This window comes from Heterodontus francisci, unplaced genomic scaffold (assembly GCF_036365525.1).
Source record: "Heterodontus francisci isolate sHetFra1 unplaced genomic scaffold, sHetFra1.hap1 HAP1_SCAFFOLD_51_2, whole genome shotgun sequence".
Lineage (NCBI taxonomy): Eukaryota > Metazoa > Chordata > Chondrichthyes > Heterodontiformes > Heterodontidae > Heterodontus > Heterodontus francisci.
Genome location: NW_027141369.1, coordinates 7,651,605 through 7,723,693, shown reverse-complemented (window position 1 = coordinate 7,723,693; position 72,089 = coordinate 7,651,605).

The window sequence follows — 72,089 nt, the reverse complement described above, 5'->3', positions numbered from 1 at the left end:
TAAAAAGTGAGATTGGATGGACAGAAGCAGTCTGAAAAGATGGCTCAAACAAAAGGTGAAAACCCTGAAATGTTAACTCTGTTTCTCTCTCCACAGATGCTTTCAGAGGTGCTGAGTATTTCCAGCACTTTCTGTTCTTATTTCAGCTTTGTAGGATATTGTTTTGATCTGAAAAATGCATGATTGGCTATGGGTGCCAGTGAAATTCCACAGGAGCGAATAAAAACCATGCCAACTGTGGCTCGTTGGTCTAGGGGGATGATTCTCGCTTTGGGCATATAAGTGATTAATATGTGAGAGGTCCTGGGTTCAAATCCCAGACGAGCCCATTTTCTGTTGCCATTTTTTGTTTAAGGTCATCGATTGCTTTCAGCCTTCCAGAAAGCTGAATCGATTTCCAAACTGAGCCTGCTTGAGGACCGGGGAACTGGATTCAAAGAGCTTGTCGACAAAATTGAAATGAACAAAACATACAGATTGTCAAGTAGGAATATAAGGTTGCAACAGTAACCAAAGGCCTGCTCGGGTCAGCAAATGAAACCCGACCCAAGCCTGACAGCACCATATCCGACCTGGTCCGAGTCCTTTCATTTTTTCCCGTGCCCGAACTGACCACCAGAATGTTCAGTTAAACTTGCTTACGTTTTTCACTTTTTAAGCTTGTGCAGGTAAGGCAACAAAAACTGTAACTGGACTTGAAAGTTTGTTTCAATGTACATTAAGATTAGAGCTACGTACCGGAGGTGATGAGCTGAAGATTGTTACCAGAGAAGTTAGTGATTGTTCGGTCACTGGTTAAAGAGAAACTCATGGAGTTGTGCCCAGACAGGTTGTCCCACACTGTATTGATTAAAATATTGCCCGAAGGCGAGAAAATATCATTATACATTCCCTGGACTCCTGCTTTACAGGTTGAAATACTTTCTGCAAGTTTATCCAGAGAGCAGCTGAGATGCAGAGACCAGGAAGGTCTTGAGTGATTAATTATTATAAAATATACATTCTTATATTAAAGAGATTGTGCTCTACCTTCGATGGAATCGCTCACTGCAGACTAGTGCGGAGTGTTTCCCGCCTTGACGTCCTGGCTGTCACTGGATCTTGAGTCCAGGCCTCTGGATTACTGTTCCAGTAATCTTTGAAATTTCTCCCTTGATCTAATATTTTAATCTGGTAAGTCAGATTTTACAAAAAAAAATTAAATGATTTCAGACTGCTTCATGTTCAGCAGTGCCAAATGAATAAAGAAATTCAAATATATTCAAAATTATATATCAACTATTAGATACTAATGCCCAGCTTTGAATGCAAAAAATGCCTCTAATTGTGTTCTTATCTGGAATGGAATTCTTCAGTGTTTCTGTTTAGCTTGGATTGACTCATCGATTTTCTTGTTTTTCACTTTGTCGATGCCTTTGAATAATTGTGGATTCTTCTTCAGGGTGTCTTCTTTCACCAGGTAGTTCTGACCTCTGATGATGTTGATCGTAATCAGCTTCAACTTGCTGATAGTTTTGGAAGTGAGCAGATTTCCTTTGCTTGAGTTTACAACATGGAACTTAGTCTGACGTGTGGACCCATGGGAGGATTTGAAAGCTGCCCTTGCATTGGAGCATACAGTTGCATCCATCCAAACAGAGGTACAGTAGAAGTGACATATTCAGTTCAGTCTGTCGATCATGGGACTTTTAATCTCAGGGTTGTGAGTTTGAGCGCCATTTAGTTTTTCCCTTTTTTAGGCTTCATTAACAGAGAGTACAAGGAGTGTTTCAAATGAAATTCAACAACAGTATGAGAAATGCTCTCTTTCATTCGGGACTCTTAACTCTCTGCAGCATCTCGCTGTGAAAGATTGAACTTTATCTCATTTCTTTTTCAGCTGGGAGTCAGTGCGGCTCAGTGGAACTTCTGGCTGTCTCCCACCTCACAATCCATCAGTGCTGAGAAAGCAATGGGGAATATTACTCATGGCTGAGTAAGCAGAGGGCACCGATTTAAGGTGAATGGGAAAAGAACCAAAGGCAACATGAGGAAAAACCTTTTTTATGCAGAAAATGGTTAAGATCTGATATGTACTGCCTGAGAGTGTAACGGAGGAAGATTCAACCATAGCTTTCAAAAGGATATATGATAATTATCTGAAGGGAAAAAAAATCAGGTTTTCATGGAATACATGAGGATGTGGCATGAGCTGAGTTGCTTGTGCAGAGAGGCAGCACAAGCACGATGAGCTGAATCCCTCCTTTTGTGCTGTAAATATTCTGTGATCTATGATTCTATACAAAGTGAAACCAACACTCACACATGAGATACTGACAGGTACAGTGTAAACCCCACACTAACAAACCAGCAAATGCCAGGGACAGAGTAAAACGAACAGTCCTAGACAAGAAACTGACAGATACTGTGTGAAACCCAAAAATCACTTATCAGGATTTGACAGTTAATGTGTAAAAACGTCTATTCAATATCCATCCTGCAAGGTACAAAGAAAATTAGGTACAAACCCAGGCTCATACTTCGAAGACTGAGAGATAAAGAGCAAAACACAGACTCACCTACAAGAGGCTGACAAGTACAGAGAATAAAACAGAGGGGGTGCAGATTAAAAACACATGCATGTAACGGATACTGATAGGGATAGAATCAAACCCTTTCTCACACATGACATGAAAATTAGTGGTGTCGTAAATAGTGAGGAGGAAAGCCTTAGATTACAGGCCAACATAGATCGTCCAAGGCAGAGAATATGAGAGCAGGGAGGTTATGATGGAGCTGTATAAAATGCTAGTTAGGCCACAGCTGGAGTACTGTGTACTGTTCTGGGCACCACACTATAGGAAGGATGTGATTGCACTGGAGAGGGTGCAGAAGAGAGTCACCAGGATGTTGCCTGGGCTGGAGCATTTCAGCTATGAAGAGAGACTGAAAAAAGGCTAGCGTTGTTTTCCTTGGAGCAGAGAAGGCTGAGGGGAGATAAGATTGAGGTTTACAAAATTATGAGGGGCATTGATGGGTTAGATAGGAAGAAACATTTTACCTTAGCGGAGGGGTCAATAACCAGGTGGCATAGATTTAAGGTAAGGGGCAGGAGGTTTAGATGGGATTTGAGGAAAAATGTTTACCCAGAGGGTGGTTGGAATCTGGAACGCCCTCCCTGAAGTGGTGGTAGAGGCCGGAACCCTCACAACATTTAAGAAGTATTTACATGAGCACTTGAAATGCTATAGCATACAAGGCTACGGGCCAAATACTGGAAAATGGGATTCGAATAGTTAGGTGCTTGATGGCCAGCACAGACACAATGGGCTGAAGGGCCTGTTTCTGTGCTGTCTCACTCTATGACTCTATATCAGAAACCGATAGATCTGGACAAAAGCTGATGTTCACATAAAAGTTGTTGAAATATATTTGGTGAAACTCACATTTATTTTTTTATTTCCAAAATATACTTTATTCATAAAAATCTGTAAAAATTACATTCCCAAACAGTTTAAAACAGCATCAAGTCAAAAAATACAAACAGTGCAAAGGTGATCAGCTACCTTCTGTACAATCATGAGTTGCCTCACAACCCTTCCATTTCATTGTCATGCCATATACATTTTTACATTTAGATTAGATTAGATGAGAAATGCAGCACTGAAACACAGCACACAAAATTTCTCCGATACAGTTCGAGGGATTTCCCATGGATCCAGCCCCTCAGTTCAGTTTGGTGGGGGGACCTTACACTGTGGTCTTTACCCATTGAGCCTTTGCTGCGGCTGCCCCAAGCTTTAGTGCGTCCCTCAGCACGTAGTCCTGGACCTTGGAATGTGTCAGTCTGCAACATTCGGTGGTGGACAACTCTTTTCGCTGGAAGACCAGCAAGTTTCGGGCAGATCAAAGGGCGTCTTTCACCGAATTGATAGTCCTCCAGCAGCAGTTGATGTTTGTCTCGGTGTGCGTCCCTGGGAATAGCCCGTAGAGCACAGACTCCTGTGTTGCAGAGCTGCTTGGGATGAACAAAAACCACTGCATCTCTTTCCACAAAGTTAACTCACATAGCAATAGCAGAAACAGTCACAAACCAAATACTGAAACATACAGAGTAAAAACCCACATTCTCACACCAGAAATTCACGGCTACAAAGTGAAGCTGACTCTCTCCTCCCAGGCACTGACAGGTACAAAAGAAAACACGCACTAACATACCAGGAAATGAAATGTAGGAAATAAAACCTGATTATCATGTCAGAGATTGGCATTAATGACAGTTGTGGTACCCAGAATGCTCTGCTTTCCAGAATTTGCCTTGTCTCTGATAAGGAGCAGGCGCGGTAGTGGCTGAGCTCCATCTGCAGCTGCAGCGGAATATTCACAAAGTGCAGGGAGACCGCGCCCGTAGCGGGTGCACACAGCTGGAGCAGGGCGTCAAGGCCACAATAGGATGGAACAATCCCGTTTGTGTCCCTGTGGCTGGCGGTGAAGCTTTTCCCTGTGAGGCTTCCCGAAACTGCCCGCCAGCAAGGTCAAATTGTCTGAGAGCGTCTGTAAATGGATAGGAATTGGGGATTGGGCAGGGAGCGTCTCTAAATGAATAAGATTTGGGGACTGGGCAAGGAGCGTCTGTAAATGGATAAGAATTGGGGATTTAGCAGGGAGCGTTTTTTCATCCGTTCGTGGGATGTGGGCGTCGCTGGCTCGTTCTCAGCTGCAGTAATGTGTCCAGTTCTGGGCACCAGGTTTCAGAAAGGACATCAAAGCTTTTGAGACAGTTCGGAGGAGGTTTACGAGAATGATACCAGAGATGAGGGGTTTCAGTTCTCTGGACAGGGTGGTGAAGCTGGGATTGTTGGCCAAAAATGTCAAGGGGAGGTGAGGAGAGATCTTTTTACACAGTAACTGATTCGGATTTGGAATGAATTGTCTGACAGGGTCCTGGAAACAGATTCAATTATAATTTTCATAAAGGAATTGGACAAATATTTCAAAGTGAATTTCTCCAGGACTATGGGGAAATAGGCAGGGGGTTGGTCTAATTGCATCATTTTTTTCACAGATTCAGCACAGGCACAAAAGACCGGTTGGCCTCCTTCTGTGCTGTATGATTCTATGAAATAGTGACAGTCAGGGCTAGTCTGTATAAGAAGGAGAAATGGAGACAGGTCAGGGAGAGCACATAACCAAAACTGGGAGATACTACATTGGACAGGGAGGGTCGGAGGGGGAGAGAGCACGTACATCCAGTCAGAATCAGCACCTTCAGGGGAAGAGAGAGAGAGGAACCAGTGAGTGTAGAACTGAACCCAGCCAGAGTCAACCTGCTGAAACACCAGTGAGTTCACACTGGGGAGAGATCACTCACCTGCTCCGTGTGTGGGAAGGGGTTCACTCAGTCATCCAACCTCACTGAACATCAACTTGTTCACACTGATCAGAGACCTTTTCAATGTCCTGACTGTGAGAAGAGCTTTAAAAGCAATAATGATCTGCTGAAACACCAACACACTCACTCTGGGGAGAGGCCGTTCCCCTGCCATGTGTGTGGGAAGGGATTCAATCAGTCATTCAATCTGCTGCAACATCAGCAAGTTCACATGTAACTGCAGGGGTTGGATTCTGCTGTTGTTGCTGCTATTCATCACTTTCAGAGACAAGGTTGGGTCTTATTTTATAACCACTGTAGTCCAGAGCAAAAGCGTCTTCTTAATGTGGAGATAAACGGGAGAAGAAAACGGGAAGTGGCGGCGAGGATGGGGGAGGTGCTGCACCATCATTTTAATGGTGCACCCTCCCTCCTCCGGGTCCTTGCTGCACGCCCGCCAGGCCTGGCGGCTCTGATTGGGGTCCTGAGAGCCCCTGAGACTCAGTGCGGCTGAGGCTGCGCTCACCCCCGCTCAGCTCTGTTGTGATATTTAAAATACGAAAGGCCTGTTGGACTGAGAGCTGATCTGGAATTTAGAAAGCAGCATTACTGGAGACTCATTGCTGCTCAGCACAATCTCACCCCCCGCTCCTTGGAATTGTTGATTCTACACCTTTGCGTTCAGTTCTGCAATTAACTAGAGGGGGAGATGTGATGGCAGAAAAACAGAGCAAATTAAAAAAGACAGCAATTGTTGACAACGCGATCGGTAGGTGGCGCTGTTTTGGCACATGCGCAGATACAGCATGTGCCACGAAAACGTCACAGCCTGCGACTGCAGCAGCTGCCAGGACTAAATATGGCGCTGCTCAAAAAATCACAGAGATGAAACCTCACAAACACGTGGCAGAATACAATGGCCGGAGTGAGAGAGTGCAGCGGGCCGGCGAGAGCAGCGCGGGGGCCGGGGAGATCAGCGCGGGGGCCGGGGAGAGCAGCGCGGGGGCCGGGGAGATCAGCGCGGGGGCCGGGGAGATCAGCGCGGGGGCCGGGGAGAGCAGCGCGGGGGCCGGGGAGATCAGCGCGGGGGCCGGGGAGAGCAGCGCGGGGGCCGGGGAGATCAGCGCGATGGCCGGGGAGAGCAGCGCGGGGGCCGGGGAGATCAGCGCGGGGGCCGGGGAGATCAGCGCGGGGGCCGGGGAGAGCCGCGCGGGGGCCGGGGAGATCAGCGCGGGGGCCGGGGGGAGCAGCGCGGGGGCCGGGGAGATCAGCGCGGTGGCCGGGGAGATCAGCGCGTGGGCCGGGGAGATCAGCGCGGGGGCCGGGGACAGCAGCGCGGGGGCCGGGGAGATCAGCGCGGGGGCCGGGGAGAGCAGCTGTAACGGTGCTGGGGAGGGTGGGGGGGAGAAAGAGGGAGAGGTAAGGAAGGGGGAGAAAGAGGGAGAGGAGGGGGGTAGAGAAAGAGGGAGGGGAGGGGGGAGAGAAAGTGGGAGGGGAGGGGGGAGAAAGAGGGAGAGGTAAGGAAGGGGGAAGGGGAGAAAGAGGGAGAGGGAGGGGTTAGGAAGGGGGAGGGGGAGAGCTGGGGGGAGGGAGGAAGGGGAGAGAGTGGGGAGGGGGAGAGCTGGGGGGAGAGGGAAGAAGGGGAGAGAGTGGGGGGGAGCAGCGGAACGGAAGGGGAGTGCCTTTTTCTGTGCATGCGCCATAAGCACAACAGCACAAGACTTACTGGCCATTCCCTGGACCCGGTGACACCAAGGTCTTCGCACCCTCGCTCCCCGCGGCTCTCTACGGCCTCTAGCATCCGGCCCTCTCCATTCAGCCGTTCCCTCCAGCTGCGGATGCCCAATCCAGTTGCTTTCTCCCCTACCCAGTTGCTTTCTCTACTTCTCCTCAGTACTTCAGGCATTGCAACTGTTTGGACCCTGCATTTTGCATGCTCCCTCTCCCCACCCCTCCCCGCACTCCCCACCCCTCCCCCTCTTCACCCACCCTCCCTCTACCCCACCCCCCACCCCCACCATAGTTGAATATCTGAAGTGCAGTTGCAAAGTCGGGGAATTAATATGCAAAACAAAACCTCAACAATTCTGGGTTTAATTATTGAAAAGTTTTATTAAGTTTATTAAGTATCCAAGGAACTGCTGTGCATGGATGCATGAGTGTTGTGTCCAGCATTCCCGTTAGACAGACAGGCCGAGTCTCTGACAGTAATCCCATATTTCCGACCATCTACTTACCCTAGGTGCAATTTACAATGGCCTATTTACCTATCAACCTGCAAGTCTTTGGCTGTGGGAGGAAACCAGAGCACCCGGCGAAAACCCACAGGGAGAACTTGCAAACTCCACACAGGCAGTACCCAGAATCGAACCCGGGTTCCTGGAGCTGTGGTGCTAACCACTGCGCCATTGTGCCCACACATGGTAACACAATATCATTGCAATAAGGGAAACTTGGCTTCAAGAGGGCACGAATGGCAGCTCCACATCTCTGGATATAGAGTTTTCTTGCGGCATAGGGATAAAAAAAGGTGGGAGTGTAGCATTATTAGTTAAGGAAGGCATACAGATTTGAGGAGGGATTATATGCTAAATGAATCATCAAATGAGGCCATATGGGTGGAGCTCAGAAATAAAAAAGGGGCAGCCACACTAGTAGGAGTGTACTGTAGACCCCCAAATAGTGAGAGAGAGATAGAAGAACAAATATGTTGGCAAATTTCTGAGTGCAAAACTATAGGGAAATAATAGTTGGGGATTTCAACTATCCCAATATCAACTGGGATACAAACAGTGTGAAGGGCACAGAGGGCACAACATTCTTGAAATGCATTCAAGAGAACTTTACTAGCCAGCACGTCACAGGCCCAATGAGAGGGGGCACAATTCTGGAGCGAGTCTTCAGTAATGAAGCTGGGCAATTGGCAGTGGGTGACCATTTTGGAGATAGCTTTTTTTAATGCATTCATGGGATTTTGGGCGTCGCTGGCCAGGTCAGCATTTATTACCCATCCCTAATTGCCCTTGGGAAGGTGGTGGTGAGCTGCCTTCTTGAACCGCTGCAGTCCATTTGGGGTAGGTGCACCCACAGTGCTATTCAGAATGGAGTTCAAGGATTTTGACCCAGTGACAGTGAAGGATCAGCGATATAGTTCCAAGTCAGGATGGTGTGTGTCCTGGTGGGGAACTTGCAGGTGGTGGTGTTCCCATGCATTTTCTGACGTTGTACTTCTAGTTGGTAGAGGTCACAGGTGCTGTTCATGGAGCCTTGGTGCATTGCTGCAGTGCATCTTGTAGATGGTAGAGGGAGTGAATGTTTGCAGATGGGGTGCCAATCAAGTGGGCTGCTTTGTCCTGGATGGTGTTGAGCTTCTTGAGTGCTGTTGGAGCTGCACCTATCCAGGCAAGTGGAGACTATTCCAACACTCTCCTGACTTGTGCCTTGTAGATGGTGGACAGGTTTTGGGGAGTCAGGAGGTGAGTTACTCGCCTCAGGATTCCTAGCCTCTGACCTGCTCATGTAGCCACGGTATTTATAAGGCTACTCCAGTTCAGCTTCTGGTCAATGGTGCCCCTAGGATGTTGATAGTGGGGGATTCAGCAATGGTAATGCCATTGAATGTCTAGGGGAGTTAGTTCGATTCTCTCTTGTTGGTGATGGTCATTGCCTGGCACTTGTGCAGCCCGAATGTTACTTGCCACTTATCAGCCCAAGCCTGGATATTGTCCATGTCTTGCTGTATTTCTACACGAACTGCTTCAGTATCTGAGGAGTCATGAATGGTGCTGAACATTGTGCAATCATCAGCGAACATCCCCACTTCTGACCTTATGATTGAAGGAAGGTCATTGATGAAGCAGCTGAAGATGGTTGGGCCGAGGACATTACCCTGAGGAGCGCCTGAAGTGATGTCCTGGAGCTCAGATGATTGACCTCCAACAACCACAACCATCTTCCTTTGCGCTAGGTATGACTCCAGCCAGTGGAGGGTTTTCCCATTGACCTCAGTTTTGCTCGGGCTCCTTGATGCCATACTCGGTCAAATACTGCCTTGATGTCAAAGGCAATCACTCACACCTCACCTCTTTTGTCCATGTTTGAACCAAGGCTGTCATGAGGCCAGGAGCTGAGTGGCCCTGGCAGAACCCAAACTGAGTGTCACTGAGGCAGGTTATTGCCAAGCAAATGCCGCTTGATGGCACCTTCCATCATTTTGCTGATGATTGAGAGTTGACTGATGGGGCCTAAAGTGATGGAAGGTGTCATCAACATTGCCATCAAGCAGCACTAGCAGATATGTCCTTTAGGACTCGGCCAATAGAGATGCTCCCGAGCCACTCTTGGTGACGGACATTGAAATCCCGCTCCCAGGGTACATTCTGTCCTCTTGCCACCCTCAGTGCTTCCTCCAAATGCTGTTCAACATGGAGGAGTACTGACTCATCAGCTGAGGGAGGACAGTAGGTGGTAATCAGCAGGAGGTTTCCTTGTCCATTGTTTGATCTGATGCCATGAGACCTCATGGGGTCCAGAGTCGATGTTGAGGACTTCCAGGGCAATTCCCTCTCTACTGTACCGACACCTCTGGTGAGTCTGTCCTGCCCGTGGAACAGGACATACCCAGGGATGGTGATGGCAGTGTCTGCGACATTGCCTGTAAAGTATGATTTTGTGAGTATGACTATGTCAGGCTGTTGCTCTCCCAACTTAACACAAGCCACCAGATGTTACTAATGAGGACTTTGCAGGGTCGACAGCGCTGGGTTTGCCATTGTCATTTCTGGTGCCTCGGTCGACGCCGGGTGGTCTGTTTGCTTTCATTCATTTTTATTGACTTCGTAGTGTTTAGTTTCAACTGAGTGGCTCGCTCGGCCATTTCAGAGGGCATGTAAGAGTCAACCACATTGCTGTGGGTCTGCAGTCGCATGCAGGCCAGACAAGAACAGCAGATTTCCTTCCCTAAAGGGCATTAGTGAACCAGATGGGTTTTTACAACCATCAACAATGGTTTCATGGCCATCATTAGACTTGCTTTTTAATTGCAGATTTATTATTTGGATTTAAATTTCAATGGTGGGATTTGAACACACGTCCCCTGAGCAATACCCTAGGTGTCTGGGTTACTAATCCACTGACAAGTCCACTGACAAGACCACGACGCCACCACCACCCCTCGAGACCATACTGCAATTAGTTTTGGCATAATCATGTAAAAGGACAAAGATACAACAGAAGTAAAAATTCTAAATTGGGGGAAGGCAAATTTTACAAAACTGAGAGGTGACTTGGTGGATGTGGACTGGATACAACTACTTGAAGGAAACCCCAAAGATGTTCAATCAGTACATTAAGAGCAAGAGGATAACTAATGAAAGGGTACGGCCTATCAGAGATGTACAAGGGAACGTATGAGTGGATGTAGAAGATGTGTGTGGGGTTCTTAATGAGTTTTTGTCTCTGCCTTCACAAAGGAGAGGGCTGATGCAGACAAAGAAGACGAGTGTGAAATATTAGATACGATAAGCATAATGAGAGTGGAAGTACTAGAGAGTCTGACATCCTTGAAAATGAATAAATCACCAGGGCCAGATGGTTTGCATCTGAGGTTGTTAAAGGAAGCCAGGGAGGAAATAGTGGATGCGCTGAGGATCATCTTCAAATCCTCACTGGATATGGGGGAGGTGCCAGAGGATTGGAGGTCTGCGAACGTTGTACTATTATTTATAAAGGATGTGAGGGATTGGCCAAATAATTGTAGGCCGGTCTGTCTGACCTCGGTGGTGGGTAAATTATTAGAATCAATTCTGAGGGACAAGATAAACTGCCACTTAGAAAGGCACAGATTAATCAGGGATAGTCAGCATGGATATGTTAAGGGAAGGTCATGTCTCGCTAACTTGATTGAGTTTTTTGAGGAAGTAACAAGGAACATTGATGAGGATAGTGTGGTGGATGTGGTTTACATGGATTTTAGTAAGGACCCACATGGCAGACTGGTCAGTAAAATGAAAGCCCATGGAATACAGAGGAATGTGGCAGGTTGGATCCAAAATTGACTCAGTGACAGGAAACAAAGGATAGTTATCGACGGATGTTTTTGTGAATGGAAAGCAGTTTTCAGTGGCATTCCACAGGGCTCAGTGTTGGGTCCCTTGATGTTTGTGGTATATATTAATGATTTGGAATTAAATTTGGGAGGGATGATTGGGCAATTTGCTGATGACACAAAAATTGGCCGTGTAATTGGTAGTGAGGAGGATAGCTGTGGACTTAAGAATGACATGAATGGATTGGTTGAGTGGGCGGAAAAGTGGCAAATGGAATTCAATCTGGAGAAGTGTGAGGGAATGCATTTGGGGAGGCAAACAAAGCAAGGGAATATACAATAAACGGGAAGATATTGAGAGGGGTAGAAGAAGTGAGAGACTTTGGAGTGCATGTCCACAGGTCCCTGAAAGTGGCAGGACAGGTAGATAGAGTGGTGAAGAAGGCATAGAGAATGCTTTCCTTTATTGGCCAAGGTATAGAATAGAAAAGCAGGGATGTAGCGCTAGAACTGTATAAAACGGCGGTTAGGCCACAGCTGGAGTGTTGCATACAGTTCTGGTCATCACATTACAGAAAGGACATAATTGCTGTGGAGAGAGTACAGAGGAGATTTACAAGAACGTTGCCAGGGCTTGAAGGTTGCAGCTATGAGCAAATATTGGAGCGGCTCGTGTTGTTTTCCTTAGAACAGAGGAGTCTGAGGGGTGACTTGAATGAGGTGTACAAAATTATGAGGCGCCTAGACAGAGTGGACAGTAAGGACCTGTTTCCCCTGGTTGGGAGGTCAGTTAGCAGGGGGCACAGATTTAAGGTGATTGGGAGACGGATTAGAGGGGACATGAGGGGAAACGTTTTTACCCAGAGGGTGGTGGGTGTCTGGAATTCGCTGCCAGGAATGGTGGTGGAGGCAGAAACCCTCAACTCATTTAAAAATACCTGGACATGCACCTGAAGCGCTGTAACCTGCAAGTCTACGGATCAGGTGCTGGAAGGTGGGAATAGATTGGGTGGCAAGTTCTTTCGGCCAGAGCAAACGCGATGGGCTGAATGGGTTCCTTCTGTGCCCTAATTTTTCTATGATTCTATTGAAATTGCCAGCACTGACACAGATCATTTCATCAGGACATTGATATTGGACTGACTATGAGGAGAAGCTAGTTAAACACATAATGGTGAAAGGAATGGAAGATGACGCTGGTTGTTCGAGATGAAGAGGGATAGACAGAGGTGTGGGTACAATAGACTTCAGACAGTAATCAGCCCTTTCAGATACTGTGGGTGGCTCTGAAAAGAGCCTTTGAGTATTTGAAAAAATCCTGGCAGATTGAACTTGGCTTTTGTGCCCGGAGCGCTGGTTTTCTTGGGCAGCAACACGGCCTGGATATTCGGCAGCACCCAACCCTGAGCGATGGTCACCCCTCCCAGCAGCTTGTTGAGCTCCTCGTCATTGAGGACGGCCAGCTGTAGGTGTCTGGGGAGGATGCGGGTCTTCTTGTTGTCCCGGGCCGCGTTACTGGCCAGCTCGAGGATTTCAGCGGTCAGATACTCGAGCACAGCAGCCAGATAGATCGGAGCCCCGGCACCCACACGCTCAGCATAGTTTCGCTTTGTCAGGAGCCTGTGAACACGGCCCACCGGGAACTGCAGTCCAGCCCGGGAGGAGCGAAACTTGGCCTTGGACCGAGCTTTCCCGCTGGTCTTTCCTCTTCCAAACATTTCCACAATCTCACAAATACTTTCACAATGAATGGATAATTTCGTCAGAATTAAACATACACATGGGGTAGTGAGGATGGTCGAGCAGTCTGAGACGGTTCATTCAGATCACAATTCTCTCTGCAGGGGTGGGTTCAAATTCCCCTTCTGATAAGTTGTGTTTTGACATGACTAGAGGTATTTGGGAGTAGCGATGAAGAACAAACAGAGATCACGAAAGAATATTGACAAGCAAAATCAAAACAAATCCCAAGATGTTTCATCAATACATTGCAGTCAGAGGCAACTGAGGAAAGAGTAGGGCCCATCAAAGACCTAAAAATGTAACCTATGTGTCTTCATATGCACAAATTTTAAAAAATGAAGCCCGATATGTATATCCCTCAATTCATTTCTCCCCAGACACTTGTTCATTTGTTCCACCTCCACTTAAGTGCATCAATGCTATTCACCCCAACCTCTCCCTGTGATAGCAAATTCCAGATTCTATCCATTCACTGCATAAATACATTTTTCATGAATTCCTCATTGGTTTTATGAATGTTGATTTTATATTTTTGGCTCTTATTTCAGAATCCACCACGAGTGGAAACATGTCTCTGTGTATTCTATAAAAGCCCTTCACTATTTCCTCACTTTTTTCATTTGTTCCTGGGACATAGGCATCGCTGGCTATGCCAGCATTTATTGCCCATTACAAATTGCCCTTGACAAAGTGGTGGTGAGCTGCCTTCTTGAGCCGCTGCAGTCCTTGAGATGCAGGAATACCAACAGTGCTGTTTGGAACGGAGTTCAAGGATTTCTACCCAACGACAATGAAGGAATGGCGAAACAGTTCCAAGTCAGGATGGTGTGTGGCTTGGAGAGGGACTTGCAGGTGGTTGTGCTCCCTTGCATCTGCTGCCCTTGTCCTTCTCGGTAGTAGAGGTTCAGAGTTTGGAAGGTACTGTTGAAAGAGCCTTACTGTGTTGCTGCAGTGCATCATGTAGATTGTACACACTGCTGTCACTGTGCATTCGTGGTGAACGGAGTGAATGTTGAAGCTGATGGATGGGGGCAATCAAGCAGGCTACTTGAGTGTTGTTGGAGCTGCACTCATCCAAGCAAGTGGAGAGTATTCCATCAAACTCCTCACTGGTGCCTCGTAAATGGTGGAAAGATGTAAAGATGTGGGGAGACAGGAGGTAAGTTGCTCACTGCAGAATCCCTAGCCTCTGACCTGCTTTTGTAGCACATGCATTTATGTGGCTGGTCCAGTTCAGTTTATGGTCAATGGTAACTCCCCCAATGTTGATGGTGGGGGTATCAGTGATGGTAATGCCATTGCACATCAAGGGGAAATGATTAGATTCTCTCTTGTTTGAGATGGTCATTGCCTGGCATTTATGTGACGCAAATGTTATTAACCACTTATCAGCCCAAGGCTGGATGTTGTCCAAGTCTTGCTACATCTGGACACGGGCTGCTTCAGTATCTGAGGAGTCACGAATGGTGCTGAACATTGTGCAAACATCAGTGAACATCCCCACTTTCGGCCTTGTGATCCCACTTCTGATAAGTTGTCTTTTGACTTAACTAGAGGCATTTGGGAGCAGCGACGAAGAGCAAAGAGAGAGCATGAAAGAATATTGACAAGCAAAACCAAAATGGATCCAAAGATGTTTCATCAATACAATGGAGTAAGAGGCAACTGAGGAAAGAGTAGGGCCCATCAGGGTGGAAGATGTGGGTATGTTTGTTAATGAATACTTTACTGTCTTCACAAATGAGGGGGTGATGCATATATTGTAATTAAGGAGAAGGAGTGTGAAGTATTGGACATGATAAACTGAGGGAGAGAAGAAGTATAAATGGGATTAGCATCCTTGAAAGTGGATAAATCATCAGAGCCGGATGAAATGTACCCCAGACTGTTAAAAGAAGCCAGGAAGGAAATAGTGGAAGGTCTGACCATCAGTTTCCAATCCCTCACTGGATACGGGTGTGATGCCAGAGGATTGGAGGTCTCGTCACACTGCAATAAAAGCAAAATTCGGCAGATGCTGCAAATCTGAAATAAAAACTAGTTGCATTTGAAATACACAGCAGATCCGGCAGCAACTGTGGAGAGAGAAGCAAAGTTAACGTTTCTGGTCTGATGAAAGGTCACTGACCTGAAATGTTAACTTTGTTTCTCTCTCCACAGATGCTGCCAGACCTGCTGTGTATGTCCAGCACTTTTTGTTTTTATTGCGAACATTGCACCATTCTTGAAAAAGGAAGCGAGTGATCGACCAACTAATTAAAGGCCAGTCAGCCTAACCGCAATATTGGGCGAGGTATAGAGTATAAGGGTGACCTGGTATCCATGTCAAGAAGTCACTGGCAGCAAACATGCAGGTGCAGCAAGCAATTAGGAAGGCTAATAGTATGTTAGCCTTTATCACAAGAGGATTTGAGTACAGGAGTAGTGAATTATTGCTTCAATTGCATAGAACCTTGGTTAGACCGCACTTGGAGTACTTGTGTGCAGTTTTGGTCTCCTTACCTTAGGAAGGATATTATTGCCATGGAGGGAGTTCAACGAAGGTTCATCAGACTTGTTCCTGGGATGGTGGGACTGTTCAATAAAGAGAGATTGGGAAGCTGGGACTGTATTCTCTAGAGTTTCAAAGAATGAGAGGTGATCTCATTGAAACCTACAAAATACTTAAAGGACAGTCAGGGTAGATGCAGCTAAGATGTTCCCCCTGGTTGGGGAGTCGAAAACCAGGGGCTCAATTTCAAAATACGGGGGAAGCTCCTTAGGACTGAGATGAGGAGAAATTTCTTTACTCGGAGGGTTGTGAATCTTTGAAATTCTGTACCCCAGAGGGCTGAGGAAGCTCAGTCGTTGAGTATGTTTAAAGCAGAGATTGACAGATTTCTAAATACAAATGACGAAAGGGAATATGAGGAAAGTGTGGGGAAAAGGGCATTGAAGTGGATGATCAGCCATGATCATATTGAATGGTGGGGCAGGCTCAATGGGCTGAATAGCCAACTCCTGCTCCTATGTTCCGATGTTCCTAACCCTACATGATCGGCGAGGCACAGCCTCAGGCCGGCTTGGTGGGTGGTGCAAACAGATATCACTGCTTCTGATCTTCACCAGAACAGAGAGTGAGATGTAACATTGATCATCAAACAGACTGTGAGAGAATACAACAGAATAAAAGACATGGAGAGACGCTGTGGAATAACAAATAGATTTGATTGGAACGTTGACTTTGATTGGAATGGATAAAACACCAGAAACAGCAGATTAAATATGGGATTTTCATCATTATATTGATCTGGGACAGAAAAGAGAAATTGATGGGAAGAAGGGAAGAAGGAAGAAAAGAAAGGATGGAACTGTTCAGTTTTTTTCGGTTTTTTCACTTGCCCATCAAAGCTGGATAAAAAAAAAAGTTGCATATAACAGAGAATTTCACCGAAAAGGGAGATTAAATGCTGCCGAAACCTTGGATCGAAGGATGCCCCAACAGATCACCTATTTAACTGTGTCCTCACTGGGGGATTTCAATCAGTGAGTAATATTATTCTCTACCTTTTTTTGTTAAATGAACCCAGAAAGGTCACTTGGAATTAATATCTGTGTTCCGACTCCTGAATAATAAAATTGTGAGTTTCTCGATATTTTCTGGACACATTTCCTGCTGAAAGGACGAAGAACTCTTTTCTAATTTACACAATACTAGATACACACTCATCAAGCCTCCGAAGCTCGCATCCTTGGTGCTGCTCTCTCCTCCCAAACCTCATCTCATGTGACTGTTACATCATCAGTCTGATTGTGGGAGGGGTTAATCCCACTGTCTAGAGCATTAACCCTTTCCATCCTTATACTTGACTGTCTGTCCAAAAAAATGGGTGGAGGGAACTTGATTTATCGAAACACCAACAGCTGCCAGTTGAAAATCAACTCAACCCATCAGAGAGAGAGAGAGACTGTCAGAGAACTTCCTGCATCCAGTCCTGACCCTGTTACACTCAGCTGATGCTCACCCAGACCCCACTCTCATCAACACTGAACATTGTTACCGAGCCACTTCAAATACTGTTTATAAAAGGCAGGAAAGGTCAAAGTTCACACAGCTGTATTGAATACAACAAAGTTTAATATCTTCTCACCGTTTCTCGGTAACCACATGAGACAAAGGTTTTCTTATTTGGTTCCTTTGATTTTTCTTGTTCCTGACTGACAAATATTCCAAAACTCAGATCAACCCTCCCATTTGCATCATGTCCCAGTCTCAGTCACAAACAACACATAATGACACAAACACTCTGAAACATACAACGCAGTCACGCTTTCCTTTCGTGACATTAATGTCGGACTGTTTTCCAGGTTGAATGCAACTGTGAACAAATTTGTATCAAAGAAGTTGCCTTTGAAATATCAGCACTGAATTTCTGTGCAAGGAGGAACAGCCATTCCAAACTCACATCCTTCACAAAGGCTGTTTTCTCCTGTGATGAAAATTCATCATGGAATTTGAATTCTCACTGAAAGTTCAGAAGACACAGATGGAAGCGATTGAAAAGGTAACTTATTCATCACAAATGTGAACCAAGGCTCTCCTGGGAAACGAACGCAGGATCTCCTGTTTTCAAGACACGTGCTTTAACCAACTAAGCTACAGAGCCAGATATTGAGACAATTGAAATCAGAGGAGTGCACTATTTATTCTCATATAATATCAATATCAAAGCAAAATACAGCAGATGCTGGAAATCTCAAATAAAAACAAGAAATGCTGGAAATACTCATCAGGTCTGGCAGCATCTGTGGAGAGAGAAGCAGAGTTAACGTTTCAGGTCAATGACCTTTCTTCAGACCCTTCTATATATTCTCATCCCACTTCTCCACAGGTCACAACATATATTTTAACTTTTCCCACTTCCTGAAACAGTCAATCATATACTCTACTCTTCCCAGAATAGAAGACACTGACCAGGTTTCTTTAATGAACAGCAAAATTATCAGTTTATTACAGAACAAGTTTTAACTAGTCATGAAATAAAGCATAAATACACAGGTTGAAATTTTAAAAGTTCCCTTTTTACCTTAACCAACATTTAAAGCCCCTTTCTTCCCACAGCCCCACACACGCACACACAAATACACCGGTTAACTGAAAAAAAAAGAATTCTTTTTTACAATTCTGAGTTCTGTTAAAGACGAAAACAACACTTGGGCTGATTACTTGTTCATTCCTGAAGAAAACAGCAGATGAGATATGTTGTTCCAAAACTGGCAGACAGTCTAACTTCTGAGTTTGCGTAGACAGGTCACTAGGGTCTTTTAGAACAGTTTTTTAGAGGCAGTGTTAAGAATTAATTTTAGCAGGCTTTCTTCAAAGACAGGAGAAGAGATGAATTGACACAGTGAAGTTCTCAGGGTCTTTTAAAGATTTGCAGCAAAACAACGTGGGTTGTGATCTTCTCTCCTTCCTTGACACTTCTTCAGGCTAACTTTATCAGCTGCTCACCCCAGAAGGTAAAACACAATGACTGCTACAAATAAAAGCTTGTGATTTTTCTGCCCTCTTCGGTGTGTGTTACTGCTGCCGGGTTTGTCCAATCAAGAGGCGCAACTGACTTCTCTGTCCACATTTCCCCCTGTTACCAGGGTTTCTGTTCTACATTTAACTTGAGTCATGTGACAACCAGTAAACATAGTTGCCAAATTCGTACTTTCAGTACCCTCTTGAAAAAGAACTGGTCTGACATTTATTAAGTTTGACGATGAATTTCTCAAAAAAAATTTCACAAAAAAAAAATCAAAATCACTGAGCTACAGGTTATTGCAAGTCTCTCTGGCTGTGTTTATTTTTGTTGATTTTGCACTCAGGTTCTTTCTGAATCCATGTGTTTGCAGAACTTTGTCAGTGAGAAACATGGAGATATGCTTAAAGATTTCCCTGCAAATTATTCATATCTCCGTCTTTCTCCGAACTTTGTAGAAACACATTAATGTGCGAATCACACACATCAGGCCGTCAAACCTCTCCGTTAAACATTGAAAGGTGACAGTGTTTATTGTGACGGGGTTCCATTTATTCAGACACATCTGGTATAAAAGTGCTCAAGAAATGATTCACACATGTAATGTATTTGTATATTATGTGCATGACATAATGACGCAAATAAACAATTCCTTGCACTTGCCACGCTTGGTGTATATTTTCTCTGCTGATGCCCCCTCAATATATTAGAGAAAATGGTGATGAGGATGAGATAAAAGTCTGTAAATATAGGCAGCAAACAGCAGCAGGGACTGCAGTGAACAGGATCAGCTAGCTCCTGGTGACCTACCTGCTCGGATGGTGGAGATTTTAGATGGATTTTGTGAAGCCTGGGCCACAGAATGTCTCTTCAGTTGAATGAGATTCCGCAGGGTCTTCCTGTGCATCTGATTCAAATTCCTTATTTGGGACAATATGGCTGCACACATATGGGATACATTGGAAGGTGAGGAACTTATGAGAGGGCTTGAGAACCATTCAGTTCATATATTGAAAGAATGGTCATGTTTTGCAGAGCTAATAACATTTTGGAATTTGAAGGTGAAAGAGCAGAGGTCAAGACTCAGAATAAGGCAATTCTTGAGGGCAAGAAAGCAATTTTGCCAATGGAAATTAGCCTGGAAGTGTATGACCAGCTAACAAAGCTCCCTGCTCCCATCAAGGCAAAAGATGTGCCATTCAAAACAATCATCACCAAGTTGGAGGAACATTTCAACTCGAAGCCACTAGAGATCACGGCAAGCTAGAAATTTGGAAGCAGAAATCAGAAAAGTAGTGAAACAGTTGGTGAGAACACTGTGGCATGAAGAATTTATCACTACATTGCAACTTTGGCATATTCTTAAACCGTGCATTATGAGACAGATTTGTGCTTACATTGGTGGATGAGAAAAGATACTAAACACACAAAAACTCACATTCGAGCTCGCATGTAAGATTGCTCTTTCCATGGAGATTGCATGAAAGAATGCTCGAGATTTTCATCCTGTGCCAGTGATTGTAACACACTTCAGGGGAGCTTAAAAAAACTGGTAAAATGGGCTTTCACATGGCCGATAAAATTTACACAGAGAATTGTGAAGAGATACAATTTGGGAGGAAGAATAAAGAGAGGCCATATAAATGAAATGTTACAATTCTAAAGCGGGTGCCGGAACAGAGATACAATGTACACCAATCTTAGAAGGTTTGAAAAGGCTACAAAGAGCAAACAGGACACTTGGCTTTATTAATAGAGACATATAGTAAAAGCAAATAAGTTATGATAAACCTTTATAAAATACTGGGCTGAATGGCCTACTCCTGTACCTCCACAGAAAGCTTCCATTCCAGGTTTGCACAGACTCGTCAGGATCACTCTCCACAGATCCCGCCACTCCAAGCTCGGAAACCCTCTTCAGGATCACTTTGCATAGATCCCACCACTCCACGCATGGATATCTCCCTCATGATCAGATCACAGGTCCTTAGTCCTGCCACATCCAGTCATGAATGATGGTGGGCAATTGAATAACTAACCAGATGAGGAGGCTCCAAAAAATCCACATCCACAATGATGGTGGAGCCAAAGCTGAATCATTTACAACCATCTTCCATCAGAAATTGCTCAGTGGATGATTCATCTCGGCCTCCTGAGGTCCCCAGCATCACAGTTTCCAGTCTTCAGCCAATTCGATTCACTCCACATGATAGCAAGAAACAACTGAAGTCACTCGATACAGCAACGACAATAGGCCTTAACAACATCCCGGCTCTAGTACTGAAGACTTGTGCTCCAGAACTAGCTGCGCTCTCAGCCACACTGTTCCAAGAGAGCTGCAACACAGGCATCTACCCGACAATGTGGAAAATTGCCCAAGTGTGCCCACTCCATAAAAAAAAAGCAGGACAAATCCAATCTGACCAATTACCACCCCATCAGTCTCCTATCAATCATCAGCAAAGTGATGGAAGATGTCATCAACAGTGCTATCAAGCACCAGACACTTAGCAATAACCTGCTCATCGATGGTCAGTTTAGGTTCTGCCAGGGTTCCTCAACTCCAGGCAAATACTTGGCAGGTAGAGTATAATGTGGAAAAATGTGAGGTTATCCACTTTGGTAAGAAGAATGGAAAAGCAAATTATTATTTAAATTGCGAGAGACTACAGAATGCTGGGGTATAGAAGGATCTGGGTGTCCTCGTACATGAATCACAAAAAGTTACCATGCAGGTAGAGCAAATAATTAGGAAGGCAAATGGAATATTGCCCTTTATTTCAAGGGGGATGGCGTATAAAAGAAGAGAAGTCTTGCTGCAAATGTAAAGGGTGTTGGTGAAACGACACCTGGAGTACTGTGTACAGTTTTGGTCTCCTTATTTAAGGAGGGATATACTTGCATTGGAGGCAGTTCAGAGAAGGTTCACTGGATTGATTCCTGTGATGAATTGGCTGTCTTATGTGGAGAGTTGATCAGGTTGGACCTATACTCATTGGAGTTGAGAAAAATGATAGGTGATCGTATTGAGACATATAAGATTTTGAGGGGGCTTGACAGGGTGGATGCTGAGAGGATGTTTCCCCTCATGGTGGAATTTCGAACCAGGGAACACAGTTTCAGAATAATGGTCTTCCATTTCAGAAGGAAATGAGGAGGAATTTCTTCTCTCAGAGAGTCATTGATCTTTGGAATTCTCTACCACAGAGAGTAGTGGAGGCTGGGTCATTGCATGTCTTCAAGACTGAGTTTGACAGATTTTTATCCACAAGGAAGTCAAGGGTTATGGGCGGCAGGCAAGAAAGTGGGATTGAGGCCGTGATCAGGTCAGCCATGATCCTATTGAATGGTGGAGCAGGCTCGAGGGGCCAAATGGCCTACTCCTGCTAATATTTCTTCTGTTCTTATTTTTTATTGCAGCTTGGTCCAAACAGACACAAAAGAGTAGAGTTCCAGAGCAGAGTTGAGAGTTATTGCCCTTGAATGAGTGTGGCATCAAGGGGAAAACTCTCCACTTGGTGGAGTCAAACCTCGCACAAAGCAAGATGGTTGTGGTTTGTGCAGGCCAATCATCTCAGCCCAGGACATTGCCTCAGGAGTTTCTCAGGGTAGTGTCCTCGGCCCAAACATCCTCAGCTGTTTCAGTGATCACTTTCCCTTCAACATATGTCAGAAGTGGGAATGTTCGCTGATGACTCACAACTCCTCAGATACTGAAGCAGTCTGTGCCCACAAGCAGCGAGACCTGTACAAACTTCAGGCTTGAGCTGATAAGTGACAAGCAACCTTCTGCCACACAAGTGCAAAGCAGTGAACATCTCGATTGAGAGAGAATCAAACCATCTACCTTTTGATATTCAGCAGCAAAATCATCACTGAATCCCCCACCATCAACATCTTGGGGGTTACCATTGACCAGAATCTAAACTGGACCAGTCACATCTATGCTGCAGCTATAGGTGCAGGTCAGAGATTAGGAATTCTGCAGCAAGTATCTCGCCTCCTGACACCTCAAATCCTGTCCACCATGTACAAGGCACAAGTCAGGAGTTGGATGGAACACTCAAGAACCTCAACCCCATCCAGGAGAAAGCAGCCCACTTGATCAGTACCTAACCCACCACCTTAAACATTCACTTCCTCCACTACCAGTACACAGTGGCTGCAGTGTGTACCATCTCCATATGCACTGCAGTATCTCGCCAAGTATCCTTCAACAGCACCTTCCAAACCCGTGACCACTACCACCTCGAAGGACAAGGGCAGCAGATGCATGGGAACTCACTACCTGCAGGTTCCCCTCTAAGTCACTCACCAACCTGACATGGAACTATATCGCCATATCTTCACTGTTGTTGGGTCACAATCCTGGAACTCCCTCTCCAATAGCACTGTGGGTGTTCCTACACCATATGGACTGTAGCAGTTCAAGAAGGCAGCTCACTACCACATTCTCAACGGCAATAGGAATGGGTAATAAATGCTAGACTTAGCAGCGGTACTCGCGCCCATTAATGAATAAAAAACAAATCACTCTCCACAGATTCCCCACAATCTGGGCTTGGACATTTACTTCAGGAGCACAGAGCTTTATATAACTGCAACATGAGTTCCAATCTTCATATTCCATTCACTTTTCACATTATTTTTCTACCAGTCCACTTGCTTTTAGTGATTCAGTACTCGGGTCTCTGCGCCTCCGCAGTTTCTATCATCTCACCACTTCACAAAAAACACTCTGATCTATCTTTCGTAGGTACTAGATGACCCCTCATTTTAAACTCCATCTGCCAAAACATTGCTCACTCACTTAATCTATCAAGAAGATTTGAAAATAAATTTCTTGCCAAAGGATAATGTTCTGCTTCTGCTCCCTCCCCATTTGCTTTTCCCATTAGTCGTTCACTTGGTGTAAATCCAGAGAAAGTAAAGATGGAAGGAAGGAAGGAGGGGAGGGAAAATCCTGCTCCGTTTCGTGATCCCTATTTGATCTTCATTCCAGTCCAATTTGGGTGAAGAATTCCAATTGTCTGTCTCAATTTTAATAAAGTATAAACAATTCTGGAACCACCGTCAAGATACTGACAAGAACAGGTTTCCAGGCCGACTTTACATTGAAGCTGTAAACAAGAACGCAACAGACATTTGATAAACTAACGACAAGGATGGGATTCAAACCCACGCGTGCACAGCACAACGGTTTGGTAGCTCATCGCCCTAACCTCTCAGCCACCACGGCATCTGCCACGTAATAGAGGCACGACCGTCACCTTCACACAGATCCTGACTGTGCAGCCAGCTGTGTAATGATGGAAATGTAGCTTCTGTAAGTAAATGAAATTTCCATCTCATCAGGTCATGGCCTGTTCGGAATGGAGCGGTGTGAAACATTTCCAGACCATGTCCAACACGTTTCTACTCAGTGTGAAAACCCACCACGGAAAGACTGGAACACACAATCATTTGATCACAGCATGATTAACATCACTCAGACACCGAAACCATTTGGTCACTGACGAAGTCATGATGACTTCGAATTTCTCATGAAATGACAACTGAACTAACTGACTGGAAGAATTGCTTCAACTCCACGTGATCAGCGAGGCACAGCCTCAGCCGACTTATCAGGCGGTGTGAACAGATATCACTGCTTCTGATCTTCACCAGAACAGAGAGAGAGATGTAACATTGATCATCAAACAGACTATGAGAGAATACAACAGAATAAAACACATGGAGAGACACTGTGGAATAACAAATAGATTTGATTGGAATGTTGAATTTTGATTGGAATGGATAAAACAGCAGAAACAGCAGATTAAATTGGGATTCTCATCATTATATTGATCTGGGACAGAAAAGAGAAACTGATGGAAAGAAGGGAAGAAGGAAGAATGGAATTGTTCAGTTTTTTCAGTTTTTTCACTCGTCCATCAAAGCTGGATAAAAAGATGTTGCAAAAGTTGCAAATGCTGCCAAAACCTTGGATCGAAGGATGTCCCAACTGTTTAACTGTCTCCTCACTAGGGGATTTCAATCAGTGAGTAATATTATTCTCTATTTTTTTTGTTAAATGAACCCAGAACTGTAACTTGGAGTTAATATCTGTGTTCCGACTCCTGAATAATAAAATTGTGAGTTTCTTGATATTATCTGGACACATTTCCTGCTGAAAGAACTCAGAACTCTTTTCTAACTTACTCAATACTATATACACACTCATCAAGCCTCCTCAGCTAGCATCCTTGGTGCTGCTCTCTCTTCTCCCAAACCTCATCCCATGTGACTGTTACATCATCACTTTGACAGTGGGAGAGGTTGATCCCACTGTCTTCAGCATTAACCCTTTACATCCCTATCCTCCACTGTGAATCAAAAAAAATGGTTAGAGGAACTTCCGTCATTTATCGAAACACCAACAGCTGCCAGTTGTGAACCAACTCAAAACCATCAGAGAGAGAGAGAGAGAGAGAGACTGTCAGAGAACTTCCTGCATCCAGTCCTGACCCTTTCACGCTCAGCAGTTGCTCACCCAGACCCCACTCTCATCAACACTGAACATTGTCACTGAGACCCTTCAAATAATGATTATCAAAGGCAGAAAAATTCAAACTTCATCGCAGCTAGATTGATTGAAACTAAGTTTAATATCTTCTTAGCACTAGGTAACCACATGAGAAAGTCCTTCAATCATTAGCATAAATTATCAGCTGCAAGAATGTTGATCATTGGGTTGAATCATTTCTGTGAGAGGAATGTTCCAGCATCATAAACCAGGGGAACGTGCTGACTGAGTTGTGTCTTCATCTCTTCTGGCCAGTCGGACAGTTCACCCTTCATTCTGCTCTGATTCACTTTCCCAAAGCGGATCTGCAGATTCTCCAATCTGGAGACTGGGTTTCCTTATTCGGTTCCTTTTGATTTTTCTTGCTCCTGAATGATAATATATTCCAACCTTGGATCAACCTTGCCCTGTGTCCCAGTCTCGGTTAAAGGCGACACATAATGGCACCAACACTCTGAAACATACAACATGGTCACACTCTGCTTCAGTGAGATTAATGTTGAGGCGGTTTCACGTCAAATGCAATTGTGAACAAATTTCTCTCGTGGAAATTGTGGGTGATTTGAGTATTTGCACTGAATTTCTGTGCAAGGAGGGACAGTTTCAAACAGCCATTCCCAAATCACTTCTTTCACAAAGACAAAGACTGTGCTGTCTTAACGTGTTACTCAACTTCACAAACAAATTTGAACTCGAAGTTCTGGGGAAGACAGAGATGTGAATGATTGACAGAGTCATCTTTAAATCATAACTTTCCTTTTCTTCACTGCAGTGAGGCTTTGGTGGGGTTTGAAGTTAGGTTCTGCTGTTTATTAGACAGAGGCTTTAACCAACTAAGCGACAGGGCAAAATCTCAAACGCATCCTTTCCTGGAGTTAAAGGTTATTGCAGGACTATCTGTCTCTGGGTTCTTTCTGAATCCATAAGTTTGCAGATCTTTGTGAGTGAGAGACATGGAGATATGCTTCAAAGATTTCCCCGTAAATTATTCATATCTCCATCTTTTCCTGAACTTTGAACAAACACATTACTGTGGGAATCACACACATCTGGCCCTCACATTCGTCTGCTGAACATTGAAAGGTGACAGTGTTTATTGTGAGGGGATCCATTTATTCAGACACATCTTGATCGGGACGTGTTTCACACATGGAATGTTTTTGTATGTTATGTTTATGATGTAATATTGTAAATACACATTTCCTTGCACTTGTCGCATTTGGTCTCCATTTTCTCTGCTGATGCCCCCTGAGTATATTCGAGAAAATGGTGATGAGGATGAGATAAAAGTCTGTAAATATCGGCAGCAAACAGCAGCAGGGACTGCGGTGAACAAGAACAGCCAGCTCCTGGTGACCTACCTGCTCAGATGGTGGAGATTTTGGGTGGATTGTGTGAAGCCTGTGCTACAGACTGTCTCCTCAGTTGAATGAGATGCCCTAGGGTAAAGCATGGCTACCCGACCCGACTCCGACCAGACCGGATGACATGTGTCAGGTTCGGGTCGGGTCTCTCTTCCATGTCCGGCATTCGGGTGAGCGACGGGTTGGGCTGGAGGCGGACACAGTGCTGCCTTGCTCAGGGAGGGAACTTCTGCATGATTCCGCAGGAATAGCCAGCTTTCGGAATGGAGGATCACAACATTTGGACAAGGTATGTTTGATATAATTAACTTTATTATGGTAGTCGGGTCGGGTCGGGTCGGGTGCGAGAAAAAAATCAAAGGACTCGGGCCCGGGTCAGGTTCAGGTTGGATGTGGTCAGGTCGGGCCGGGTCGGGTTTCAGTTTCATAAACGAGCAGGCCTTTACCGCAGGGTCTTAGTGTTCATCAGATTCAAAGTGATTATTTGGGACAATATGGCTGCACCCAAGGGATACATCAGAAGGCTCGGAACTTATGAGAGGGCTCGAGAACCAGTCAGTTCATATTTTGAAAGAATGGACATGTTTTTCAGAGCTAATAACATTTTGGAAATTGAAGGTGAAAGTGAAGAGGTCGAGACTCAGAATAAGGCAATTCTTGAGGGCAAGAAAGTAATTTTGCGAATGTAAATTATCCTGGAAGTGTATGACATGCTAACAAATCTTCCTGCTCCCATCAAGGCAAAAGATGTGAATTCAAAACAATCATCACCAAGTTGGAGGACCATTTTAACGCTAAGCCACGAGAGATCACGGCAAGCTAGAAATTTGGAACCAGAAAGCAGAAAAGTAGTGAAATAGTTGTTGAGTACATAGTGGAGCTGAAGAATTTATCACTACTTTGCAACTTTGGCACATTCTTAGACCGTACATTACGAGACAGATTTGTGCTTATATTGGTGGATGAGAAAAGCTACAAAACACGCAAAATCCTACATTTCAGCTAGCGTGTAAGATTGCTCTCTCCATTGAGATAGCATCAAAGAATGCTGGGGAATTTCGTCTTCTGCCAGTGACAGTAACACACTTCAGGAGAAGACTAAAAAACTGTCAAAATGGGCTTTCACATGGCAGATAAAATTTTACACAGAGAAGTGCAAAGTGATAAAGTTTGGGAGGAAGAATGAGACAATGTGCACCAATCTTAGAAGGTTTGAAAATGTTGCTAAAAGCAAACAGGACACTTGGCTTTATTCATAGAGGCATAGAGTAAAAGCAAATAAGTTATACTAAACCTTTATAAAACACTGGGGCTGAATGGCCTACTCCTGCACCTCCACAGAAAGCTTCCACTCCAGGCTCGGACACCCTCTTCAGGATCACTCTCCATACATCCTGCCACTCCATGCACGGATATCTCCCTCAGGATCAGATCACAGCTCCACAGTCCTGCCACATCCAGTCGTGAATGGTGGTGGATAATTTAATAACTAACAAGATGAGGAGGCTCCAAAAACACCCACATCCTCAATGATGGTGGTGCTGAGCACGTCAGTGCAAAAGGCAAAACAGAAGCATTTGCAACCATCTTCAGTCAGAAATATTAAGTGGATTTGATCTGTGCTAATTTCAGCTCCTCATGGTCGCTGGTCCTTAATTCTCTGGTGCTAATTTCAGAGCAAATCATGCAGCTTGACAATTGGAGCCAAAGAAAAAGACACAGGAGAGGTTGAAAGTGCCAAAACCTGGGAGAGAACCAAGAACTGCGATTTTTAGTGCAATGCAAATCCAGCTGATCTATTTCAGCCACACTTTAAAACCAGCCTTCGCTCATTGCTTTGGAAGACAATATTTACATTCAAGTGTTTGTCAAAATTTACAGAACACAACATGAGTAATATTTCCCATTGTTTTCTCAGTACTGATGGAATCTGAAGTGGGAGACAGCCAGAAGTCCCACTGATCCACACTGACCCAGAGCTGAGAGTGAAATGAGATAAAGTTCAATCTTTAGCAGCGAGACGCTGGAGAGACGCGAGAGTCCTGAATCAAGGAGAGACTTTCTGATATAGTAAAAGCAAAATACTGCATATGCTGGAAATATGAAATAAAAACAAAGGTGCTGGAAATACTCAGCAGGTCTGGCAGCATCTGTGGAGAGAGAAACAGAGTTAAAGTTTCAAGTCTGTGACCTTTCATCAGAACTGCCAAAGGTTGGAAAAGAATTAGGTTTTAAACAAGTGAAGGAGAGGGGCGTGTGGGAGAGAACAAAGGGGAAGGTGTTTGATAGGGCAAAGGGCAGGAAAGATTAAATAACAAAGTTGTCCTGGGACAAAGGCAAAGAGTCCGTTAATGCTTGTGGTCAAAGACAAAGCATTTGTCCAGAGAGAGTGTTAATAGCAGAATAATGAGCAGCTCTGACTACATGAAAAACAGGCACATGGTTTTAAACACACTGTGTTTTGTGCTCCTCCTTTTGTGAAACCTTGTTCACAGCTTTCCAATTATAATGCAAAGAAATGAACACAAACAGGCTTTCTTTGGTTTAAAGAAGAAAAGTGCAACTTATTAAACTTGCTTAAACTTTAATACGGTTCATGCCGATAGATCTACGATGTCCCCATGCTAGCATGCACACGTGAAATACAGATGCAGCGGGGACAGAAAAAATAAAAGATAAAGTGGAACAGTTTGAAGTAATATCTTGTTACTGTGCTTCGAGATCACGGTATAGCACTTTTGTAGGTAATTCTTGCATTTCGTAGGGCCCAGTATTCGACTTAAACCTTGTACATGTTGGAGACTTTTCTCTCTTTGAGATTCACATGTTTTCACAAGGTTCAGTTCTGTGGGAAAGAGATGGAGGCAGGCAGGACTGGAGAGGGTCTGCCCCATCCGGGAGCACACTGTGTTCTGAGTTCAAATCTGTGGCAAGTTCAAAAAACCAACAGCCAACTAGTCATGTGACTAAAACTGGTCTGACCACTTCTGCTGTGTATTGGGGAAGCAAAAGACTGCGTCCCTTTGTTTCAATAATGTTTGTTACTATGCAAATTTCTTTCCAGTCAGGCTCTTGCAATTTTAAGTTTTAATGTTCATGTGGCAAAAATCATGTGTGCCTCAGTCTTGGCAGGTGGGTTGGCGGGGGGGGGGGGGGTGTTTGCCTGACACCAGTCATGTTCTGAAGTTATTGAACTCAAGGTTCAGTCCACAAGGCTGTGGAGTGACGAATCGAAAGATCAGGTGCTGTTCCTCGAGCTTGCGTTGATGTTCACTGGAACACTGGAGCGGCCCATGCTTTCGGACTGAGTGGAGGTATTCCACAAAGCGGTCAGCTGATCTGCGTTTGGTCTCCCCAATTTAGAGAAGACCGCATTGTGAACAGAAAATACAGTACACTAAATTGAAAGAAGTACAAGTAAATCGCTGCTTCACCTGAAAGGGGTGATTGGGGCCTTTGATCGTGAGGAGAGAGGAGGTAAAAGGGAAGCTATTACACTTCCTGCGATTGAATGGGAAGGTGCCGTGGGAAGGGGACGAGGTATTGGGGATAATGGAGGAGTGGACCAGAGTGTTGCGGAGGGAACGATCCTTTCGGAATGCTGACAGGGGAGGGGAAGATGCATTTGGTGGTGGCATCACGCTGGAGGTGGTGGAAATGGCGGAGGATAATCCTTTGGATGTGGAGGCAGGTGGGGTGGAAAGTAAGGACAAGGGGAAACCTGTGGCGTTTCTGGGAGGGATGGGAAGAGGGGAGGGCAGATGTGTGGGAAATGGACCATACAAACTCCTTGAACTCTCTGCTTACGAAGTCTGAAAAAGGGAAGAACAACCACACAACAAGGGTCTCAAATCGAAGACCCTGGGATTAAAAGTCTCATGCTCTACCAACTGAACTAACAAGGCCTGATACAGTACTTCCACTCTGTCTGTTATTGGACGGATGCAGCTGTTGGCTCCACCCCAAGGGCGGGCGTTTGTTCCACCAACCATGAAACAGCTTCCTATCAATTCCCAAAATTATCATCTCCAACAAGAGAGAATCTAACTATCTCCCCTTGACATTCAATGGCATTATCATTGCTGAATCCCTCACTATCAACATCCTGGGGGTTGCCAATGAGCAGAAACTGAATTGGAACAGCCATATAAATACCATAGCTTCAAGAGCAGGTCAGAGGCTGGGAATTCTACTGTGAATCACTCACGTCCTGTCCACCATCTCCAAGACACAAGTCAGGAGTGTGATGAAAGGCTCCTCACTTGCCTGGATGAGTGCAGCTCCAACAACACCAAAGAAGCTCAACACCATCCAGGACAAAGCAGCTCACTTGATCAGCACTCCATCCACAACGTCCTATATGGACATTGGATGAATGGCAACACCACCATCTGCAAGTTCCCCTCCAAACTACACACCATCCTGACTTGGAACAATGTCATGATTTCTTTACTGTCACTGGATCAACATCCTGGAACTCCCTTCCTAACAACACGTATTGCAATGGCTCAAAAAGGCGGCTCACCACCAACTTCCCAATGGCAATTAGAGATGGGCAATAAATGATGGCTTTGCCAGCAATGCCCACATCCCATGAATGAATAAAAAAGAGTTTTGCCACAATGGTAGCAGGGTGAGGGATTTCAGTTATGTGGAGAGATTGGAGAAGCTGGGGCTGTTCTCCTTGCAGCAGAGACAGTTCAGAAGAGATTTGACACATTTGTTCAAAATCATTTCAAATAAGGCGAAACTGTTTCCAGTGGTAAAAGGGTCAGTAAGCAGAGGACACAGATATCAGGTGATTGGCAGAAGAACCAGAGGTGACATGAGGAAGCATTTTTTACACAGCGATGTGTTGTGATAAAGAAAGAAAAGACTTGCATTTATATCGCACCTTTCAAGAGCACTGGATATATCAAAGCAGTTTGCAGACAATGAAATACTTTTGAAGTGTAATCACTGTTGTAATGTCAGAAATGCAGCAGCTAATACCCACAAACAGCAATGTGATAATGACCAACTGATCTGATTGAGGGGCAAATATTGATCACAACACCAGGGAGAATTGCTTTTCACTTGTTTGAAATTGCAGCATGGGATCTTTTACATTCACCCAAACATGCAGACCAGGTCTTGGTTTAACATCACACCTGAAAGGCAGCACCTTCAACACCCTCAGTACTGCACTGGAGTGTCAGCTGAGAAATCTGAACCCAGAAGCTTGTGATTTCGAGGTGAGTGTGACCAACTGAGCCACAGCTTTTACCTGAGTCTCAATCCTTCTCGCAACAGTTTCTCTCTATCCGGTCCGTCACAGCCCCTCATAATTGTGAACACCTCTATCAAATCTCCTCTCTGAGGAGAACAACCCCAGCTTCTCCAATCTATCCACATAACTGAAATCCTAACCACACGTTGCAGAAAGGAATTTTTCCTCATGTTCCTTCTGGTTTTGTGAGTCACCTTAAATCTGTAATCATCGTTATTGACCGTTCAGCAGTTAGAAACAGTTCCTCAGTATTTACTCTACCTCAAACCTTCAAGGAAGCTCTGCAAAGTAACTGAAAATCAAGTTGTCAGAAGTGGGATTTAAACACAAGCCTCCAGTGAAAGCTGCAACCTGAACAGAGAAGCTGAAACTGCTCAGTCACCTCAACTGTTCAGACCTTTTTAACCTCGTCATCACTTCTGTACTTTGAAAGGTTCACTCAGTTCAGGAACTTGTTCAATGTTACTGGAATGCTCAGTGACTGGGATATAACTCCCCCGGGTTTTCCTGAGCTTGTTCTCGGTGTATGGGGATGTTTGTCCTGGGCTGTGGAATCTTGCATCCCTGTAATGGACATTAACCCACTGATTGAATCTGTATTCACTGCTTTCCGCTGGTGCTGGGTAATTGCAGAGTGTGGGGCTGGAATGTTGCTGCTTGTCCCGGCCTCACTCACTCTGGGAAAGAGTGAATAATTGATGCGTCTGTTTCTGTATCTGAAATGTGATTTCGATCTGCTGTTATTTACCGACGCAGCGCTGCAGAAGGATACGTTCATAGTCTCTCACTAATCAACTGCAAACAGTCAGAATGTGTAACTTTGAGCAGCACTTTCTGCACCGTCAGGGCTGGAAAGTTGAGGGAGGGAGAGACTCTGTCAGTATCTGAGTGTCTGCAGCACTGTACAGAGAAAGAGTCAATATACCGGGCCTGAGACACAGTGCATCTTTTCACATTAAATCACAATAATATCCACAGTCAGGAGCTGATAATGATGAAAAACCAAATAGCAAGAACAAAAGTAAGAAAACTAAGCAATCATAGATTAGCTGATAAGCTTTCTCTGTGTTACCTGGTAGTCTACTGTTTTATATTCAATGCTTTCTCCACTGTGGCCAGGGAATGGTTTATTCTCAAGGGCTGAATATTAACAAAACTTCTTAGAGTTTACATCTTTTAAAATTAATTCCATGGAGCTAATGTCGAAAAGTCAAATAACTGCATCAATTATAGGAGAGTTGGTTAGTGATTCCGTGGATGCGTGCACTGTGCAGGACCAGACTGTTTCTATAGATTCACAATGAATGTTCCACCCTTTATTTATAACAGTAAAACTGATCGTGGACAATGGCTATTCTGGTTGCAGCAACTTGAAGATTTAACTCATTAACACCCTGCTTTAGGGTAATCTAGAAAGAACATCACCCAGCTCTGTCAGTTAGTGTGCTTGTTTGTTAACCCACAATTTGTTGGTTTAAGCACATAAAAGGATGAGGCTTTATTAACTTAAACTCTTCTACATCTGCTGTATTACTCTTGCTGTTGATTCTTCAAAGGTAAGATTAATCAAGACTTTCTTTGTGAAATCCATGCTGACTGTGCTTTATTATATTTTCATTTTCATATGTATTTTCTACTTTTGGGGATTACAGGATATTGTCTTTTTTATTGATTTTATTTTTATTTATTGCATTTGTTGCCCATCCCTAATTCCCTCGAGAAGGTGGTGGTGAGCTGCCTTCTTGAACCACTGCAGTCGATGTTATGCTGTTCGGAAGGGAGTTCCAGGATTTTGGCCCAGCAACAGTGAGGGAACAGTGATATATTTCCAATTCAGGATGTTGTATGGCTTGGAGGGGAACTTGCTGGTGGTGGTGGTCCCATGCATCTGCTGCCCTTGTCCTTCTCGGTAGTAGAAGTCACGGGTTTGGAAGGTGCTGTCTAAGGAGGCTTGCTGCAGTGCATCTTGTGGATGGTGCACACTGCTACCACAGTGCATCGGTGATGGAGGGAGTGAATATTGTGAATGAGGTGCCAATCAAGTGGGCTGCTTTGTCCTCGATGGCGTTGAGCTTCTGAAGTGTTGTTGGAGCTGCATCATACTCCTGACTTGTGCCTTGTAGATCGTGGACAGGCTTTGGGGAGTCAGGAGATGAGTTACTCGCCGCAGGATTCCTAGTCTCTGACCTGTTCTTGTAGCCATGATATTTATATGGCTACTGCAGTTCATTTTCTGGTCAATGGTAACCCCCAGGATGTTGATAGTGGGGGATTCAGCAAACGTAATGCTGTTGAACGTCAAGGGGAGATTGTTCGGTTCTCTGTTGTTTGAGATGGTCATTGCCTGGCACTTGTGTGATTCGAATGTGAAATATCCTTATTGTAGGGTATTCTATTGTCCTGTCCAGTGACTACACTTGGAAAGTACTTCATTGGCTGCAAAAGGCTTTACAAAGTCCTGTGGCCGTGAAATGCATGTGTTGCTTTTTCCATTGTTATCAGTGTCATTTTGATCAAAAGATAGGATTCGTGAGCACAAATTTTAAATCAATGTTGATTCAAATAATGTAAAGGCATCTATATTCTTGCACTGTACTTAATAATCTCCATCTTCCTATCCTTACAGAGTACAATGTCTTTCACTCTGAAATTGATTCCACAATCTCAGTCCCTCAGACAATTTCAACCCAGCTCTGATGAAAGGTCACAGACCAGAAACGTTAACTCTGTTTCTCTCTCCACAGATGCTGTCAGACCTGCTGAGTATTTCCAGCATTTTCTGTTTTTATTTCAGATTTCCAGTATCTGCAGTATTTTGCTTCTGTGTTACTTTGAAAGTTAAAACTTACCCACCTGTCCACAATTCACACTGGGGTCTCCCATGAAATGATTCTGTATAATGTTGATGTAATGAATACAGACTCGGAGCACAGAGTTTCCTGTGGGGAATTGGGGATATGAAAACCAGCAGACTCTGCAGGAATTTCCACTGGGAGCACAAATTCACAAAATCTACCTTTTATATATCGATTCATTTTGATTGCCCTTCTGGAATATTATTTTGAAACAATTTAAACATCAACCCACAGCTCCATGACTGGGTCAATTATGAGGTCATCCTCTGACAGGTCATGTGACAGCTGGAGCCACAAGACATCAGAACCAGATTTGTAACTGGATTAAAACCCGGAATCCTGTCATAATGGCTTTTCAAATAAAGCTGTTGCTGTTTGAAAACACAGCAGTTAAACTTTCTGCCTGACCATGAGGGGAGCTAGGGAGAAATGTACAAAACTCAATCCTTCAACAAAATAGTTCGAAAACCATTAATATAGAAATCTTGTGAGGATTCATATGTAGTAGAGAAACAAGCAAAATACAGAAAGTACAAAGAACATCTGAAAAGGGAAATGAGATCAGCAAGAGAGTGCGTGAGAAAAGATTAGCAGGTCACATAACTGGGATCACTGAAGTCATTTACCAACATATGGGCAGTCAATGAAAGGGTGGGTCAATTAGGAGATCCTGTGGAGGCAGAGGACGTGCCTGAGGCACTAATTAAGTACATTGCATCTGTCACAAAACAAGCAGATTATGCAAATGTCACAGTAAAGGAGGAGGATGTGGAGAAATTGGAGGGGATGAAAATAGATAAAGAGGAGATAATTAGAAGGTTGGCAGTGCTCACAGTAGAAAAGTCACCCGGTCTGGATGGGCTGCATCCTGGGTTGCTGAGGGAAGTAAGGGTGGAAATAGCGGAGACTTGAGCCACAATCTTTCAATCCTCCTTGAATATGGGAATGATGCCAGAGGGCTTAGGTCGTTCGATCTCAGTTTAACTTGACCATTTTTATAATGTATCTGTTGTAATAACTAATAAGGTCAAGGAAGCCATTTTACAATTAACACATGACCGAAGGAGCCATTTTGTGTTCAGTACTAACGTTTATATCCTGTACAATTAATGAGTAGCTACCCATCATGAAACAGATGATTGTAAAGGTAATGAACCTTGATTGAGTTATAAATAATGAATCAATAATCATTTTAGAGAGAATGGGTTTTCATTTAAAGTTAGTTCAATCTAATTACTGTGAGTTTCTGTGTCTGGGTGGGAAAGGGCAGTTTCAGCGAAACGTATTCAAACAATGGACCTTTCTAGGACACCTGATAAAACCCATGGTATGGTACATCGTGACCTCCAAGAGTCTCGATTTTATGAATAGGAAACTTGTTTCAGATCAGATTGGCAGACAGTGTGAAACCACTCCATTGTACTCATGTCTGAGATTCTGAGGACAGGTGACAGTCAGTGGAAGACATCATTAAGAACTTATTAAATGTACCTAGCAACAGCTCGGACCAAATATTATTTTACAAGGTGGTGTGATGGCCATCCAGGGGTTAAAAGTAGGGAGCTTGAAAGGTTTCAGTGTGCAGGAACACTGGAAGACCTCAGGGGTAAAGGCTCAGATCATCAACGAAGTTCTCCACCTGATGAGGGATCTAGGCTGGACAAAGAGGACCGTGACACTCTGAGTCCACACACCTGCTAGAGCTGTAAAGTTATATTGTCCAAGTTTGTTCGAGATAATTTTGCTTTCAATTATTAAGCACTATTTTCCTCTCAATAAAAGTTCTGGATTTATTAATCAAGTATCCTGTTGCTTTAATTGGTTAAAGTCATTCCCAAAGAGATTGTCCACAATAGACTTTCCAGAATTAAAAGATAAGTCTGCAAGTATTGCTAACTTTTCAGCCCTGTTTAAAAAGAGAGATAAACCCAGGAACTACAGACCAGTTAGTCTAATGTCGGTGGTGGGGAAACTTTTAGAGACAAATATCCAGGAGGAAATTAACTGTCACTTGGTAGAACATGGCCGAATAAATGACAGCCAGTACAGATTGGTTAACAGAAGATTGTGTCTGAAATAATTAATTAATTTCTTTGATGAAGTTTCAGAGAGATGTGACAAGGGTAGTAAGGTTGATGGTGTGTGTCTGGACTTCAAAATTGTGTTTGAAAAAGTACCATAAAATAGACTTGTTAACAAAATTCGAGCAGATGGGATTAAAGAGGCAGTGGCAGCGTGGATACAAAATTGGCTGAGAGACGGAAAGCATAAAGTAGGGTGAATGCTTGTTTTTCAGAATGGAGGGACTAATACAGTAATGACACTGTTGTTGCAGTGTATGCCGTGTCTGACCCTGTGCTGTCCGAGGGAGCGGGCTGTTTGTGATGTTCCTGTGGGGTGCATTATCATCAGGGTATCTCTCTGAGCTGTCACAGGGATGGGGTAGTTTGTGATATCCTTGTGCATGTCATGCAGGCCCACTGGCGTGTGGTTCCATCCTGATGCCAAGAAACAGAGCCCCAGCTATGGGCAAAAAGTCTCACTTCCCTGTGGATGTCTTGAGAGAGAAGAAGGCTGAGGGAGTAAACCTGGACAGTAAATCCGGAGTGGAGTCCCATAGGCGGTTACCTGTTACTTATCAGGTAGTTTTCCAGCAACTCCGACAGCAGAGCAATGCCAACCAGTACTGTTTTTGTCCTTTCCTTTGGACAATACTAGCAATGCTGAGAGGGTGTCCTGATGCTCAGTGTCTCCATACTATTTGCGCAGGCATGTGCCCTGGAGAGGACACTCCAGCTTTGTGGTTAAACATTAGCACAACACGGGAAGAAACAGTTACTGATTGTAAGCTCTCACTCAATTGGTGTAGAGTATGAGCACCAGGGGTTACTTCTGACAGAGGGAGAGATCATCATGTCTCATTGGATAGCTACCACCCACTCAGTTAACTGCTGTCCTGCCACGACCTACTTGCTTCAATGGGTGCTTGGAGCTTAGAGAGTCATCTCTCAACAGGCGGTTCGATAATCTATGTACCGGCAAGACAAACTTAACAAACAAGACATCAGTCCTTCGCATCGCAAGCTGGAATGTGAGGACCATGTGTCCTGGCCTTACTGACAACCTTCTGCAGGTTGATGACACATGCAAGACAGCTGTGATCGACAAAGAACTCAAAAGGCTCAATGTGGACATTGCTGTGCTGCACGAAACTAGACTCGTTCAAAGTGGATCCCTCAAAAAGAAACACTACACCTTCTTCTGTCAGGGGATAGCCCAAGAGGCAACTCGTGAGCATGGAGTGGGTTTCACAGTTAAAAAAAACGCTACTTGTGATGAGTGAGCCACCCACAGTAGGCTCAGAGAGACTTCATACTCTTCACTTGTCAACAAGCGCGGGCACAGTTAATCTCATGTGCATCTATGTCCCGACACTCACCTCCACCTCAGATGTCAAGGATCAATTCTATGAGACACTTGACGCTGCCATCAGTAGAATTCCCAGCACTGAGGGATTGTATCTTCTAGGGGATTTCAACGCAAGTGTGGTACTGACTATAGCTTGGCCAACGAGCATAGAGCACCAGGGGATTGGCAAGATGAAAAAAAATGGACAGAGGTTGATGGATCTATGCTGTCACCATGGACTCTGTGTGACAAACAGCTATTTCCAGTTCAAGCTGTGCCACAGGGTGTCCTGGAGCCATCCAAGATCACGCCACTGGCACCAGCTAGAACTTAACATCACCAGACGTACCAACCTCTACAGTGTCCTCATCACACGCAGCTATCACAGCGCTGACTGTGACACTGACCACTCCCTGGTGTGTAGCAAGGTCAGGCTTCAGACAAGGAAGCTTCACCCATCCAAGAAGAAAGGTCCTTCACGGATCAACACTTGCCGAACCACTGATCCAGAAAGGACCCAGGAGTTCCTCAACATCCTCGATCAGGCTCTTTCAGAAAACACCCAAGGCCTCAGTGCGGTGTCAAAGTGGAATCATCTGCACGCCATCATCTATAACTCTGCACGGGAATAGCGATGGGAGGAATGCTCACTGGTTTGAGGCTTATTGGACTGAAATGGAGTCAGTTACTGTCACTAAGAAGAGAGCCCTCATGAACTACAAACCAGTCCCCAGCAGACAAACTCTTGACGCTCTCAGAACTACCAGAAACAAGTCTTTGCAGACTGCTCGGCACTGCACCAATCAATAATGGTTAAAACACTGCAACAGTATTCAATCTGCCACTGAATCTGGGGGATGCGAGAGGGACATATGAAGGAATTCAACACACCAAGGTTCGTTAGACAGCACCTTCCATACCCGCAACCTCTACCAACTAGAAGGACAAGGGCAGCAAATTCATGGGAACATCACCACCTGCAAGTTCCCCTCCAAGCCACACACTATCGTGACTTGGAGCTATGTCGCCTTTCCTTCACTGTCGCTGGGTCAAAATCCTGCAACTCTCTTCCTAACAGCACTGTGGGTGTACCTACCTCACACAGACTGCAGCGGTTCAAGAAGGCAGCTCACCACCACCTTCTCATGGGAAATGAGGGATGGGCAATAAATGCTGGCTTAGCCAGTGATGACCACATCACATGAATGAATTAAAAAAAAATGATGAAAGCAACGGGCCCAGCAGTAACTTAATCAGCACCTTTGAAGACAAAGACAGGGGTGATCATCACTGAACCTAACAAGCAGCTGGAAAGATGAGTGGAGCATTACCTTGAACTCTACATAACGGAGAACATTGTTATTGAAGTAGCTCTCAGAGCCATTCCAGACTTCCCTGTCATGGAGGAGCTGGACAGCGACACCACCAGAGGGCTCAACAACGCCATTGACCGTCTTGCCAGTGATAAAGCCCCGGGAAATAATGGCATTCCACCTGGAATCATCAAAAGTGGAAAAGCGGCTCTGCTGCAGCATCTCCATGAACTTCTGTGTCTCTGTTGGAAGGGGAGATCTGCGCCTGAAAACATGCGTGATGCAAACATTGTCACCTTGTACAAAAATATAGGGGATCACAGTGACTGCAGCAATTACCGAGGCATCTCCTTGCTAAGTATTGTGGGGAAGGTCTTTGCTCGCATTGCTCTGACCAGATTGCAGACCCCGGCATCACACATCTATCCTGAGTCTCAGTGCAGCTTCAGAGCTGGTAGATCGACAGTCGACATGATTGTCTCACTTCGGCAGTTACAGGAGAAGCACTGTGAACAGTACAGACCACTCTACATTGTCTTTATAGACATCACCAAGGTCTTTGATCTTGTCAGCAGAGACGGACTCTTCAAACTGCGATGGAACATAGGCTGCCCTCCTGAACTCTTGGGCATCATCTCTTCTTTCCACGAGAACATGCACAGTTCCATCAGTTACCATGGAGCAACATCAGATGCTTTCCAGATCAGCAGTGGGTTAAAGCAGGACTGTGTCCTGGTGACAACTCTCCGAGAAACAGAGGAACATAGGAGGAGGCCATTCAGCCCGTCGAGCCTGTTCTGCCATTCAATTAGATCATGGCTGATCATCTGCCTCAACACCACTTTCCCGTGGTATCCCCATATCCCTTGATGTCATGAGTATCAAGGTTTTTATCAATTTCTGTATTGAACATGCTCAATGATTGAACTTCCACACACCCCTGGAGTACAGAATGCCAAAGATTCACCTCCATCTGAGTGAAGAAATTCAACCCAATCTCAGTTTTAAATGGCCTACTCCTTATTCTGAGACTCGATCCCTTGGTTTTAGACTCACCAACCAGGGCACACATCCTGTCTACATCCACACTGTCACGCCCTGTCAGAATTTTGTCAGTTTCAATGAGATCACCTCTCAAGCTGACTGGGATTGGAGTCGATGCATGGGAAGTCCTTCCTGCTGACTGGAATTCCTGGAGAAAGACTTTCAGGAAGACCATGGGAAATGCAGAGGACAAAAGAAATGACCATTTGGAGGGAAAGAGAGCCCAGAGGAAGGAAAAATTATCAGTCGTCCTCGGGCCAATGATATTCATCTGTACCAGCTGCAGAAGGGATTGTCACTCACGAGTCGTCCTCGACAGCCACAACAAACGATATTTAATACAGAAGTGACCTACACCCCGGGTGTAGCCCATCGTCTTCCGAGACGGACGGTTGCCTATTACTACTGCAACTACAGCTACATCTATAAGAGCGGGTCAGAGGCTGGGAACTCTGCGGCAACTAACTCACCTCTTGACTCGCCAAAGCCTGCCCACCATCTATAAGGCACAAGTCAGGAATGTGATGTTATACTCATGCCTGGATGAGTGCAGCTCCAACAACACTCAAGAGATTGACACCATCAGGTCAAAGCAGCCCACTTGATTGGCACCCCATCCACCACCTGAAACATTCATTCCCTCCAGCACCAGTGCAGAGTGGCAGCAGTGTGTAACATTTACAAGATGTACTGCAGCAACTTACCAAGCCTCCTTCAACAGCACCTTCCAACCCACAAACTCTACCACCTGGAAGGATAAAGGCAGCAGACACGTGGGAACATCTCCACCTTCAAGTTCCCTTCCAAGTCACACAGCCTCCTAACTTGGCACGATACCGCCATTCCTTTACTGTTGCAGGGTCAAAAACCAGGAACACACTCCCAACAAGCACTGTGGAGGTGCCAGAGGATTGAACAGTGGCAAATGTGACTTCCTATTTCAACAAAGGGTGTAAGGATCGTCCGGGTAACTACAGGCCAGTGTGATTAACAGCAGTGGTGAGTAAGGTTTTAGAAACAATATTAGGGAAAAAAATCAACTATCATTTGGAGAGATTTGAGTTAATTGAGGAGAGTGAGCATGGATTTATAAATGGGAGTTCATGCTTGACTAACTGCATTTTTTGATGAACTAACAGGAAGATGATGCAGCGAATGTTGTTGATATGGATTTTAAGAAAGGATGGATGGATGGATGATAAGGTACCACATAAAAGGGTGGTTAACAAAATTGAGGTTCATGGAATAGGAGAGTCACTGTCCAATTGGATAGAAAATTGCCTTACGGACAGAAAATAGCGTATCGTAGTAAATGGTTCTTTGTCAGACTGGAGGATAGTCGACAGTGGGTGTTCTCCAGTGGTCACTGCGAGAACCACTGCTTTTTCTGCTATATGTAAATGACTCGGATCTTGGAATATCGAGTAGAATCTCAAAATATACCGATAACACCAAACCTGGAGGAGTGCTAAACAATGAGGATGATATGAACTGCCTGCAACAGGACAGTGATAGGCTAGCAGAATGGGCAGACAGGTGGCAAATAGAATTTAATAGCGACTAGTGTGAGGTGATGCACTATCGCAGAAGGAATTGGGAGAGACAATATATACTTAATAGCACAGTTCTAAAGAGAACTAAAAATAATGCACCTTGTAAGTGGGATGTTGGTCTAGGGGTATGATTCATGCTTTGGGTGTCTGATTGGTTAACATGCGAGAGGTTAACAGACTAGCCCTTCTTCATTTGTGTTTTTAGTTGAAGGTCATCAATTGGTTGCAGCCTTACAGAAAGTGAAATTGACGTTCATACAGATCCTCTTTGAGGACCAGAGAACTGGATTCAAAGAGTCTGTCGACAAAATTGAAATGAACAAAATGCACAGGTCGCCAAGTGGGTGTCTGAAGGTGGAGCAGTAACTGAGAGCTGGATACAAAAACAACACGACTAGTATCTAGTATGGAATGGAATTCTTCTGTGTTTCTGTTGTTTGGTTTGGATTAGGGCGGCACAGTGACGCAGTGGTTAGCACCACAACCTCACAGTTTTAGGGGCCTGGGTTCAATTCTGAGTACTGCCTGTGTGGCGTTTGCAAGTTCTCCCTGTGTCTGTGTGGGTTTTTGCTGGGTGCTCTGGTTTCCTCCCCCCTCCAAAGACTTGCAGATGATCGGTAAATTGGCCATTGTAAATTGCCCCTAGTGTAGGTAGGTGGTAGGGAATATGGGATTACTGTCGGGTTAGTATAAATGGGTGGTTGTTGGTCGCCACAGACTTGGTGGGCCGAACGGCCTGTTTCAGTGCTGGATCTCTAATAATAATAACTCATCGATTTTCTTGTTTTTCTCTTTTTTGATGCGTTTGAATAATTGTGGATCCTTCTTCAGGGTGTTTCCATTCACCAGAAAGTTCTGACCTCTGATGATGTTGATCGTAATAAGCTTCTGATAGTTTTGGAACTGAGCAAATTTCTTTTGCTTGAGTCTGCAAGATGTAACTCAGTATGACATGTGGATCCAAGGGAGGATTTGAAAGCCACCCATGCATTGGAGCATACAGTGTATCCATCCAATAAGAGACTGAGTAGAGGTGACAGTTCAGTCAGTCGAATATGAGACTTTTAATGACAGGGTTGTGAGTTTGAGTGCCATTCTGTTTTTCCCTTTTTTAGGCTTCATTAGCAGAGAGTACAAGGAGTGTTTGACATGAAATTCAACAACAGTGTGAGAAAGTCTTGCTTTGATTCAGGACTCTTATCTCTCTGCAACATCTCGCTGTGAACGATTGAACTTTATCTCATTTAATTCTCAGCTCGGGGTCTGTGCGGCTCAGTGGGACTTCTGGCTGTCTCCCGCTTCACAATCCATCAGAGCTGAGAAAGCAATGGGGAATATTACTCACATTTTGTGTTCTGTAACCTTTCAGAAACAATTGAATGTATGTATTTTCTTCCAAAACAAGGACACAAAGACATTAACAATGTGGGGCTGAAATAGCTCAGTTGGGGGAGTGTTAGATTGAAGATCTAAAGGCAATTTCAATTCTTTATGCGTCCCATACTTTTGTTCTGATTTTCCAGTTGCACAATTTACTTTGAAATTATTTACCAAGCACCAGTGGATTGGATTTGAGAAACAACACGGAGTCATTTACAGCATAGAAGGTGGTCGTTTGGCCCATCATGTCCATGCTGGCTCTCCCCGGAGCAATCGAGTCAGTTCCACTCACCAGCTCGATCCTTTTCCTCCTGCAAGTTTCCTTCCTCCAAGTATCCATCCAATTTCCTTTTCAAATCATTGATTGTCTCTACTTCCACCACACTCGTGGGTCAGGTCATTACCACCCACGGCATAAAAAGTTCCACCTCATCAAGGATGTGAAATATTTAAATCTTCTATATTTAGCTTATTCTTTATTTCGATGAGAAGAGAATGGCAGTCAACATGAAAGGGAACCCAAAGATCTTTGAGCAGTATATAAGTAATCAGTGGACAGTAAGAGGTGGAGAGGGCCTTATTAAGGACAAAGAGGATAGTATTTGCTTCGAGGTGCAGGGCAATGTTAATATATTTAATGAGTACTTTGTATCAGTGATCACTAAGGAATTGGAATCTGACAAAATATCAGTAGAAGCGGAGAGAGGAGAGGCAATGGATAGGGTACAAATTGAGAGAGGGAGCTACTAAAAAGGCAGGCTGTGCTTAGGGTAGATAAATCACCTGGTCCGGTTGGCTTTCATCCCAGATTGCAATTGGAAATGCGGATGCAGATAACGGAAGGGCTTGTTATAATCTTCCAATCTTCCCTGGATACGGGGGAGGTGCCAGAGGATTGAACAGAGGCAAATGTGAGACCCTTATTCAAGAAAGGGTGTAAGGACAGTCTGGGTAACTACAGGCCAGTTAGATTAACAGCAGTGTTGGGTAAGGTTTTAGAAAGAATAATCAGGGTAAAAAATCAACAGTCACTTGGAGAGGTTTGAGTTAATTAAGGATAGCGAGCAGGGATTTATAAATGGAAGTTCATACTTGACTAATCTAACTGCATTTTTTGATGAACTAACAGAGCAGGTCGATGAAGGAAATGCAGTGGATGTTGGTTATATGAATTTTATGAAAGTATTTGATAAGGTACCACATAAAAGGGTGGTTAACAAAATTGAGGTTCATGGAATAGGAGGATCAGTGTCCAATTTGATAGAAAAGTGGCTTAAGGACAGAAAACAGTGAGTGATATTAAATGGTTCTTTGTCAGACTGGAGGATAGTCGACAGTGGTGTTCCCAGGGGTAAGTGCTAGAACCACTGCTTTTTTTGCTACAGATAAATGACTTGGATCTTGAAATATAGAGTAGAATCTCAAAATATGCCGATAACACCAAACCTGGATGAGTGGCAAACAGTGAGGATGATATGAATTGTTTGCAACAGGACAGTGATAGGCTAGCTGAATGGGCAGACAGGTGGCAGCTGGAATTTAATAGTGATTGATCTGAGGTGAAGTATTTTAGCAGAAGGAATAGGGAGAGACTCAATGCTGCAGTTGTGAAGAATGTGCAGGAGTAGAGGGACTTGGGTGCATGTCCATCAATCTTTGAAGTTGGCAAGACATATTGCGAGAGTGGTTAGCAAAGTATATGGGATCTTGGGCTTTATAAATAGAGGTATTGAATACAAAAGCAGGGGAATTATGCTGAACCATTATAAAGCTCTGGTTTGGCCCCCAACTGGAGTGTTGCGTTCAGTTCTGCTCACCACACTTTAGAAAGGATGTGCGGATCTTTGAGAGGATGCAGAGGAGATTCACCAGAATGGTTCCAGGTATGGAGGATTATAGTTTCAAGGTTAGGCTGGAAAAGCTAGGGTTGTTCTGCCTGTATCAAAGGAGATTGAGGGGAGAATTGATAGAGGTGGAGAAGGCTATGACAGTTTTAGATAAGTTGGCAAGGAAAAATTGTTCCCATTAACTATTGGTACAAGGACTAGGGACACAGATTGAAGGTTTTGGGCAAGAGTTGCAGGGGGAATGTGCGGAAGAACCTTTTTACACAGTGATTGGTAATGATCTGCAACTCGCTGCCCATGAGGGTGGTGGAAGTGGAAACAATCGATGATTACAAAAAGAATTTGGATGGGCATTTGAAGGAAACAAATTTACAGGGCTACGGGGATCGAGCATTCGAGTGGGACTGACTGGATCGTTCCCTGGAGAGCCGCCATGGACTTGATGAGGCGAATGGCCTCCTTTTATACCACAAATGACTCAGTGACTCGATGACTCCAGGTCACTCGCAGAGTCAAGAAAACAGAGTGATGGATTTAACACAACATTATAAGTTATGTTTGTTTTGACAAAATGCAATAATAACTCGTCTCCACTCCTCGTGTTTCTAAATCCCACACATTCACTATAATGTGAACAATTATTTCCTGTTGTGTCTCTCTCAGATTTGTAAACTTTACTGTATTGGAGTGAGGTGACATCTACTGGCAGGAAACAAGAACTGCAATCAAGCAGCAGAAACTCCACAGTCTGTCAGGGTTAAAGAAACTTTGCAATTTTAGAATATTACAGCGCAGTACAGGCCCTTCGGCCCTCGATGTTGCGCCGAGCTGTGAAACCATCTGACCTACACTATTCCATTTTCATCCATGTGTCTATCCAATGTCCACTTAAATGCCCTTAAAGTTGGCGAATCTACTACTGCTGCAGGCAGGGCATTCCACGCCCTTACTACTCTCTGAGTAAAGAAACTACCTCTCACATCTGTCCTATATCTATCACCCCTCAACTTGAAGCTATGTCCCCTCGTGTTTGCCATCACCATCCGAGGAAAAAGACGCTCACTATCCACCCTATCTAACCCTCTGATTATCTTATATGTCTCTATTAAGTCACCTCTCCTCCTCCTTCTCTCCAACGAAAACAACCTCAAGTCCCTCAGCCTTTCCTCGTAAGACCTTCCCTCCATACCAGGCAACATCCTAGTAAATCTCCTCTGCACCCTTTCCATAGCTTCCACATCCTTCCTATAATGCGGTGACCAGAACTGCACGCAATACTCCAGGTGCGGTCTCACCAGAGTCTTGTACAGCTGCAGCATGACCTCGTGGCTCCGAAACTCGACCCCCCTACTAATAAAAGTTAACACACCATATGCCTTCTTGACAGCCCTATTAACCTGGTTAGCAACCTTCAGGGATTTATGCACCTGGACACCAAGATCTCTCTGCTCATCTACACTAACAAGAATCTTCCCATTAGCCCAGTACTCTGCATTCCTGTTACTCCTTCCAAAGTGAATCACCTCACACTTTTCCGCATTAGACTCCATTTGCCATCTCTCAGCCCAGCTCTGCAGCCTATCTATGTCTCTCTGTACCCTACAACATCCTTCGGCACTATCCACAACTCCACCGACCTTAGTGTCATCTGCAAATTTACTAACCCACCCTTCTACACCCTCTTCCAGGTCATTTATAAAAATGACAAACAGCATTGGCCCCAAAACAGATCCTTGCGGTACACCACTAGTAACTAAACTCCAGGATGAACATTTGCCATCAACCACCACCCTCTGTCTTCTTTCAGCTAGCCAATTTCTGATCCAAAGCTCTAAATCACCTTCAACCCCATACTTCCGTATTTTCTGCAATAGCCTACCGTGGGGAACCTTATCAAACGCCTTACTGAAATCCATATACACCACATCCACTGCTTTACCCTCATCCACCTGTTTGGTCACCTTCTCGAAAAACTCAATAAGGTTTGTGAGGCACGACCTACCCGTCACAAAACCGTGCTGACTATCTCTAATGTACTTATTCTTTTCAAGATGATTATAAATCCTGTCTCTTATAACCTTTTCCAACATTTTACCCACAACCGAAGTGAGGCTCACAGGTCTATAATTACCAGGGCTGTCTCTACTCCCCTTCTTGAACAAGGGGACAACATTTGCAATCCTCCAGTCTTCCGGCACTATTCCTGTCGACAATGACGACATAAAGATCAAGGACAAAGGCTCTGCAATCTCCTCCCTAGCTTCCCAGAGAATCCTAGGATAAATCCCATCTGGCCCAGGGGACTTATCTATTTTCACACTTTCCAAAATTGCTAACACCTCCTCCTTGTGAACCTCAATCCCATCTAGCCTTGTAGCCTGAATCTCAGTATTCTCAACAACATTTTCTTTCTCTACTGTAAATACTGACGCAAAATATTCATTTAACACTTCCCCTATCTCCTCTGATTCCACACACAACTTCCCACTACTATCTTTGATTGGCCCTAATCTAACTCTAGTCATTCTTTTATTCCTGATATACCTATAGAAAGCCTTAGGGTTTTCCCTGATCCGATGCACCAATGACTTCTCGTGTCCTCTCCTTGCTCTTCTTAGCTCTCCCTTTAGATCCTTCCTGGCTAGCTTGTAGCTCTCAAGCGCCCTAACTGAGCCTTCACGTCTCATCCTAACATAAGCCTTCTTCTTCCTCTTCACAAGTGCTTCAACTTCTTTAGTAAACCACGGCTCCCTCGCACGACAACTTCCTCCCTGCCTCACAGGTACATACTTATCAAGGACACGCAGTAGCTGCTCCTTGAATAAGCTCCACATTTCGATTGTTCCCATCCCCTGCAGTTTCCTTCCCCATCCTATGCATCCTAAATCTTGCCTAATCGCATCATAATTTCCTTTCCCCCAGTTATAATTCTTGCCCTGCGGTATATACCTGTCCCTGCCCATCGCTAAGGTAAACCTAACCGAATTGTGATCACTGTCACCAAAGTGCTCACCTACATCTAAATCTAACACCTGGCCGGGTTCATTTCCCAGTACCAAATCCAATGTGGCATCGCCCCTGGTTGGCCTGTCTACATACTGTGTCAGAAAACCCTCCTGCACACACTGGACAAAAACTGACCCATCTAAAGTACTCGAACTATAGTATTTCCAGTCGATATTTGGAAAGTTAATGTCCCCCATAACAACTACCCTGTTACTCTCACCCCTGTCGAGAATCATCTTCGCTATCCTTTCCTCTACATCTCTGGAACTATTCGGAGGTTTATAAAAGACTCCCAACAGGGTAACCTCACCTCTCCTGTTTCTAACCTCAGCCCATACTACCTCAGTAGACGAGTCCTCAAACGTCCTTTCTGTCGCTGTAATACTCTCCTTGATTAACAATGCCACAACCCCCCCCTCTTTTACCATCTTCTCTGTTCTTACTGAAACATCTAAATCCCGGAATCTGCAACATCCATTCCTGCCGCTGCTCTACCCATGTCTCCGAAATGGCCACTACATCGAGATCCCAGGTACCAACCCATGCTGCAAGCTCACCCACCTTATTCCGGATGCTCCTGGCGTTGAAATAGACACACTTTAAACCAGGTTCTTGCTTGCCAGTGCCCTCTTGCTTCCTTGTAACCATATCCCTGACCTCACTACTCTCAACATCCTGTACACTGGCACTACAATTTGGGTTCCCATTCCCCTGCTGAATTAGTTTAAACCCCCCCGAAGAGCACTAGCAAACCTCCCCCCCAGGATATTGGTACCCCTCTGGTTCAGGTGAAGACCATCCTGTTTGTAGAGGTCCCACCTACCCCAGAAAGAGCCCCAAGTATCCAGGAAACCAAATCCCTCCCTCCTGCACCATCCCTGCAGCCACGTGTTCAACTCCTCTCTCTCCCTATTCCTCGCTTCGCTATCATGTGGCACGGGCAACAACCCAGAGATAACAATTCTGTTTTTTCTTGCTCTAAGCTTCCACCCTAGCTCCCTAAATTTCTGTCTTAAATCCCCATCTCTCTTCCTACCTATGTCGTTGGTGCCTATGAGGACCACGACTTGGGGCTGCTCCCCCTCCCCATTAAGGATCCCAAAAACACGATCCGAGACATCACGAACCCTGGCACCTGGGAGGCAACATACCAACCGTGAGTCTCTCTCGTTCCCACAGAACCTCCTACCTGTTCCCCTAACTATGGAGTCCCCAATGACTAATATTCTGCTGCTCTTCCCCCTTCCCTTCTGAGCTACAGGGACAGAATCTGTGCCAGATATCTGTACCCCATTGCTTACCCCTGGTAAGTCGTCCCCCGCAACAGTATCCAAAACGGTATACCTGTTGTTGAGGGAAACAGCCACAGGGGATCCCTGCACTGCCTGCTGGTTCCGTCTCCTTCCCCTGACGGTAACCCATCTACCTACTTCTTTTACCTGAGGTGTGACTACCTCCCCATAACTCCTCTCAATAACCTCCTCCGCCTCCCGAATGATCCGAAGTTCATCCAGCTCCAGCTCCAGTTCCCTAACGCGGTTCTCGAGGAGCTGGAGTTGGGTGCACTTCCCACAGATGCAGTCAGCAGGGACACTCTTGGCGACCCTTACCTCCCACATTCTGCAGGAGGAACATACAACTGCCTTAATCTCCATTCCCACTATTCCAAATTCCCAACAAATCTACTGAAAAACCAAAAAAACAAAAAGTCAAAACTCGTTAGGTTAGCAATCCAACGGACAGAACTTCCCAAATAAAAAGTTTACCTTATCAACACACCAGAGTCCTTTTTTTGGTTAGAGGAGGAGGGTGGGTGGGAGACACTACACGTGTCTCGGGTACAGCCAGCACACAAATATATACCCTTTTCCTTACCCAGCAGTCCCCTGGTCCTCCGAAAACAAAAGGGAATTCACTTTTAAACTTACGCTGAAATTGACTTCTCAGCTGTAAGCCCGTTCACGCACCTCCGTTGCTATCAACGCTGCAGTCACCGAAACTAAAAGAAAGAGATTCTAAACCACACAAATATATACCCTTTTCCTTACCCAGCAGTCCCCTGGTCCTCCGAAAACAAAAGGGAATTCTCTTTTAAACTTACGCTGAAATTGACTTCTCAGCTGCAAGCCCGTTCACGCACCTCCGTTGCTATCAACGCTGCAGTCACCGAAACTAAAAGAAAGAGATTCTAAACCACACAAATATATACCCTTTTCCTTACCCAGCAGTCCCCTGGTCCTCCGAAAACAAAAGGGAATTCACTTTTAAACTTACGCTGAAATTGACTTCTCAGCTGTAAGCCCGTTCACGCACCTCCGTTGCTATCAACGCTGCAGTCACCGAAACTAAAAGAAAGAGATTCTAAACCACACAAATATATACCCTTTTCCTTACCCAGCAGTCCCCTGGTCCTCCGAAAACAAAAGGGAATTCTCTTTTAAACTTACGCTGAAATTGACTTCTCAGCTGTCAGCCCGTTCACGCACCTCCGTTGCTATCAACGCTGCAGTCACCGAAAGCTGAAATTGACTTCTCAGCTGTAAGCCCGTTCACGCACCTCCGTTGCTATCAACGCTGCAGTCCCCGAAACTAAAAGCTATGTGAGGATACAGCGAAGTGGTTTGATTGGGTAGATGGAGACATGATTCCACTTGTGGTGGTGTCCGAAGCAAGGGCCGGAAATATGAAATTGTCATTCATAAATGAAATGAGGAATTCATGAAAAATGTAATTACGTCGTGAATGGTGAGAATGTGGATCGAATGGAAAGTGAGATTGGATGGACAGAAGCAGTCTGAAAGGATGGCTGAGACAAAAGGTGAACACCCTGAAACGTTAACTGTGTTTCTCACTCCACTGATGCTGCCAGAGCTGCTGAACATTTCCAACATTTTCTGTTATGATTTCAGCATTTACAGGATGTTGCTTTGATCGGAAAATAAATGGATGAACAGCTTTTCCACAGGAGCTAAAAATACATGTACTGTAAGTGGCTCGTTGGTCTGGAGGTGTGAATCTCGCTTTGGGTATGCAATTGGTTAATATGCGAGAGGTCCCGGGTTCAACTGCTGCACGAGCCCATTCGCTTTTGTGTTTTTAGTTGAAGGTCATCGATCGGTAGCAGCCTGACAGCAGGCGGAATTGACTTTCCTGCGGAGCCTGTTTGAGGACCAGAGACCTGGATTCAAAGAGCCTGTCGACAAAATTGAAATCAACAAAATGTACAGATCACCAAGGGGGTGTATGAAGGTGGAGCAGTAACTGAGAGCTGGATACAGAAACAACACGACTAGTATCTGGTATGGGATGGAATTCTTCTGTGTTTCTGTTGTTTGGTTTGGAGTAACTCATGGATTTATTGTTTTTTCACTTTTTTGATGCGTTTGAAGAATTGTGGACCCTTCTTCAGGGTGTTTTCTTTCACCAGGTAGTTCTGACCTCTGATGATGTTGATCGTAATCAGCTTCAACTCACTGATAGTTTTGGAAGTGAGCAGATTTCCTTTGCTTAAGTCTACAACATGTGACTCAGACTGACATGTGGATCCATGGGAGGATTTGAAAGCTGCCCCTGCATTGGAGCATACAGTTGCAACCATCCAATAAGAGACTGAGTAGAAGTGACAGTTCAGTCAGTCGAACATGAGACTTTTAATCTCAGGGTTGTGAGTTTGAGTGCCATTCTGTTTTTCCCTTTTTTGGGGGCTTCATTAGCAGAGAGTACAAGGAGTGTTTGAAATGAAATTCAACAACAGTATGAGAAAGTCTCGCTTTGATTTGGGACTCCTCTCTCTGCAGCATCTCGCTGTGAAAGATTGAACTTTATCTCATTTCTTTCTCAGCTCGGGGTCAGTGTGGCTCAGTGGGACTTATGGCTGTCTCCCGCTTCACAATCCATCAGTGCTGAGAAAGCAATGGGGAATATTACTCATATGTTGTGTTCTGTAACCTTTCAGAAACAATTGAATGTATGTATTTTCTTCCAAAACATTCATTCTCAGTCCAGAGAAAAATAGAGTATATGATTGACTGTATCAGTAAGTGGCAAATGTTTCAAATATGTTGTGACCAGTGGAGAAATGGGATGAGAATATAGTACCCTCTTCTGATTTCAACTTTAGAAGCATTTGTTATTTGGCTCTGTAGTTTAGTTGACTAAAACACCTGTCAATTAAATAAGAGATCCTGGGTTCAACTCCCAGCAGAGCCTTATGTCATTATTAGCAACATGCTTTAGAAGTTCACATCTGCGTCTTGTGAGCTTGAACTCATAATTCAAGTTATATGATGAATTTCAGTCACAGGAGAAAACAACCTTTGTGAAGGATGTGAGTTTGGAATGGTTGTTCCTCCTTATCCAGAAATTCAGTCCTGATATTTCAAAGGTAACTTCTTTGATAGAAATGTGTACACCGTTCCATTCAACCTGGAAAACAGCTTGACATTAATCTCACTGAAGGAACGTGCGACCGCGTTCTGTGTTGCAGAGTGTTTGTGTCATTATGTGTTGCTTTTAACCGAGACTGGGACATGACGCAAGTGGGAGGGTTTATCTGAGGTTTGGAATATTTGTCAGTCAGGAACAAGAAAAATCAAAGTACCCAAATAAGAAAGCCTATGTCTCGTGGTTACCGAGAAAAGGTCAGAAGATATTAAACTTCGTTCTATTCAATACAACTGTGTGAACTTTGACCCTTCCTGCCTTTTATAAACAGTATTTGAAGTGTCTCAGTAAAAATGTTCAGTGTTGATGAGAGTGGGGTCTGGGTGAGCATCTGCTGAGTGTGACAGGGTCAGGAGTGGATGCAGGAAGTTCTCTGACAGTCTCTCTCTCTCTCTGATGGGTTGAGTTGATTTTCAACTGGCAGCTGTTGGTGTTTCGATAAATCAAGTTCCCTCCACTGATTTTTTTGGACAGACAGTGCAGTATAAGGATGTAAAGGGTTAATGCTGAAGACAGTGGGATCAACCCCTCCCACTGTCACAGTGATGATGTAACAGTCACATGGGATGAGGTTTGGGAGAAGAGAGAGAGCAGCACCTAGGATGTTAGCTTAGGAGGCTTGATGAGCGTGTACATAGTATTGAGTAAATTAGAAAAGAGTTCTTAGTTCTTTCAGCAGGAAATGTGTCCACAAAATATCGCGAAATTCACAATTTTATTATTCAGTTGTCGGAACACAGATATTAACATCAAGTGACCGTTCTGGGTTCATTAACAAAAAAAATGTGGCGAATAATATTACTCACTGATTGAAATCCCCAAGTGAGGAGACAGTTAAACAGGTGATCTGTTGGGACATCCTTCGATCCAAGCTTTCAGCAGCGTTTAATCTCCCTTTTTGGTGAAATTCTCTGTTATTTGCAACTTTTGTTAATCCAGCTTTGATGGGCGAGTGAAAAAACTGAAAAAAATTGAACAGTTCCATTCGTTCTTTTCTTCCTTCTTCCCTTCTTTCCATCAGTTTCGCTTTTCTGTCTCAGATCAATACAGTGATGAGAATCCCAATTCAATCTGCTGTTTCTGGTGTTTTATCCATTCCAATCAGAATTCAACATTCCAATCTAATCTATTTGTGATTCCACAGTGTCTCTCCATGTGTTTTATTCTGTTGCATTCTCTCACAGTCTGTTTGATGATCAATGTTATATCTCACTCTCTGTTCTGGTGAAGATAAGAAGCAGTGATATCTGTTTGCACCACCCGACAAGTCGGTCTGAGGCTGTGCCTCACTGATCATGTGGGGTTCGGAACATAGGAACAGGAGTCGGCCATTCAGCCCATCGAGCCTGCCCCGCCATTCAATATGATCATGGCTGATCATCCACTTCAATGTCCTTTTCCCCACACTTTCCTCATATTCCCTTATGTCATTTGTATTTAGAAATCTGTCAATCTCTGCTTTAAACATACTCAATGACTGAGCTTCCACAGCCCTCTGGGGTACAGAATTCCAAAGATTTACAACCCTCTGAATAACAACATTTTTTCACATCTCTGTCCTAAGTGGCTTCCCCCTTATTTTGAAATTGCATCCCCTGGTGCTCCACTCACCAACAAGGGGAAACATCTTAGCTGCATCTACCCTAACTGTCCTTTAAGTATTTTGTAGGTTTCAACGAGATCACCTCTCATTCTTCGAAACTCTAGAGAATACAGCCCCAGTTTCCCAATCTCTCTTCATAGAACAGTCCCACCATCCCAGGAACAAGTCTGATGAACCTTCGTTGAACTCCCTCCATGGCAATAATATCCTTCCAAAGGTAAGGAGACCAAAACTGCACACAGTACTCCAAGTGCGGTCTAACCAAGGTTCTATGCAATTGAAGCAATAATTCACTACTCCTGTACTCAAATCCTCTTGTGATAAAGGCTAACATACTATTAGCCTTCCTAATTGCTTGCTGCACCTGCATGTTTGCTGCCAGTGACTTCTTGACATGGATACCAGGTCACCCTTATACTCTATACCTCTCCCAATATTGCGGTTAGGCTGACTGGCCTTTAATTAGTTGGTCGATCACTCGCTTCCTTTTTCAAGAATGGTGCAATGTTCGCAATAAAAACAAAAAGTGCTGGACATACACAGCGGGTCTGGCAGCATCTGTGGAGAGAGAAACAACGTTAACATTTCAGGTCAGTGACCTTTCATCAGACCAGAAACGTTAACTTTGCTTCTCTCTCCACAGTTGCTGCCGGATCTGCTGTGTATTTCCAATGCAACTAGTTTTTATTTCAGATTTGCAGCATCTGCCGAATTTTGCTTTTATTGCAGTGTTACGAGACCTCCAATCCTCTGGCATCACACCCGTATCCAGTGAGGGATTGGAAACTGATGGTCAGACCTTCCACTATTTCCTTCCTGGCTTCTTTTAACAGCCTGGGGTACATTTCATCCGGCTCTGATGATTTATCCACTTTCAAGGATGCTAATCCCATTTATACTTCTTCTCTCCCTCAGTTTATCATGTCCAATACTTCACACTCCTTCTCCTTAATTACAATATATGCATCACCCCCTCATTTGTGAAGACAGTAAAGTATTCATTAACAAACATACCCACATCTTCCACCCTGATGGGCCCTACTCTTTCCTCAGTTGCCTCTTACTCCATTGTATTGATGAAACATCTTTGGATCCATTTTGGTTTTGCCTGTCAATATTCTTTCATGCTCTCTCTTTGCTCTTCGTCGCTGCTCCCAAATGCCTCTAGTTAAGTCAAAAGACAACTTATCAGAAGTGGGATCACAAGGCCGAAAGTGGGGATGTTCACTGATGATTGCACAATGTTCAGCACCATTCGTGACTCCTCAGATACTGAAGCAGCCCGTGTCCAGATGTAGCAAGACTTGGACAACATCCAGCCTTGGGCTGATAAGTGGTTAATAACATTTGCGTCACATAAATGCCAGGCAATGACCATCTCAAACAAGAGAGAATCTAATCATTTCCCCTTGATGTTCAATGGCATTACCATCACTGATACCCCCACCATCAACATTGGGGGAGTTACCATTGACCATAAACTGAACTGGACCAGCCACATAAATGCATGTGCAACAAAAGCAGGTCAGAGGCTAGGGATTCTGCAGTCAGCAACTTACCTCCTGTCTCCCCACATCTTTACATCTTTCCACCATTTACGAGGCACCAGTGAGGAGTTTGATGGAATACTCTCCACTTGCTTGGATGAGTGCAGCTCCAACAACTCAAGTAGCCTGCTTGATTGCCCCCATCCACCAGCTTCAACATTCACTCCGTTCACCACGAATGCACAGCGACAGCAGTGTGTACAATCTACATGATGCACTGCAGCAACACAGTAAGGCTCTTTCAACAGTACCTTCCAAACTCTGAACCTCTACTACCGAGAAGGACAAGGGCAGCAGATGCAAGGGAGCACAACCACCTGCAAGTCCCTCTCCAAGCCACACACCATCCTGACTTGGAATTGTTTCGCCATTCCTTCATTGTCGTTGGGTAGAAATCCTTGAACTCCGTTCCAAACAGCACTGTTGGTATTCCTGCATCTCAAGGACTGCAGCGGCTCAAGAAGGCAGCTCACCACCACTTTTTCAAGGGCAATTTGTAATGGGCAATAAATGCTGGCATAGCCAGCGATGCCTATGTCCCAGGAACAAATGAAAAAAGTGAGGAAATAGTGAAGGGCTTTTATAGAATACACAGAGACATGTTTCCACTCGTGGTGGTTTCTGAAATAAGAGCCAAAAATATAAAATCAACATTCATAAAACCAATGAGGAATTCATGAAAAATGTATTTATGCAGTGAATGGATAGAATCTGGAATTTGCTATCACAGGGAGAGGTTGGGGTGAATAGCATTGATGCACTTAAGGGGAGGTGGAACAAATGAACAAGTGTCTGGGGAGAAATGAATTGAGGGATATACATATCGAGCTTCATTTTTTAAAATGTGTGCATATGAAGCAGGATGGCTGGAAATATGTGTCGAGCATAGAACAGTTGGGATGATCCCAATGCAGTGTTTTGTCTGGATGGATCTGCCCAGAACACTTGTGATGCAGGAGCTGGGAGCTTCAGTACTTCAGTGGAGGCTGATACTGACTGACACTGGTTTTCATTAGTGGGTGTTCTTAATGATTATTAATTGAGAAATTAAATTCACCTCTTTGATATTTTGCCCCTCACCTGTTCTTGAGTTATAAGATATATTTTTTCTTCATAGAGGCAAATACTTGAAGGTATCGTGATGAATGTGATGGTTGCTGCACTCGAGGCACAAGGAACAGTGCAGCCAGCTCCTCTCACACACAGTAGGTACATTATCACTCAGAGTACAGAGGGATAGACAGTTCATCAGTTCCCTAGTCTCAGACTGCAGAAGTAGTCAGGCCCACATTGATTCCAAGTTCCAGAGACACATTTTCAATCAAACAAAGCAGGAGAAAAAGAAGTTGTTTCCATTTCGCCCCAATTCAGTCCCACTGACAGTCAGATACATCAATCCCAGGTCAGAATCACACCCACTAGCAGATTGAAATGCAATGGGTCAATCTAAATATAATGCAGACTTAGCTAGCAATTAAATATCAGATAGAATTGGCACACGTTACTGATTGAATGGCACAGAATCTAAGCTAATGATGTACCCTGAGATTTAAATTAAATATCAAACCCAAAGCTCATACCCATTCATTATAAAGGATGTTTAAACATCCCCATAGTGTACCCTGAGATACAAGTTACATAAAGTACAACATTCATTACAGAGAAAGTTTCAAAGGTGCTGAAAGCTATTGTAAGCTGAAACACAAATTAGATACCAGTTCAGAACTCACGCACGCTGTGAAATTGAAAGATACAGAATCAACTCGATGAGTGTAGATTGTTCTAATCATTATATACCATTCTAAAACCTCATACAATATCAAACTGGAATACAGTATTAATTCCATTAGTGTTGATTGATCTAAACATTATATACCATTCTAAAAACTCATACAATATCAAATTGAAATACAGTATCAATTCTATTAGTGCACATTGACCTAAATATTACATACTATTCCAAAAACTCATACAGTATCAATTCCATTCGTGTAGATTGATTTAGTCATTGCCAGTCCAAAAATCACATCCAGTATCAGATTGAGCAATGCTGATATGAAGTGTAAACTGTGATGTAAATTAGATGCCTGGACAGAACTCACCCAGACTGCGGAAATAAAAAATACAGTTGTCTATGATACGCATTATTTTCCAGCCAAAAACATCTCATACATGATCAGAGTGAAATAGATTATCAATTCCATTTGTGTAGACTGAACTCCACATTATGGCGGCACAGTGGCGCAGTGGTTAGCATTGCAGATTCAAAGCTCCACTGACCTGGGTTCAGTTCGGTGGAGTTTGCAAGTTCTCCCTGTGACCGCGTGGGTTTCTGCTGTGTGCTCCAATTTCCCCCCACAGCCCAAAAATTGCAGGTTGTTAGGTAAATTGCCCCGAGTGTGAAGATGTGGTAGGGAATATGGGATTGATGTGGGATTAGTGTATCTGGGTGGTTGTTGGTTGGCACAGACTCGGTGGGTTGAAGGGCCTGTTTCAGTGCCGTATCAGAAAATAAAATTACAAACCTGTAAAAACTCTCATCCAGGGGTATGGTGATTTTGTGGTTACTTTACAGGACGAGTAATCCAAAAGTCTCCACTAATGGACCAGAGACATGAGTTCAAATTCCACTGCAGCAGCTGGGTAATTTATAGAATCAAAGTAAGTTTATGGCACAGGAAGAGGCCACTTGGCCCATTGTGTCTGTGCCAGATGAAAACGGTCCACCCATTCTAATCCCACCTTCCAGCATTTGGTGCATAACCCTGCAGATTACGTCATTTGAGGTGTATATCCAGACTCATTTTGAATGAGTTGAGGGTTTCTGTCCCAACTCCCCTATCAGGCAGTGAGTTCCAGACCCCCTCATCTCCTCTGTAATCTTTCTACCAATCACTTTAAATCTATTCCCCTAGTCACTGACCTCTCTGCTAAGGTGAACAGGCCCTTCACTTCAACTCTATACAGGCCCCGCAAAATTTTGTACATTTCAGTCTGATCTCCCCTCAGCCTCCTCTGTTCCAAGGAGAACAGCTCCATCCTATCCAATCTTTCCCCATAGATGCATTTTTCCAGTCCCAGCAACATCCTCGTAAATCTCCTCTGTACCCTCTCCAGGGCAATTACATCCTTTCTGTAATGAGGTGATCAGAACTGCACACAGTACTCAAGTTGTGGCCTGACTAACGCTTTATACAGTTGCAGTACAACCTCCCTGCTCTTGTATTCTATACCTCGGCTAATAAAAGAAAGGATTCCATATGCCTTTTTAACCACCTTATCAACTTGTCCTGTTACCTTCAAGGATCTGTGGACATTTACTCCAAGGTCCCTCACTTCCTCTACACCTCTATTTTCCTATTAATCGTGTATTCCTTTGCCTTGTTTGACCTCCCCAAATGCATCAACTCACACTTCTCTGGTTTGAATTCCATTTGCCATTTTTCTGCCCATCTGACCAGACCATCAAGATCTTCCTGCAGCCTACAGTTATCCTCCTTGCTATTTACCACATGGCCAATCTTTGTGTCATTTGAAAACTTCTTGATCATGCCCCCTACATTTACATCCATGCAGACCACATCATAAACTGCACTACCCTCATCTATTTTCCTTGTTAATTCTTCAAAATTTCGATCAAGTTGTTCAGACAAGATCTTCCCTTCACAAATCCATGCTGACTATCCTTGATTAATCTGTGCCTTTCTAAGTGACATTTTATCCTGTCTCTCTGAATAGATTCCAATAATTTTCCCACTACTGAGGTTAGACTGACTGTCCTGTAATTATTCGGTCGAGCCCTCACTCCCTTTCTAAACAGAGGTACAATGTTAACAGTCTTCCAATCCTCCAGCATCACACCTGTATCCAGTGAGGTCTGGAAAACGATGGTCTGACCTTCCGCTATTTCCTCTCTTGCTTCTTTTAACAGCCTGGGGTACATTTCATCCATCCCTGGTGATTTATCAACTTTCAAATAAGCTAATTCCATTAGTATGTCCTCTCCCCTCTGTTGATCATATCCAATACTTCACACCCCTCTTCCTTATCTACAATATCTGCATCATCCCCATCTTTTGTGAAGACAGATGCAAAGTATTTATTAAGAACAATGCCAACATCCTCTGCCCCTACATATAGGTTACCTTTATGGTCTTTTCTGTGCCCTCCTCTTTCCTTAGTTATCCTTTTACTCTTAATGTATTGATAAAACATCTTTGTGTTTACCTTGATTTTGATTGCCAATATTCTTTCATGCCTCTCTTAGTTTTCCTAATTTCAATGTTCATTTCCCCCCTCCACATTCTATAGAGCTCTCAGCTTTCTGTAGTATTGAGTTCTCTGTGTCGGGCATAATTTTTCCTTTACTGCCATATCATACCCATAAGCTCCTTGACATTCACGGGGCTCTTGACTTGGCCTTCCCACCCTTTTTTTTTTGAGGGAACGTGTTGACTCTGAACCCCTGGAATCTCCCCTTGAATTATTCCCACTGCTCTGACACTGATTTACCTTCAAGTATCTGTTTCCAGTCCACTTTCGGTAAATCACTCCTCAGTTTAGTAAAGTTGGCCTTGCCCCAATTGAGAACTCTAACTCTTGTTGTATCCTTGTCCTTTCCATTATTATGTTAAAACTGAATTATGATCACTACCACCAAAATGCTCTCCCACTGCCACTCCTTCCACCTGCCCATCTTCATTTCCTAAAACTGCACCCCCTCTTGTTGAACTTGCTACATATTCGCTAAAAATTTTCTCCTGAATGCATCACAAGAATTCTGCTCCCTCAATTCCTTTCACACTAAAACTATCTCAGTTAATGTTTGGGTGGTTAAAATCCCTTTCTATTGCTGCCGTACTGTTGCTTTGACAAAAATTGTCACTCTCCCTCCTTTCTTATCTCCCTCCCTATCGTGTCTGAAAACCCTGTAACCAAGACTGTTGAGCTGCCATTCCTGACCCTCCTTAAGCCATGTTTCTCTCAGAGCTATGATATCATACTGCCACCTGTCTATCTGTCCTCAGCTCATCTGCTTTATTTGCTATACTCCTTGCATTGAAATAGATACACTTGAGCACTGCCAAACACTTCTTTTTTAATTTTCTAAACTTTGTTTCCTCAGCCTTCCAGACTCATCCATTAATTCTCTGCCTTCCATTTTCATTTCTGATTTTGTCCCATCTGACTCTACCTTCCAGTCCCCATCCCCCTGCCAAACTAGTTTAAACCCTCCCCAACAGCACGAGCAAAATGCCCCGCAAGGAACTCCGTCCCAGCTCTGTTCAGGTGCAACCCGTCCAACCGGTCCCAAGAATCTAAAGCCATTCCTCCTGCACCATCTTTCCAGCCACACATTCATCTGTCTTCTTCTATTCCTGTACTCACTTGCACTTGGCACTGGGAGTAATCTGGAGATTATTACTTTTGATGTCCCGTTTGCAAATTTCTTACCTCACTCCCCAAATTCTGACTGCAGGACAACATCCTTATTTCTGCCTATGTTCTTTGTTCCGATGTGGACCACACCTGCTGGCTGTTCACCCTCCCCTTTCAGGATGCTCTGTAACTGCTCAATGACATCCTTGCTCCTGGCACCAGGGAGACAATATACCATTCCTGGATTCATGTCTGCGGCGACAGAAATGCCTGATTGTTCCCTTGACTATTGAATCACCTATCACTATGGCTTTTTCAGTCTTCCTTGTACCTCCCTTTGCAGCTGAGACACCCATGGTGCCATGGACTTTGCTCTGGCTGCACTCCCCAGGGAAGCATCACTGTCCTCCATATTCAGAACTGCATACCCGTTGGAGAGCGTCATGTAGTCAGGGTGTCCTGCACTACCTACTCGATTCTTTTTGACTGCCTGTTGATCACCCATTCCCTCTCTCCCTGCATACTCTTAAGCTGTGAGGTGACCACATCTATAAACGTGCTATCCATGAAGCTCTCTTCTCACGAATGCACTGCAGTGTCACCAGCTGCCACTCAAGCTCCAAAACCCAGAGCTCAAGCTGCCACAATTGAGAGCACTTCCTGGCACACATGTTCTCTAAGATAGTGGTAGCATCCTGGAACTCTCACATATCACAGGAGGTGCACTCTCAAGGTTGAAACACCCCTGCCATTAGTTGACCATTTGCTACTGCTAAGAAAAACCTTAACAGTACTACAACACCTTAGAATTATAAATAAAACTTTCCTAGTACTGATAAATCCCACTAAAAATCAATACAGTTCACTAGTTAAGATAAACCTTACTCCAAAAAACTCACCAACGATTCACTTGTCCCTTATCATTAATACTTAATTTATACTCTTTTTATTCGGCCTGTTGTTGAAATGCTATAACCCAGCCATTTACACACCCACCCTAACAGTGGTGTACTAACTATTTACTGTTACTCCCGAACAGCCGTTAATCACAACCAGTCACCTTGCAGCTTTCCTGTGAAGTCACTATTTACTTTGTTTCCAAACTCCAGCATGCTTGGACTCCTGTCCACTCCACTTTCACCGTTTCCTGCTCTCTGAGCGAACTCTTGCTTGCTCTCTCTCTCTCCCCACCCCGGGCTCTTTATGCTCCACTCTGCTCTCACTGTTTCCTGCTCTCTTGATGTATCAATATTTGTTTGCGTTGTGTTTAATTTAAAATATGGATTAACTGTATTTCACAGTTGTAGGTTTTATTTGGTAGTCCTGTACAAGTTGTGGATTGGTATTCAATATTTAGCTCTGTGAAAATGATTGTGAATGAAAACATAACTTTCAATCTTATACATGGGCTGGTCTGCAAACTCCAAGTCCTTCACTTTGTAGTAATGGAATTGATACTGTTTCTTTCAGTCTTAATCTCTGTGGGATTTTTGAACTGGTATGTAATGCATAGCTCGGTCTAACGTCTGATGTACATTATTGGGATTCATAGGATCATAGGAAATAGAGGCATGAGGCCATTCAGCCCATTGAGCCTGCTCTGCCATTCAAACAGATCGTGGCTGACCATATCCCTCTTTGCCATTTTCCCTGCTATCTCTATATCCCTTGATCCTGGTAGTATTCAGAAATCTATTGATTTCTGTCTTGAATATGTTCAGTGATTGAGCCTCCACAGCCCTCGGGGATAAAGAATTCCACAGATTTCCCACCCTCTGAGTAAAGAAATTCCTGCTCATCTCAGTCTCAAATGGCCTGTCCTTATTCTGAGACTGTTACCCCTTCTTCCAGACTCACTAGACAGAGGAAACATCCTATCCATATCTACTCTGTCACACCCTGTAAGAATTTTGTAAGTTTCAATGAGATCACCTCTCATTCTTTGAAACTCCAGAGAATTTGGGCCCAGTTTCTGCAGTCTCTCATCATAAGGGGATTAGTCTGGTGAATCTCCATTGCAGTCTCTCTGTGACAAGTCTATCCTTCCTTAGATAAGGGGAGGTGATGGCGCAGTGGCATTGTCATGGGCGGCACAGTGGTTCGCACCGCAACCTCACAGCTCCAAAACCCTATGTTTGATTCTGGCTACTGCCTGTGCAGAGTTTGCAAGTTCTCCCTGTGACCATGTGGGTTTTTGCTGGTTGCTTTGGTTTCCTCCCGCAGCCAGAGACTTGCAGGTGATAGGTAAATTGGCTGTTGTAAATTGCTCCTCGTGCAGGTAGGTGGTAGGGAATATGGGATTACTGTAGGGCGAGTATACATGGGTGGTTTTTGGTCAGCACAGACTCGGTAGGCTGAAGGGCCTGTTTCAGTGCTGTATCTCTTGATAAATATAAAATAAGGAAACCAAAATTGGACAGAATACAGTGCTCTACCTCAAGGGTCACTGTTGGAACCACTGCTTTTTTTTGCTACAGATACATGACTTGGATCTTGGAATATAGAGCAGAATCTCAAAATATGCCAATAAAACCAAACTTGGAGGAGTGGCAAACAGTGAGGATGAAATGAACCGCCTGCAACAAGACAATGATAGGCTAGCAGAATGGGCAGACAGGTGGCAGATGGAATTTAATAGTGACTAGTGTGAGGTGGTGCATTTTGGCAGAAGAAATAGGGAGAGGCAATATATACTTAATGGCACAGTTCTAAAGAGTGTGCAGGAATAGAGGGACTTGTTCACTATTATGTGAACAATTTGTCTTGTTGTGTGGCTCTCAGATTTGTAAACTTCACTGTACTGGAGTGAGGTGACATCTACGGGCAGGAAGCAAGAACTGCAACCAAGCAGCAGATACTCCATCGTCTGTCAGGGTGAAAGAAACATTGCAATGTGAGGAAATAGTGAAGGGGTTTGATTGGGTTGATGGAGACATGATTCCACTTGTGGTGGAGTCCAAAGCAAAGGGCAGAAAAATTAAATTGTCATTGATAAAAGATATGAGGAATTCATGATAAATGTATTTAGGGAGAGAGTGGGTGGAATCTGGATTGAATAGAAAGTGAGATTGGGTGGACAGAAGCAGTGTGAAAGGATGGCTCAAACACAAGGTAAATGCCCTGATAGGTTAACTCTGTTTCTCTCTCCACAGATGCTGCCAGAGTTTCTGAACATTTCCAGCACTTTCTGTTTTTATTTCAGAACTTGCAGGAGGTTGCTTTGCTCTGAAAAAAAAATGGATGATCGGCTTTGGCTGCCAGTGAAATTCCACAGGAGCTAAAAGGAAGTTCTGAAATTCGTGGCATGTTGATCTAGGGGTATGATTGTTGCTTAGGGTGAGTGATTAATTAATGTGTGAGAGATCCTGGGTTCAAATCCTGCACAAGCCCTTCTTTGTTGGCGTTTTTAGTTTAAGGTCATCGATTGGTTTCAGCCTTGCAGAAGGCGGAATTGATTTCCATATGGAGCCTGCTTGAGGACCAGAGAGCTGGATTGAAAGAGCTTGTCGACAAAATTGGAATGAATGAAATGTACAGAGAGCCAAGTTTGAATATAAAGTTGTAACTTTAACTGAAGCCTGGCTCCACAAAACAACAGCACTGGGTTCTGGCATGGAAAGGAAACCTTTCCCATTTCTGTGGTTTGGCTTGCATTGACTCATTGATTTTCTTGTTTTTCACTGTGTCGATGCCTTTGAATAATTGTGGATCCTTCTTCAGGGTGTTTTCTTTCACCACGTAGTTCTGACCTCTGATGATGATGATTGTAATGAGCTTCAACTCACTGATAGTTTTGGAACTGAGCAGATTTCCTTTGCTTGAGTCTACAACATGGAACTCAGTCTGACATGTGGACCCATGGGAGGATTTGAATGCCACCCCTGCGTTGAAGAATACAGTTGCATCCATCCAATAAGAGACCGAGTAGAAGTGACAGTTCAGTCAGTAGAACATTAAACTTTTAATTTCAGGGTGGAGAGTTGGAGTGCCATTTTGTTCTTTCCTTTTTTAAGGCTTCATTAGCAGAGAGTACAAGGAGTGTTTGAAATCAAATTCTGCAAAAGTATGAGAAAGTCTCACTTTGATTCGGGGCTCTTATCTCTCTGCAGCATCTCACTGTGAACGATTGAACTTCATCTCATTTCATTCCCAGCTCGGGGTCAGTGCGGCTCAGTGGGACTTCTGGCCTTCTCCCACTTCACAATCCATCAGTGCTGAAAAAGCAATGGGGGATATTATTCACGGCTCTGTAACCAGAGGACACCGATTTAAGGTGAATGGCAAAAGAACCAAAGGCAACATGAGGAAAAACTTATTTTGCACAGCGAGTGGTTAAGATCTGATATGCACTGCTTGAGAGTGTGATGGAGGCTGATTCAACCATGGCTTTAAAAATGGTATAAGATAATTATCTGAAGTGAAAAAAAATTGCATGTTTTCATGGAATACATGAGTCTGTGGCATGAGCTGAGTTGCTCGTGCAGAGAAGCAGCACAAGCACAATGAGCTGAATGGCTTCCTTTTGTTCTGTAACTATTCTATGATCTATGATTCTTTTCAGAGTGAAATCAACACTCACATGCAAGAAACTGACAGGTACAATGTAAACCCCACACTAACATACCAGCGAATGCTGGGGACAGAGTAAACCAACTCAGCCCTAGACTAGAAACTGACAGGTACACTGTAAACTTCACATTACCAGACAAGACATTGACAGATACAGTGTGAAACCCACAGTCACTTAGCAGCAGTTGGCAGGTAACGTGTAAAAATCTTTCTTTCATATCCCAACTGCAAGGTACAAAGGAAATTAGGTACAAACCCAGGCTCACACTTCAAAGACTGAGAGATACAAAGCAAAACACATATTCACCTACAAGTACAGAGAAGGAGAGACACTCAGAGGAGGTGCAGATTAAAGACACATGCATGTAACAGAAACTGATAGGGATAGAATCAAACCTTTTCTCACTTCTCAGAAACTGATAGATATAGACAAAAGCTGATGCTCACATACAAGTTGTTGAAAGATATGTGGTGAAACTCACAGAGCAATAGCAGAAACAAACAGGTACTGAATAACACCCACAGTCACAGACCAAAAACTGAAATATACTGAGTTAAACACCACTTTCTCACACCAGAAACTCATGGCGACAAAGTGAAGATGACTCTCTCCTCCCAGGCATTGACAGGTACAAACGAAAACACTCACGACGATACCAGGTCATGAAATGTACGTAATAAAACCTGTCAGCTGAAAGAATAGCATTAATGACAGGTATGGTACCCAGAATGCTGGGCGGCCTAGAATCCGCCCTATCTGTTATAGGCGCGGGGCGCGCAGGCGCAGTAGAGACAGCTCTGTCAACAGCTGGAGCTGCGTGTTCGGAGTTGGAGCGGGATATTCACAAAGTGCGAGAAGACTTTCCGGGCTCACACAGCTGGAGCAGGGCCTCAGGGCCACAATAAGATGGAACAATCGCATCTGTCTCCCTGCGGATGGCGGTGGTGAAGCTTTCCCCGGTGAGCCTTCCCGAAACCGCGTCAACAAATGGATAAGAATTGGGGACTGGGCAGGGAGGGTCTCTAAATGAATAAAATTTGGGTGCTGGTCAGGGAGCGTCTGTAGATGGAAAAGAATTGGGGACTGGGCAGGGAGCGTCTCTAAATGAATAAAATTTGGGTACTGGGCAGGGAGCGTCTGTAAATGGATAAGAATCGGGAACTGGGCAGGGAGCGTCTCTAAATGAATAAGATTTGGATACTGGTCAGGAAGCGTCTGTAAATGGATAAGAATTGGGGACTGGGCAGGGAGTGTCTACAATTGAATAAGAATTGGAGACTGGGCAGGGACCATTTCTAAATGAATAACATTTGGGGACTGGGCAGGGAGCATCTATAAATGCTTAAGAATTGGGGACTGGTTAGAGAGCATTTTTATATTCGTTCGTGGGATGTGGGCGTTGCTGGCTTGATCTCAGCTCGAGTCATGTGTCCAGTTCTGGGCACCAGGCTTTAGAAAGGACATCAAAGCTTCTGAGACAGAGCAGAGTAGATTTACTAGAATGATCCCAGAGATGCGGGGTGTCAGTTCTCGGGACAGGCTGGTGAAGCTGGGATTGTTCTCTTCAGAGTAGAGAAGGTTAAGGGAAGATTTAATAGAGGTGTTCAGAATCATGAAGGATTTTTATAGGGTAGAGAGGGAGAAACTGACCCCACCTGGGGGTCAGTAACCAGAGGATACAGATTTAAAATAATTGGCCAAAAATGTCAAGGGGAGGTGAGGAGAGATCTTTTTACCCAGTAACTGATTCGGATTTGGAATGAATTGTCTGACAGGGTGGTGGAAACAGATTCAATTATAACTTTCATAAAGGAATTGGACAAATATTTCAAAGTGAAATTCTCCAGGATTATGGGGAAATAGGCAGGGGGTTGGACTAATTGCATCTTTTTGTTAGAGAATCACCAGAGGCACAATGGGGCCGAATGGCATCCTTCTGTGCTGTATGATTCTATGAACATAAGAACTAGGAGCAGGAGTCGGCAATTCAGCCCCTCGAGCCTGCTCTGCCATTTAATACAATCATGGCTGATCTAATCACGGCAGTTCTTGTTTCTTGCCAGTAGATGTCTCTTCACTCCAAAACAGTGAAGTTTCCAAATCTGAGAGAGACACAACAGGAAATAATTGTTCACATTATAGTGAATGAGTGGGATTTAGAAATACTAGGAGTGGAGACGATTTATTGCTTGTCTGCTCGATCCCCATAGCCCTGTAAAATTATTTCCTTCAAGTGCCCATTCAAATTCCTTTTGTAATCATCGATTGTCTCCATTTCCACCGCCCTCGTGGGCAGCGAGTTACAGATCATCACCAATCAGTGTCAAAAAGTTCATCCACACATTCCCCCTGTATCACCTGTCTAAAACCTTCAGTCTGTGTCCCCTAGTCCTTGTACCAATAGTTAACGGGAACAATGTTTCCTTGCCAACTTATTTAAAACTGTCATAGCCTAAAACACATATATCAATTCTCCCCTCACTCTCCTTTGATACAGGCAGAACAGGCCTAGCTTTTCCAACCTAACCTTGTAACTAAAATCCTCCATCCCTGGATCCATTCTGGTGAATTTCCTCTGCATCCTCTCAAGGACCCTCACATTCTTTCTTAAGTGTGGGAAGCAGAACTGGAAGCAACACTCCAATTGGGGCCTAATCAGTGCTTTAAAATAGTTCAGCATAACTTCCCTGCTTTGTACTCAATGCCTCTATTTATAAAGCCCAAGATCCCATATACTTTGCTAACCACTCTCGCAATATGTCTTGCCACCTTCAAAGATTGATGCACATGCGCCCCAAATCCCTCTATTCCAGCACACTCTTGAGAACTGTGCCATTAAGTATATATTGCCTCTCCCTATTCCTTCTGCCAAAATACACCACCTCACACTTGTCACTATTAAATTCCATCTACCACCTGTCTGCCCATTCTGCTAGCCTATCACTGTAATGTTGCAGGCAGTTCATATCATCCTCACTGTTTGCCACTCCTCCAAGTTTGTTGTCATTGGCATATTTTGAGATTCTACTTAATATTCCAAGATCCAAGTCATTTATCTTTAGCAAAAAAAACAGTGGTTCTAGCACTTACCCCTGGGGAGCACCACTGTCGACTATCCTCCAGTCTGACCAAGAACCATTTCATAACACTCGCTGTTTTCTGTCCTTAAACCAATTTTCTATCCAATTGTACACTGACCCTCCTATACCACGAACCTCAATTTTGTTAACCGCCCTTTTATGTGGTACCTTGTCAAACGCTTCCTTAAAATCCATATGCACAACATCCACTGCATTCCCTTCATCAACCTGCTCTGCTCGTTCATCAAAAAATGCAGCTAGATTCGTCAAGCATGAACTCCCATTTATAAATCCATGCTCACTCTCCTGAATTAACTCAAACCTCTCCAAGTGACTGTTGATTTTTTACCCTGATTATTCTTTCTAAAACCTTACCCACCACTACTGTTAATCTAACTGGCCTGCAGTTAGCTGGACTGTCCTTACACCCTTTCTTGAATAAGGGCGTCGCATTTGCCACTGTTTAATATTCTGGCACCTCCCACGTATCCAGGGAAGATTGGAAGATTATAGCAAGCCCTTCCGTTATCTGCATCCGCATTTCCTTTCGCAACCTGGGATGCAAGCCATCCGGACCAGGTGATTTGTCGACCCTAAGCACAGCCAGCCTTTTTAGTACCTCCCTCTCTCAATTTGTACTCTCTCCGTTGCCTCCACTCTCTTCACTTCCACTGATATTTTGTCAAATTCCACTTCCTTAGTGATCACTGATATAAAGTACTCATTCAGTAGATTAACATTGCCCTGCACCTCCAAGCAAAGATTATCCTTTTTGTCCCGAATAGGCCCTACTCAACCTCTTACTACCCACTTATTATTTACATGCTGCTCGAAGATTTTTGGGTTCCCTTTCATGTTGACTGCCAGTCTATTCTCATAGAAATAGAGAGTAAGCTAAATATGGAAGATATAAGTATTTCCCATCCTTGATGAGGTGGAACTTTTTTATGTTGTGGGTGGTAATGACTTGGCCCACGAGTGTGATGGAAGCAGAGACAATCAATGATTTGAAAAGGAAATTGGATGGATACTGGAAGGAAAGAAACTTGCAGGAGGAAAGGGATCGAGCTGGTGAGTGGAACTGACGAGATTGCTCTGGGGAGAGCCAGCATGGACGTGATAGGCCAAACGACCACCTTCCATGCTGTAAATGACTCTGTGTTGTTTCTCAAATGCTATCCACTGGTGCTTGGTAAATAATTTCAAAGTAAATTGTGCAACTGGAAAATCAGAACCAAGGCAAGGGACGCAAAAGGAAGCAACATTGCTGAACCCCGGGTTTGAACCAGGGATCTCTCGATCATCAGTCTAACGCTCTCCCAACTGAGCTTTTTCAGCCCTACAGTAATAGTGGCTTGGTGTCCTTGTTTTGGAGGAAAATACATACATTCAAGTTTTCCAAAAAATTCAAGAACACAACATGTCAGTAATATTCCCCATTGCTTTCTCAGTACTGATGGATTGTGAAGCGGGAGACAGCCAGAAGTGCCACTGAGCTGCACAAACCCCGAGCTGAGAATGAAATGAGATCAAATTCAATCTTTCATAGTGAGATGCTGCAGAGAGGTAAGAGTCCAGAATCAAAGCGAGACTTGCTCATTTCAAACACTCCCTGTATTCTCTGCTCATGAAGCCTTAAAAAAGGGAAAAACAGAATGGCACTCAAACTCACAACCCTGCCATTAAAAGTCTCATGTTCGACTGACAGAACTGTCACTTCTACTCGGTCTCTTATTGGATGGATGCAACTCCAACGCAGGGGTGGCATTCAAATCCTCCCATGGGTCCACATGTCAGACTGAGTTCCATGTTGTAGACTCAAGCAAAGGAAATCTGCTCACTTCCAAAACTATCAGCGAATTGAAGCTGATTACGATCAACATCATCAGAGGTCAGAACTACCTGGTGAAAGAAGCCACTCTGAAGAAGGATCCACAATTATTCAAAGGCATCGACAAAGTGAAAAACAAGAAAATCGATGAGTCAATGCAAGCCAAACAACAGAAACACTGAAGAATTTCTTTCCAATCCAGTCATGTTGTTTTTGGAGTCAGGTCTCAATTACTGCAACAACTTCACATTCTCACTTGGCTATCTGTACATTTAGTTAATTACAATTTTGTTGACAAGCTCTTTGAATCCAGTTGTCTGGTCCTCAAAGCAGCTCCGCATGGAAGTCAATTCCACCTTCTGCAAGGCTGAAACCAATAGATAACCTTCGTCTAAAACTGCCATCAGACCAGGGCTCATCCGCGACTTGAACCCGGGATCTCTCGCATGTTAATTAACCATATTCCCGAAGCGAGAATCATACTCCTAGACCAACGAGCCACTGACAGGTTTGGCTTTTTTAGCTGCTGTGGAATTTCACTGGAACCCCCCAGCCAATCATCCATATTTTTTTCAGATCAAAGCAACATCCTGCAAATGCTGAAATAAAAACAGAAAGTGCTGGAAATGTTCAGCACCTCTGGCAGCATCTGTGCTGAGAGAAACACAGTTAACGTTTCAAGGCACTCATCTTTTGTTTCAGCCATCCTTTCAGACTGCTTCTGTCCATCCATTCTCACTTTCTATTCTATCCACATTCGAACCATTCACTGCGTTACTACATTTTTCATGAATTCCTCATTCCTTTTATTAATGACAATTTTTGTATTTCTGGCCTTTGCTTCAGACACCACCACAAGTGGAATCATGTCTCCATCTACCCAAATCAAACCACTTCGCTGTATCCTCACATTGCAATGTTTGTTTAACCCTGACAGACTGTGGAGTTTCTGCTGCTTGATTGCAGTTCTTGCTTCCCGCCAGTAGATGTCACCTCACTCCAATACAGTGAAGTTCACAAATCTGAGAGAGACACAACAGGAAATAATTGTTCACATTATAGTGAATGTGTGGGATTTAGAAATACTCGGAGTGGAGACGAGTTATTATTGCACTCTGCTATTACATCTTTTATAATGGACTCCAGCATTTTCCCCACGACTGATGTCAGGCGAACCGGTATATAATTCGCTGTTTTCTTTCTGCCTCTTTTTTTAAATAGTGGAGTCACATTAACTCCCCTCCAATCCGTTGGAACTGTTCCAGAGTCTATAGAATTTTGAAAAAAAGACCAGAAATGCATCTGCTATTTCAAGGGACACTTCCTTAAGTACTCTGGGATGTAGATTATCAGGCCCTGGGGATTTATCGGCCTTCAATCTCATCA